The 72,089-nt window shown below is 40.1% G+C and overlaps 1 protein-coding gene and 1 long non-coding RNA gene across 3 annotated transcripts; one reads left to right on the top strand and one right to left on the bottom strand.

The window, feature by feature from the left end:
- Positions 1 to 52,647: 52,647 nt before the first annotated feature.
- Positions 52,648 to 64,137, bottom strand: LOC107801341 (QWRF motif-containing protein 2-like). Of its 2 annotated transcripts, XM_016624651.2 has the most exons (6): positions 62,231 to 64,137; positions 60,306 to 60,425; positions 59,866 to 59,982; positions 59,650 to 59,739; positions 53,152 to 53,259; positions 52,648 to 53,036 (listed from the first exon to the last, which is right to left on the bottom strand). In XM_016624651.2, the coding sequence occupies exons 1-6, from the start codon at positions 63,824 to 63,826 to the stop codon at positions 52,953 to 52,955; spliced, it is 2,115 nt and encodes a 704-aa protein (XP_016480137.2). In that variant the 5' UTR covers positions 63,827 to 64,137; the 3' UTR covers positions 52,648 to 52,952. The 2 variants fall into 2 exon arrangements, with proteins under 2 accessions (XP_016480137.2, XP_016480138.2); XM_016624652.2 differs by lacking the exon at positions 60,306 to 60,425 and having other exon boundaries at positions 62,231 to 64,133.
- Positions 55,346 to 57,398, top strand: LOC107801342 (uncharacterized). Its single transcript, XR_012702065.1, has 5 exons — positions 55,346 to 55,484; positions 55,728 to 55,762; positions 56,223 to 56,302; positions 56,943 to 57,020; positions 57,176 to 57,398. It is a non-coding gene; the product is annotated as an uncharacterized LOC107801342 (long non-coding RNA).
- Positions 64,138 to 72,089: the final 7,952 nt, after the last annotated feature.

Raw genomic sequence — 72,089 nt, 5'->3', positions numbered from 1 at the left:
ATTTCTCCATGTGATAACCACAATAAAATATTTCCCTTATATTGCAATCACACACATAAGCCACCCTTATCTCGCATAAAATATTCCCCTTATATTTCAACACGTGCATAAACCACCCTTATCTCGCCGCATGTGCATCAATAAATACATCCTTTATGTCTCCACATGCGCATCAATAAATACATCCCTTATGTCTCCGCATGCATCTTGCTATCCTTATACTTCACACAACAAAAATCAACCCGTACAATATGTATACATGTGCCACAATATCACCGAAGCAACAATACCAAATTCACATCAAGATATAGCCCACAACTCAACAACAACGTGCACAAGAATCAAAACAATAACTTAAGAGTACGGGGAATATTCAACAATAAAGCATGTTCATATGTTAAACAACCCCAATTCAAGGCATATTAATATCCTAAGTTCTAATCCAATCACAAACCACACATACACCCATATATACATTCTTCACCTCATGCACACACCATTTCACATAACACAACTAATACAATTTAGACCAAATCCTAAGGAAAAATTCACCTACATAATGTTAGGCAAGATAATTACCTCAATTAGGCCAAATTAATACTCTAAAAATGCTTTACTTTAAAATTTACCTCCGCTCAGCTCAAATCTAGCAAAAAATGACTTAATAATATTAAATAATGCAAGAGAAAATAATTTCGATTAATAAAGCTAAGAGCTTTATACAATTCTCAAAAAGTAAACAAAAGTCAACTTCCGACCCGTCTGGTCAAAACCCGAGTTGAGGGGTAGATCTCGACTACCTATTATCCCATTAGTCCAAATATATATATTTGGTTTTCAAATTTGAGTCCAAATCGACTCTCAAATCTCAAACTTTTACTTTTCAAAACATAGTTAAAAATCACCGAAAATTCCCTTCAAATCTTATTATTTTGATTTTAAAAGTCATACATAATCATGTTATATTATCAAAATTAGATGAAAAATACTTACTCAATAGCTTCATGTGAACATCCTCTCCTAAAATCGCCTTCCATCGAGTCTATGCCTAAAAAAATATGATAAAATGAGATTAAGTTCCGAAATTCCAACTTTTGTTCAGCAACAAAAGTCACATTTGCGACCTGGAGTTCGCAAATGCGACCCTTGGCAAATGCGACACAAACATTGAAAATGCGAATCCTGCCCAATCCTGTGAATGTCGCGAATGCGACTTGTTCATCGCAAAAATGGAGACTGGATGCATCACAAAAGCGACCAATTGATCACAAAAGCGATCAGACCCTACCCCAGCTCCCCCATATCAATTGCGATACAGCGGCCATTCCCATCGCAAATTCGAACTGGTGCTCACATTTGCGAGACCTGTAGCACCAGCTAAAAACTGGCAATTCTAAGACAACCTCAAATCATCCCAAAATATTTTAAGAACTCACTCGACCCCTCGGGGCTCCAGACCGAACATCCACATAAGTCTAGAAAAATCATAAGAACTCGCTCCCAAGTTTAAAACATCAAAATAGCATCCAAAACCAAGAATCTAACACCACAACGCATAGAAAACACAATGAAACTCAAGAACCACTAAAACCACAACTAAGTGTCTGATTCCTATCAAACTAACTCGGGATGACACGAAACTTGCACACAAGTTCCAAATGACAAACAAGCCTATTCAAAGTCCTAAAACTAAAATCCGAACCTGATATCTATAAAGTCAACCCATGGTCAAACTTAGTAAAATTTTAAACTTTCAAATTGCCAACTTTTGGCAAAATGAGCCATTTCATCTTAGGAACATCCTAATTCAATTTCGTGCATACATCTAAATCCAAAATTATATAATGAACCTATTGGAACCATCAAAATACCGCTCTGGGGTCATTTTCATAAAAGTCAAACCTCAGTCAATATTTTCAACCTAAGCTTTCAAACTAGGAACTGAGCGTTCCAAATAATCCAAAACCTCATCACAACCTAACCAATCATCCCCGTAAGTCACATAACAATAGACACACATACATGAAGTTTCAAAAGGGGAAACATGGCCCAAATACAGAAAACATCTGGTCGGGTCGTTATATTCTACCCCTTTTAAACAAATATTCGTCCTCGAATTTTGTAATTTTGGTCGGGTTTCGAGATGCGAGCCGGGGTTGAATTTTTGAGTTGAATTTTTGTTTTCTTTAAAAATCGTAACTTTATTGTTTGGAGTAGCTTCGTATAGTTTAAATTAATGATATGAAGGTATATTCGATAGATTCGAGACGTTTAGAGTTGGATAATCGAGGGAAAAACTTACTAGTGTATTGAGTTAGCGTGTTTTGAGGTAAGTGTCTTGCCTAACTTTGTGTGGGGGAATTACCCCTTAGGATTGGCGTTGTTTTATTTTAAATTGTGCTATGTGAAAATCGTGTACACAAGGTGATGAGTGTGTACACGGGCTAAATGTGGTAATTGACCGATTTTAGCTATATAGATTCCTTTCATGCCTTTAATTGAGTTACCATAATATGTTATATTCATCATCATTAGTCTATACTCACTTGATTTACTTGTCTTATCTCTTGCTTGTTAATTGTCTTTACATGTTTAATTGAAATTATTATTTTCTCTATTCTTTATTCATTATTTAACCGTTGTGTTCCTTACATGAAATTGTTATTCTTGGAAGATCTTATTGTTGAAATTGGTATTGAGTTATAAAGACCGTTGTTTACTGCGAAAATGGTAATAACAATTAAATTTGTTTATGAGACTCTAAAAATACGTGATCTATTTTTATGCTAGTTTGTTAAGCAGTTGATACTATGTATGTGAGATTTAGAAACAGAATAAGAGTCGAGGATAGGGCGATAATCAAACCGTTGGACCAATTATCGGGGCCTCGAGCTTGCTGATTCGGGGCCTCGGGGTCGATCCCAGAACTCGACAGGGAGCTGTCGAGGGGGGTCAGAATACGGCTAATAGTTATAACTAAATTAACACAGGCTCTTTATGGCCAATGTTAAGCAATAAATGATGAACAAATATGAAGATAATAAATGAAAGCAATAATATCAAGAGAATGTGTTAGAGAGCAAGTAGAATGTTCTTGTATATTTCGTATAAAGCAATTAAAGCAACATAGGCCTATAAAATGGTAAGGATCCCCTTTATATAGGAGGGGAATCCCAACATAGTACAAAATACATTAATGATAAAGAAACGGAGATGGGACAACTAGAAGACATCCTGACTAAGGGCTAGGGTAGTCCTGTCAGTCCTAACCATGTGCCTTGGGAACTCCCCATTTCTACCGTGGCCGAGGTCAACGTTGTCCCAAGATCGGGCCTCGACGAACCCCGAGGGAGGAGATTCGACCATAACCTTGTAGCTTCGAGACTTCGAGATGGTTTTCTGAGGTGCCTCGATGTCGAGAAATTGGGCTCCCCGATTTTACTGTATACAGCCGTGACTCACATTGAGTTAAAGTTGTGAAATACTATTCTTGTTGAGTTTTTTATTTTCGATTGTTATTGTTGAGCCATGGGCTATTTATAGCGGAAACATTGTTGATTTCTTTGGCAAGTTGCGATATTGGGCACTTGAGGTGCGATTTGTGATACGTTGTGATATTGATACACATACGATGGTAAAATGATTGGGGTTGAAACGCATGCGGTGAGATAAGGTGGGATTGATACGCGTGTTGCTAGTATGGGAACTACTTGAAGCCACACGGTGTGATTCAAAACTAAATGCAAAGCTCCCGTGGTGATATAAGGAAAAATTGTGAATTGTTTTGTAATATGAGACTACGAGGCGGTACCTCGATAGTGATTTTTGTTGATACTTTTCTATTATATCACTTGTGTTTTGGTTGCTTTGTTTCCTTAGCATATCATTCTTTGTTTTCTTCCGTGATTCCTTGTTTTCCTTGTTCAGTGTAGCTATTCCTGGTATATTTCTTCATTATTTTATTTCCATTGTTTATCATTATTACACTGTTATATACATGTTCAGTTTCTTATTTATTCCAGTAGGACCTTGACCTGAACTCGTCACTACTCTACCGAGGTTAGGCTTGACACTTACTGGGTACCGTTGTGGTGTACTCATGCTATGCTTCTGCACATCTTTTTGTGCAGATCCATGTACTTCTTGCCAGTCCAGGCACCAATGAGTATAGTTCAGATTCTAAGACTTCAAGGTATATCTGCCGGCGTCCGCAGACCTTGGAGTCATCCTCTATTTAATTCTACTCCATTTTCCTTTTTATAAGATACTGTTGTATAGGGATGTTCAGTATACCCTTGTAGAGCTTGTTACTTGATATCAACAGATTTTGGGGAGTTTGTTTCTATTGAGTTGCGGAGTTCTTTTACAATAGTTGTTGAGTTATTTGAAAGTTTTTATCATTTCTAAGTTAAATTTTGCACGTATGTTATGCTTACCTAATCTTAGAGACTAGGTGCCATCACGACATCCTACGGAGGAAAATTTGGGGTTGTGACAGTCTCGTCTTGTCTTTTCCGTCTACTTGAGCTGAGGGTCTATCGGAAACAGCCTCTCTGCCCCATCGGAATAGGGGTAAGGTCTGCGTACACACTACCCTCTCCAGACCTCATTTGTGAGATTTTATTAGGTCGTTGTTGTTGTTGTATCGAGTTTTCGTTTGATAATAAACTAGAGCAATAGCTAGTTTATTAGGAGATTTTTAAGTGTTTGATACCCCTTCTTTTTTTTTTTTTTAACAAAGGTATTTGTGCTAGCTTCCACGCATCTAATATTTGATACCGTTTCTATTGCTAATTGACTTGCATAACTATCCATCATTTGGTATGTAAAGTTATAGATGAACTTTAAGCGTTTCATATCGATGGCGGAAGGTTATCTAAATTTGACATGATATTCCATTCCAATTTCCAGTAAGAACAAAATTTTCAACTAGGGGAAGAGAAGAATGATATATATATATATATATATATATATATATATTTCAATACTTCAAATTTCAATAGTAGACTTTTCAACAATCATTACAACAGTTGTTTCATAGTCGAATATTGTTTCAAATGACACAAATATTACCCGTATGTTAGCTTAATTAACATAGTAGGTTCATGTCAGCTGAAGCATTGTTAAATACAATATCCAGTTGAGGGACGGGATACAGAGCGTGATCCAATTTGCACTGTCCTTGCTTTAACGTGATGATACATGGTCACAACTTGCTTTTGATATGATAATCGGGCAAAGTTATATATCTTAAATATGAATGGCTTGCTTTAGATATGATAATCATTTAAGGGGTCGTTTGGTTGGAATACGATTTATACCGGTATAAGTTATATTGGGATAAGTTATGCTGAGATTAGTTATGCTGGAATTGTTGTTTATTCATTGTTTGGTATGTTGTGTTAAGAATGACAATTGCATAATTTCTAAGAAGAAAGTATAAGTTATGCTGGTGCTAATTACCCCACCTTCTATAAGGTATAATTTATCTCAGTGTTAAATTAACACCGGAATAACTTATACCTGATTTGCTAACCAAACAGAGTATTAAAATGGTATTAAATTTTTATACCACCCTTATACCTTCGTATACCTCATGCCAAACGAACCCTAACAGGTTAATTAGTAAGCTTTCTATCAACTATGTCATGCTGAGTATTTGTGAATGGATTTAGTGATATCTTTTACTGTTGAATTGAATAAAGCATAGACTAGTGAACCAAATCTTTCTACTTGTAAACTACCCTGCAACATTATATATAATTATACATGCCGTAGTAATGCTTATTCGGTAGTTGTACATTTAATTTTGTTGTGTTACTAAGATATATAGTGAGTAATTTGTGGTATCCACCAAATCTTTTATGCATTTAATTTGGCACTGTTCTTTTGTAAAATAGGTTGGTCAATTGCCCTTAAAGCTAGCTCTTTTTACTCCTAAACTTGAGCAGCTTCTTCCCTATATAGACCGAAAAAGTATGAAATTAGTGAGGGATCGATGGAGAGTAAGTTTGCCTTTTCGATAGAGGCATGCAAGCCTATATTTAAAGAGTTGTCAATATTTGCAGGTGATTGGGAAAATGTGAATTAAAGTAATCACTATAGATCATACACTTAAAAATCGTAAATGCTCATTTGTTTTATTTAAAAAAAGGAGCTATGGTAGATGTTTTCTTACTAAACTAACATGTAGTATGATGCCATGATTGCAATAGTACCACTTGTTTTACATCCGAGTATAAAGCCATGATTGCAGGTCTCGAATTAGCTAAAAGCCTTGGGGCCGAGGTGATCGTAGCCAAGTGCGACTCCTTCCTCGTGGTAAATCAAGACAATGAAACGTTCGAAGTGAAAGAGGAACGGATGCGAAGGTACTTGGATAAATTACAGGTAACGCTGCATCAATTCAGGGACCATGCAGCACATGCCCCGAGATCAGGACATAGAGTCTGATACTCTGGCTAACTTGGGATCATTGGTCGATGTCGATGAGTTCAGCTCAGGGACAATAGTACAACTCATGAAATTGTGATAGACGAAGGTCATGCCAAAGTAAATTCCACTAGTTTAACTTGGGATCAGAGGAACAATTATATAGATTACTTGAAGACTGGAAAATTGCCCTCGGATCCCAAAAAATCGAGAGCTCTGCCTACCAAGGCTGCCAAATTTAGCTTGGTCAAAGGGACATTGTTGAGGAGAAAGTTCGATGGTCCACTAGCGAGGTGCTTGGGGTCGGAAGATACCGATACGCATTGAGGGAAGTTCACGAAGGCACTTGTGGGAACCATTCGGGGGCAGAATCTTTGGTTCGAAAATTAATCAGGGCTGGCTATTACTGGACCGAAATGGAGAAGGATGTGAAGGACTTCGTACGAAAATGCGACGACTGCCAAAGACATGTACCGATGATCCATCAACTGGGAGAGCTACTCCACTCGGTCCTGTCTCCGTGGCATTTATGAAATGGAAAATGGACATCGTCGGTCCCCTACCGTGGGCACCCAGTAAAGCCCAATTCATATTATTCATGATCGATTATTTCTCCAACTGGGTCGAGGCTCAAGCAGTCGAAAAGGTTTGGGAAAAAGAAGTCATCGAATTCATCTAGGACCACATAATATGTCGATTTGGGATACAAGCCGAAGTCGTGTGCGATAATGGAAAACAATTCACAGGCAACAAGGTAAATAAATTTTTCGAAGATCACAAGATTAAGAAGATACTATCAATATCTTACCACCCTAGTGGGAACGGGTAGGTGGAATCAACAAACAAGACCATACTTCAAAACCTAAAAAAGAGGTTGATCGATGCCAATGGAAAATGGAAGGAAATCCTGCCCAAAGTCCTATGGTCTATTACTGGGGCCACTCCGTTTTCGTTGGTCTACGGGGCCGAAGCCTTAATACCAGTCGAAGTGGGAGAACAGAGCCTCAGGTTCCACTATGCAATTGAAGAGTCAAATGGCGAGGCCATGACTAGTCTGGAACTATTAGATGAAAGCCATGAGGCCACCCTAGTCTGGTTGGCTGCCCAAAAACAGTGGATAGAAAGATACTACAATCGAACAGCCAACCTCCGACACTTCAAGATCGGGGACTTGGTGTTGAGGAAAGTAACATTACACGCCAAGAACCTGAACGACGGGAAGCTGGGACCGAATTGGGAAAGACCATATCGAGTCGTCGAAATTACCAGAAAAGGCTCATACAAACTAAGCAGGAAATGGTGTGCAGCTACCGAACAATTGGAACGTGACACACTTGAAGCAGTACTACTGCTAAGGTATGATTTCAACTGCTTTTTAATAATATTATGAATCGGACTAACACTTGCAGGCAATGACCAATGATGGATGTGGCTATTAGGTCTGAAAGCACACATTGCACTTTTTTTTCCTTGAACTGGTTTTGTCCCAAAATAGGTTTTTCGTCAAAGTTTTTAACGAGGCAATAGTAAAACATGCTAACTTAGATTCGAAGATCAGTCTCAAATCAGAGCCAGTGATCATTCACTTCATGTCAACAGTATCCGAGCCAACTCAAGCTCGACCTCGAATATTGGGGGCTATCACCCTCAGATTAAGATTTTTAACAAGGAAAAAGGAAAAATTTTGTACTTTAGAAGCTAAAGATCGATGGTTAGGATTCGTTGTAAGGGCCAAACGGCCGTGTGAACCGTGGCCACATAGACCACTTTAGCCATGATACAAGTTTTTACGTGATTTTGATCATGTACTTTACACATTGAAATGAAAGGAGGTTCCACCTTGCTATTGTGCATTTTCTTGCCTCTTGAAATATGGATCCTAAGAGCCCACGGGCTACCCCTACTTGGGGACTATCGAGCCCAAGGACTATCTCTACTTATGAACTGTCGTCCGAAAAATGTTCGCACAACCTGGGCTGCCAAATCGAGGAGGCACCAAACCTATTAGGCGGTGCCCAAATACAAAATGCTACGACTACCCTAAAAATGGCTCGGAGACGTCTGAAGCTCGTAATAAGAAAGTAAGGCCTTTATAAAAACTCGAAACCTGCAAAAAGTTTACGCTCGGTAAAATTATCGTCTAAAATCACTTAAGCATCTTGAAACCGGTTAGACCGAGGTCTCAAAACTTCAAAAAAAGTTGTATCGAAATCGGGTTCCGTTCGGACCCTTGAAAAACGAATGACCTATAACTACATTTAATTCTATGCTAAGGCATCAAAATCATTAAATGAATAGAAATTATGAAAAGATGCTGGAAAAGTAAAGACAAGATATTGCCAAAAAGGGAAAATTTCATATATATTCTAAAATATATTTACAAAGGCTCGACATAATGTCCTTGAAACAAAAAAAAATATACATCAGGCAAAAACTAAAAAATCACTAAGGCATCTACACCTAGTCTTCACGGGGGCCCGACTCGTCGCCAGAACCATTGGAGCATTCGGATCCCTAGGAACCCTCAGTACCTTTAGGCTCAAAAAGCTCCTTCGCTCCAGCTTTGAGTTTCTTTGATTCCTCGATCTCGGACAATAAGTCGAAGCCTCGGACGTGTATCTCCTCGAGGGTCTCCTTTCGGGATAGCCGCTTCATGTATTCAACCTTTGTCTTTAGGCGAACCTCGGCTGCCTCCACATCGACCTTGTATTGGGCCACCATTTCTTCGACATCAGCAGATTTTATGTCAACTTGGACTTTAATGCCTCATATTCCCTATCGAGGGCATCCTGCTCTACAACAACCGAACTTACCTATGCTCGAAGATCGTCATTCAGCTGAGACCATTTCTCAGCTTTGCCTTTAGCCACGTGGAGTTCGTTCTCCATCGATGCCAGCTCTGCCTTCGCAACCTCCTTCTCCGAGACCAGTCGGTCCATCCTTCCCTTCCACACTTCGTTCTGGGCCTTGACCTTGTCCATCTTGACCCACAATTGGTCGTTAGATCTATCTTCCGTTGGACATGCGAAGTTGTGTTGTTAGTCATCGTGACTAGCTACTCGTTCTTATCTTCAAAGACCTTTACCTTTTCAATTAGGTCGACATGTTCCCGTTTGAGGATCGAGGCATCCTTTCGAGTTTTTTCCAGTTCGTCTTAGATAATCGGGAAGTCCTTTAGGGCCTCGTCCTGTTGCTCACTCAGAAGCCTGTACATGTTCATTTTTTGAATCTACTCCTTGAGCTCGAACTTGAGATGGCTAGTTTCCAATAAGTACCGAAGGAAACTCTCGTGGTGAAGCACCGAAGCCTATAAAGCAATGGAATTAAGTAAGAGGAATCAAAGGAAAATTTAAATGATTTATAAGGGGAGTTTGAGGGTGTTAGAACCTTACCCAGTTTAGCGCCTGTTGTGCCTCATTGAAGAGACTCGACGTGCCTACCTCATTCATCTTCGTCTAGTCCTCTTCGGTCACCAGGCATCAGAGGTATCTAGGTATCTAGCTATGCCTACCGGAGTGGATAGGAACTGGGCATCTTCCGGGACTGTAAGGACAACCGACCTCTTGCGCTCGGTTTCCACACTCGACGCCAGGAATTGTTCACTGATCTTGGGCTTGTGCTCGGCCCGTCAGATCCCGAAGGCATGTCCTTCTTTGGTATCTCCAGGTGGCCTAGCCCAAAGAAATCTTCCAATGTAGACATGTCCATGACATCGAAGAAGGAGTAGAGAGGATCCTCCGTACCCTGAGCTCCTTCACTTGAGTTTTCCTTGCCCGCTTGGTCTCTTCGAGCATGGACTCAGTAGGTGCGCGTCTTGACAATGTCTATCACACTAATCGCCTCCTTTGGAATAGGATTGACTTCTTGGGAGGTCATAACCCCCGTCTCCATCTCAGCCTTTCGAGTCCGAAGGGGATCAGCCTCATGGTCCCTTCTATCGATCGCCGCCTGTTCCCCAGCAGGGGTTGATCCATGAGCGGGAAAAATGTCGTCTTCTTCAGACTCATCCCTGGGGTGATAAAGCAAATTAGATTCCGATACACGGGACTCAGTACTCTTCTTAGGCTTGCGAGCCCGGGTGGCCGCCCTATTTTTTATCTTCACCTCGGGCCCTTTTGAGCCCGGGGATTTTCTTTTCCTTTTATTCTGCCCCGCAACAATCCGGGGTTGTCTTAAGATGGAGGGTTCTTTGGGTAAGGACGGGTCCTCGTCACCATCCTGCGGCCTAAGCCCAATGATCTTAGGAAAACCTACAAGGGAAGAGAGAAGATCAACATCATGTAAGCTTGGAGCATAGTAATAACTATCCAGGAGAAAGCCTTACCATGAGAACGGGCCTCCCATCTGCCCTTCGAAAGTTTGCGCCACCTGCGCTCGTAGTATGACATCTACTGGAAGATCCCTTCGATCTACTCCTTGAGCTGAGAGACAGCATTAGGAACCTGAGCAACAACTGCACGACCACAAATATTGCTGATGAGAGAAGAAATGAAGCGAAATTGACACTTAGGGAAAGACTATACTTACAAGATACGTTCTATTTCTCGAGGAATAGCATGAACTGGGGAGGGGCCAAGTATTCACTTTTCACCCGAACAAAATGCCCCTGCCAACCTCAGTCTCGATTCACGTCGATCCTCGAAAATGGAGCCTTGATGGCTCGGTGAGCAAGCTTGGTTAGTCCCCCTCAAAAAAAATTGGGGATTGTACAAACGGAGTAGGTGGTCGAGGGTGAACCGAGAAGATTCGGTGTTTTTCACAAAGTGGTGTAAGAGGATCACGATCCTCATGAAAGACGGGTAGATTTGCCCGAGGCCCACTTTGTACCTCTTGCAAAAGGCCAGGATCACCAGGTCAACCGGGCCCAATGTAAAGGGATAAGTGTAAACACTTAAATACCCCTCCACGTGGGTGGTAATGTCGTGTTCAGGCCCTGGGACAACCACGTCTTTGCCTTCCCATATACAGTCCTCTCGGACTATGGGAATTGTATCTTCAGTAATGGAGCATATGTATTTCCATGCTCCTTCACCCCAGCCCTGTTTGGAGGAGGCCTTCTCGACTTTGAAGTCATTCCCGATTGAACAACCCCCGGGTATAAAGCTTTTCATGGGAGGCTTTGGGCCGCCTCGGGAGCAGCAACCTCAACATCAGTGGTCCAGTGGGAAGATGAAGGGGCAGTCAGCTGAGGAACTGATTTGGAAGTTTTAGCCATTGCAATCTGGGAAAATATGAAGATTTAAAGGAAAATGTATGAAGGTTGAAGAAAAGAGTATGAAGATCTGAAGGTAGGATGAAGATCTGGGTAGAAACTAAGTGTCGCACCTCCTTTCTCTCGAGGGATAAAGGAGTAGAAGGCGATAAAAATTCAAATATAATAAAAAAGTAGGTGCTCACACTAAGAACAATTATGAAGATTTGGAGGCCAAAGATAAAGCTGTGAGCACGTGATTTTTGCCCTATGAGAACTACTTCTAAAAATTCAAAATAAAATAATTTTTTCTTTGTGTGCAATTTTGAGAATTCGCGTGACATATTTTTTTGGATAATTATTTGTATTTTTGTCTGTGAATGTTTATTCTATTTTTAAATACAAAAAATATATGTGTTGCATTTGCATTTACGATTTAGTTTTGCAATTTAGGATTAATTAAACAGTAATTTGTTTTACGAAAATGAAAAATCGAAAAAATAACGTACTTCGCATTTTTAATGTCTAATGTCAAAATTGTGTGATTATCTTTGTATTTAATTTTGTGTGATAATTATTATTAAGGGTTAATTAGTATTTTTCTAAGTTAATTTTGGCTTTACAATTTATTTTAGAATTTTTGGTAATTAGGAATTAAAATAAAAATAAAAGAAAAAGAAGAAACAAGAGAAGAAAAGTTAAAATTCGGACTGGGCCAGTTTTAAAAGAAAGGTTCAGGCCCAATGTCACACCCCATATCCAGGCCCAACCGGCCGGTCCAAGAGACCATACCAAACGACTCCGTTTCGTCGCCAATCAATCTCAACCGTTCAATCACCCAATCCAACGGTCCAAGATCCCCCTCCCATAACCCGTCTCTAGCCCGACCCACTTACCCCGAACCATACCCGCCCCAGCTAAGCCTAAACGACCCCGTTTGGCTTAAGTGACTTAATCTGGACCGTTGGTTCCCATCATCCAACGGCCCAGATTAATCAACTAATTTTGATATACCAAACACCCCCCGCCACTCGTCTCTTCAGAGACCAAAACACACACCACCACACACCGCCGCCTTTCGCCCACCGGAAATCGCCCACGGCGGCGGACGATGTCCAAACAACCCCAAAATCACACCCCTGAACCATCAAACCATCCCCTCTCCGAATCCACACTCATTTTTCTTCGAATCACCCTCGAGCCCCTCGAATCCCCTTGACCTCCTCGTCGCTAATCCCTAACCAAATTGGCTCAAATCCGAGTAAAACTCGTTGAATGGAGGATCTAGGGTTCAACGGTTCGAGTCTGTTTCAAAGCTGTCAGGGTTGAATGGGTTCTAGTTAGTATTATAAGCCTATTTCTGGCGAAATAGACGTGTAATGCTAACTGGAACTCAAGTTTTAAAGGGCATGTTGGTGGGATTCGTGAAAAGAATAGTAAGTTCTTCTTAGCTTCTTCTTTTCCTTTTTCTATATGTTTATTTGTTTGTGTTAAGTTGTAATTAGTTGTTTCTTTAGGTTTTCAGTTTAAGTTAATTCTTAATCCAGTAAATATTCTGCCTCTTTTTCTGATTCTGGTCAGATTAAATACTCCAATGTTCGTTTGAGTAGTTCAATCGATTATTCGTTTGCCTAAATTAGGTTCGTTGTAATTCGTCTTTGTCCGTTATTTTCTCCTTTCTCCATCAGACCATTTACTTAGTCCAGTTTTCTTCTGTCAATTAATAACATATGTTATAAATAATTTCGTCGATTAATTCATTCTTGTTTGTAGACCAGTAGTTTTCGTCAAATGGTTTGATGTCGAGTGTTGTATGTACTGATCCTTAGACACTTAGCTTCAGGGCTCATCATTAGTATGCTTTCTGCTCCTACATGTTTGTTTTAATGCTATTCATTTACTTTGAGTTTCGAGCTCAAATTGTGGTCTGAGTTTGATGAATTGAATCCTAAGGTTGTCATGTTCAGGGTCTGAAATGAATCTGACATTTGAATTCAGTGTTGGTATGATAATGTTAATTAGATAGTAGTGAGTTATAAGGTTGCATTCAGAACTTAGGAGAATTGGTTATAACTGCAGTCACAGGGTCTTCAGGGGTATTTTGGGGGTTTAAAAGTTTGGCAAATGATCTTGCTAAGTGGGTTGTTAGTAAAGTACTTAATTAACCATTAATATAATGTGTTAGTGGGGAACAAAACATAATGGTATGGGGAGGCTTAAAAGGAATTGATTAAAATATGTTGCCCATACCTGCTTGAACTTTAAATAAAGAAAAGACAAGGGTTAGTGGGGAACAAGTGAATTAAATAAAGAAAAGACAAGGGTTAATGGGGAACAAAACATACTCTAGTGGAGTTCTAAAGAATATTATGGGCAGAATTAGTTTCTCTTTAAGAACAGAAAACCAAAAGAAAGATACTGTTTCATTGCATCCTTAGGTGTAATTCGAATTCTGGATAGTGATTCTCATTCCTTTTGATTCTTAAGTGGTTCAGTGGTCTACTGGTTCAGTTTTGGGTTTAATACAATCTTGGTTGAGTCTGTTTGTCTTGGTATTTGCTGTTGCTGTTGGTTTACAACCTTTCTGGTTTTTTCTGGAGTATTGATTTAGTCGCTGCTACTGGTGTATTGCTGTTGTATTGACTGCTACTAGCCTGTTGTTGACCTCCTTCTCTTCTCATTGTATTGCCATTTCCAGGTATCCCTTGAATCCATAGAAGATGAGATACAGAAATATGTAAAGTTGTAATTACATGAAGCTTGATGAATGAATGATATTTGGCCTTCAGTCTTCAATAACAACTTGTTTGGAATCCAGTAGCATAATGTGAAAGGAGTTAGTTTAGTCTATTTCATCCTAGTCCTAGTAGTGTATTCTGGGAACCATGTTGCTCTTTCTTTCTTATCTGAATATTTGTGGTATGTAAAGTTAATTGAATACTTGAGATACTGTGTATATGGACTATTAACCTATGCTTATTCTCTTCAATAGAATCGACTTTAGTGTGGTTCATTTTTAATATAGTCCAAGTATGGCACCCTGTTCTATAAAGTATTAAAACTGGAATATGATGGAGCCTAAAAGGTTAGGAAGAATGTCTATGTCCGTAGCAGTAATTCCATGTATAATAGATAGTATAAATGGTTTATACTTCATTGTTTAGTGTCAATAACCCTAGCCTGGATATCATGTAGTCATAGTTCAGAAGTTGCATCTCTTTTAGCTTCAATATTGAGTTATTATGATTCGCCCACTAATTGCATATTGAAGGAAAGGATTGAGGCATTAGTGTAAGTTCGTTTGGGTAAAGTCTGAAATTTTTGGACCATGGAGATTGGGCTTGAATGCGTGGCAAAGAAGCCCAAAGATTTCCCTACCCACAGAAAGGTCTCCTAGGGGAGATTAAAAGAACGTTTGGCTCAAGAACTGATCCACGACTTTGAGCCCAAACGCTGGTGGCTAAAATGTCGGGTTGCTGCAATCGTGCACAAGCAAATTCATTATTTGGACTTGGCTGGAAGAATTCAATTCATAGTTCAACGTATTATAATTCAATACATAAGTAACTAGGACTCTTTCTTTTATTTTAGAGACAAATAAATTAGAGAATCATAGTTGCTCTTAGGTTTGCCCTTTAAATAATGAACGAGATGAGCCTTGCCAAATAAAACATCTAGATTGCGGGGCCCTCAATAATTATATATATATATATTAAAATACTTAGATTTCGGGACGGGCCGTTTAGCAAATTTCACGGTCTTCCCCAAAATAATAACGCGTATTGAAATTTGAAGCCGTTATTATTTCCAAAATACTTTGAAAGAGTTGAAAGCCGCTAGGGAATTTGAAGGTAAAAGCTAGGATCAAAAAATAAAAGTACAAAAAGTCGAAGCTTTTATAGGAGGAAATAAAATCAATACGCGATGATTCTTATTCGGAGACGACCAGTCGATGATCGACATGTGTGTGAAGTCAGAACGATGTGACTGATGGGGTGTTTTGGATTATTCGTTATCTTAGTTTTAACGTACGAAGTAAGGAACCAGGATTCATTATCGTTTCCCATCATTTCGACGAACCTACTCTCTAAGAAACAAGGGGACTATCTGTATACGGGTGAACTCGGGGTTAGCGCACACACCGACTTCCCGGTTGGTCCAACTAAGAAAGAGTACGAATGTATGAGATCGAGTTCGAAGTTGAGAACTCTTTGGATCGAGGCTGGAGCGGGGTACTCGCTACCGGGCCTGACGAGATAACGCTCCCCAAACCTAGAACGAGCTCCAAGACCTCGAAAGCACTATAAACTCTTGCACACGACTAACAGAGAGCCGTGATATCCACACCCAACCAGATATTACGGGGGATCTCGCCCAGTGTCGGTAGTATATCGGTAATTGATGAGAAAGGAGGATTTGTACCTTTTTTAGAATTGTACTAGAGATTTCTTCTCCCTCCTGAGGAGTGCACGCTGGTCGTGACTTCTTTCTGTTAGTGTCAAATCCCAAATAGAACGAGGTTCAGACAAGTTGCAAAGCCGGATGATCTTTTGGTTACCGGTACGCAGCCCCCCCTCGGCTCGAGTTGTCCGCTCGGGTAAGCCAGGTCTAGAACAAACAAACCTAGGTTTTTAAACCTAGCATAACAATACCTCATGCCGGATCCCTAATAGGAACGTTTGTTTGCATCATGTGTATTTTGACTTTGGAGACTCAACACAGGGGTTGGGTCTGTCTAGGACAGGTGTGAAAAAAAACGAAAAGACCATCCTGATGCATCCTACTTGCTATTTGTGCATTTATTTGCTTCGGATTTTTATATTGACCAACTTTGGAATGAAAGGAGAGAATTTGGGAAAGAAATAGTAGTGTAAAGGGTTAAGAGAGTGAATCACATGTTTAAAGAAAAACCAGTGTCCAAATAGCGCTGAAACTCTGCCGAATTTTTGGAAAAAAAAAAGAGAGAAACGAATTAAAAATGAGAAAGGAATTTTGTTTTCGAAAATAGTTCATTTTATTTGCCCGAACTATGCCAGTTTGATTCTCACAGGGTGTGAGATACGTAGGCAACCCCCATCGGGTCCAACTTCCTTTTTGCAAAAATAATCCGAAAGAATAAAAATTTTACTTTTTATTTTTTGAAAATAGTTAGGGTGATTCCATTCTTGTCAGAAATAGCCGAATGGCCCTAAAAGGGCGCCGGAAGGCTGTTTTTGCCAAAACAGCTGCCTGTGGTCATTTTTCAAGGTTTTCACCGATTGGCCAACACAGCCTTAAAATCTTCGTCTTCGAGGTGCTGAAAGGCCGTATTTGCAAAACCGGATTTTATTTTTTTTTGAAAAAAGGGGAAAAGAAAAAGTGTGTCAATTTTGTCTTCAAGTCAAAAGAGTCTTCATTTTTGCTTAATCACCCTAATAAATGTGCAGAATGAGCACGAGTCCAAGTTTGCCGATAGCAGTTATGAACAAGATCCCTTTGGAGTTGCGTTTGTGGTGGGAAGATCTGGGCAAGTCAGAGCAAGATAAGGTCAATCTACATTTGGGAGGTCTCACCGGGTTATTAAAGATCAGACCTAGAGGAGACATCATAAAGGCTTTGGTTACGTTCTGGGACCCGGCACATAACGTATTTCACTTCTCGGATTTTGAACTCACCCCGACCTTGGAAGAGATAGAAGGTTATATGAAAAGTACTACAGGTTTGAGGCATAAGTATCTGATCGCTCCAAGGGCCGTTAACTCTCACAAATTCATGGATTTGCTAAAGATAAACAAGGGAATCCCATATTCCGAGTTGGAATGGGGGTTTTCCACTCTACGTTTTATATACCAGAAGTACGGGCATGTAGGAGGGTCCAATGATCCGCAAAACGGGTTTTTTAGTAAAGGGAACCGAACAAAATGGAACGAGCATAGGCGTTTCGCTTTCATGGTAGCGTTCTTAGGCCTTGTGGTGTTTCCCCAAAAAGACGGGAATATCGATTTGCGGGTGGCTGGAGTCATCAAGGTCCTAGTTACCAACGCCAAGAGCACTCTCGCCCCTATGATAGTGTCTGAGATATACCGAGCTCTCACAGCTTGTAAAGCTGGGGCAGACTTCTTCGAGGGATGCAATTTGCTAATGCAAATATGGATGATCGAGCACTTGTGCCACCACCCTCAGTATATGAGTTATGGATCCGCAGAGAAAAGTTGCATTGAAGAATTCAACACAAGGGTTTCAGGGTTCAAGTTACCGGAGGGGTTTGGAGAATGGATAGCCCGCCTTCGCTCCATCACTACGAGACAAATAGAATGGAAGCTAGGTTGGCTTCCTGCTGAAGAAATTGTATATATACCCGCCACGGGTCCTTACTTCCTCCTAATGGGTCTTCGAGGTATTCAGCCTTACGCTCCCTACCGAGTGATGAGACAATTAGGAAGGTGTCAGGTGATGCATCCAGATGAAGATCTCAGTATCCACGCGGTTGAGATTAGCTCCGACGGCCAATTTCACGAAGAAACAGTTTGTTCTATTTGGAATGAGTGCCAATATTGGACGGCAAGCACCCGAGTGCGGAACCTATCTAAAGGAGAGGTCTCACCCGCCTACCTTGCCTGGTATAGAAAGAAGAACACTGCAAGGGCCGAATCAGAAAGACCGGCCAAAAAACCGCACATTCAGGAATTCGTCGAGGCATCGCAAGAACCATGGGCTTGGTTGGCCAAAGAAAGGAGTACAGGGCCACGATAGGAAAGCTGGAGAAGCAAGTCAAAGACCTTCAATTCGAGAACAACTTACAAGCAGCGGCGGATGAGGGTGAAAAGAAAAGTCTAGCCAAAGAAAATGAAGTCCTTCGAGCTCAAATTCAGAAACTGAAAGTAGCAGCAGAAAATCCAGTCCGAAGTAACAGGGATGAAAAGCTCGTAGCTAACCTAAGGCAGAAAGTGAGTAACTATAGTTTCTATTTGAACAAAGCAGAAAGTGAACTAGCCGGGACTCAAAAACAATTGGATAAAAATGTAGATGAGGGGCATGCCTGGTTAAGCAGTTGAGAGAAATGTACGACGATGAGGTCGCGGGGTTGAAGAAAAGGGTCATCGCCACGAGAAACAAAATGATCAAGCAGGCAAAAGACTTCAAGGATGAAAGGGAACACTGTTACACGACATTGGCACAATTAGAAATAGACTTACAACAACTTCAGGAACAAAACTGTGCAGCCAAGCAAACTTTAGAGGCCAGGTCCCAGCAGATTGGGCATTTGTTACAAGAAAAGGGCGTCATAAGAGAGAGAAATAGAAACGTTGCTGACTACATCGTTATGAAGTGCCACATTTGTGAGGATATGACCCGCACTACATTCTTTGCAGCGGTGATGACCTTTGTTAAACAAATAATGTACAGCTTGGACCGACTTCAAAGGGATCTTGCACATAGGCCCGTGGCGAGACCGAATGATGTCCCACAGACACCAGGAGCATTGATGTACTCATGATTTTCAGTTTGAGTCTGTATTTCCTTTTCTGTCAGAGCCTATAAGGCATGTTGGGTTTTCTCTCTGTTTGAGTCTGTATTTCTTTAAAGTATGATAGCTTAATTTCAGAGTCTGTATCTTGTCTTTGCATCAGAGTCTGTTAGTCTTTTGAAATCTGTTAGTATTAAGTCTTTGTGATCGAAGCATCTGTTTTTATAAAAGCTGAAAATCCCAAAAATATTTTATTCACTTTCACACTTATTTGATAGAACTACGCACAGTCTGATTCATGCAGGGACATGATACATAGGCAATCTCTATAGGATTCGACCACCACTAAAAAGAAAGAAGGATAGAATAAAAGAAACTTAAAAGAAGAGGCACAATTATGGGAGGCCGGGATGACGCACGCAACCGAAGCAAATACATGATAGAAAATGGTTAATTGCCTAGGCGCATTGCATCCCAACGTGTAATTGCATAAGTGTTAAACTCTAAGAACTAACAAGTTTGTTTCTTTCCAAAGAGTTCAAGCAGTTTGTTTATTTAGAGGATACTGGCACATTATCATTACCAAACCAGATCAAAGGGACCAATACCAGAAATCATGTCTATCCCGGAGGTCGACACTAGTGTTGAGGTAGAGGAGTTGGACGTCAATAAAATGAAAGAGGAGATGTTCAAGATTAAGCAACAGATGGCCGAAATGTACCGGGCCTGGTCCCAAGGGCAATCACCACCGTCTTACCCAGCCAACCCGACTTTTACCCCACCATTAGCTTAGTCTCAGGTTCATCCCGCCACCAATCTAGGTTTTCCCATTTATCAACACTACCATGGCACTACTTCTCATATGCCGCAATCTCCACCACCAAAATCGATTCCACGCCCTCCTCCGCCAGTCACCCCTGTCTTTGTGGCATCTCTACCAGCTGCACTCCATAGATCCCTGAGTGAACTCGTGTTCCAAGCTCAGGACAACCAGTATTATCCCCCGGAACCCACTTTCAAAGCTCCCCGAAACCTACCCCAACGATCCACGTTCTGATCTCCCGAGAGAAGCTGAGAGACCAGCCAAAAATCCCGAACATGAGGAGATATTCAGTAAAATGAAAAGCATAGAACAATCCTTTAGGGATATAAGAGGGCTAGGAGGTTAGGTAAGCGTGGCATAGAAAAACCTGTGTTTATTCCCAAATGTACAACTACCGGCAGGGTTCAAAATGCCCAAATTCGACTTGTACAACGGACACGGTGATTCGGTGGCTCATTTGAGATGTTTTTGCAGTAAGATGAGGGGAGCCGGAGGAAAGGATGAATTGCTAATGGCTTACTTCAGTCAGAGTTTGAGCGGAGCAGCATTGGAGTGGTACACCCGCCAAGATCACGGAAGATGGTACACATGGGATGATCTGGCACAGGCATTCTCTTGTCACTTTCAGTATAATCTTGAGATCATTCCAGACCAACTATATTTGACTAAAAGAGAAGAAGCACAATGAAAGCTTTAGAGAATATGGTTTCCGGTGGAGGGAGCAAGCAGCAAGGGTAGATCCCCCAATGAAAGAGAGCGAGATGGTCGATTACTTTTTGCAGGCTTTGGAGCCAACTTACTTTGGTCATTTGGTGTCCGCAATTGGAAAGTCTTTTAATGAGGTTGTAAAAATGGGAGGCATGGTCGAGGAGGGGCTTAAGTCCAACAAAATCATGAGTTATTCAGCGATCAAGGCAATCACTCAGGCCATTCAAAGCGGCACTGGGGGTGTACTTGGGAAGAAGAAGAAAGAAGATGTCACGACTGTTGAGTCCGGAGCCTGGTTCGGATCTAGAGGCCCGTCATCCTACTATAGCCAACCGCGACCCTACCACCAAAATTACCCCATACTCCATATAGCCCTCTACAACATTACTACCCACCGCTAGATCCCCATTTTTCCGTCCATCATGCACAAACTATACCCAAACTCCAACACACGCACAATGGCGTGCGCCGGCTCCACAAAATCCATACCCAGCTCCACAAAACACATATCCACCCCAAGAGCCTATAGAAATGCCCCCGGAACAGGTTTTAGACCAAACCAAGCCTTCAAGAATGAGAGGTTACAGAAGCAAAAGACTTTCACTCCACTGGGGGAATCATATACCAGTCTTTTTCATAGGTTGAGGCAGTTGGACATGCTGAATTCAATTGAGCCTAAAGTGCCTAATCCTCCTCCTAGAAATCTTGACCACTCGGTGAGTTGTGAGTACTGTTCAGGAGCCCCGAGGCATGATACAGAGAAGCCCTCACAGACGGTAATGATGGTCCGTTCCAGTGAAACCAGCTCAAAGGAAAAGATAACTAATGGGAAATCAATGGTCCAGTTGAAAGGGGTAGACAATAAGCCAGCTGTGGTAGCCGAGAAAGGGTCGTCAAGCATTGTTGCAGTGAAACCCGAGAAAGCTAAAGTGGTAGTACCAGGGGTTGCAAGTGAACCTATTGTGGTCGTGAAGGGGGCTCGCACAGAGCCTGTTATCATAAAACCAGTAACTCAGCTTTCAGTGATCAACAATGAAGCTGTTCCTTGGAATTATGAACGGGTGACGGTGATTTACAAAGGGAAAGAAATCAAGGAAGAAGTTTGTGAAGCACAAGGTTTGACTCGCTCAGGTAGGTGTTTTACTCCCGAGGAGTTAAGAAGAACTAAAGATGATCCAACACTGGTGAAGAAAGCTGTAACTAAAGAAGAGGCAGAGGAATTTTTGAGGAAAATGAAAGTGCAGGACTATTTTGTTGTAGAACAGTTGAGGAAAATGCCCGCTCAGATTTCATTACTCTCATTGCTAATCCATTCAGATGAGCACCGCCAATCACTGATGAAAATCTTGAATGAGGCCCATGTTCCCGACAAGATCTCGGTAAACCATCTGGAAAAGATATCCAACAAGATTTTTGAAGTAAATAGAGTCACTTTTTCCGATGATGAATTGCCGGTAGAGGGTACTGAGTATAACAAAGCCCTTTACCTTACAGTGAAATGAGAGGATTCCGTGGTTACCCGGGTATTGGTTGACAATGGTTCAAGTGCAAACATTTGTCCTCTCTCCACTCTAAGCAAGCTGAAAGTAGAAGATGAGAGGATCCATAAGAACAATATCTGTGTGCGGGGATTTGACGGCGGAGGCAAAGACTCAGTCGGGGACATAATGTTGGAGCTGACCATAGGTCCAGTAGAATTCACAATGGAATTCCAAGTGCTGGATATAGCTGTTTCCTACAATTTGCTATTAGGGCGACCATGGATTCACGCCGCTAAAGCAGTACCATCAACACTCCATCAGATGGTCAAGTTTGAATGGGACAGACAGGAAATAGTTGTGCACGGCGAAGATAATTTGTGCGCTCACAACAACACCATTGTGCCATTCATTGAAGTGGAAGATGACAAGGGACCATGGGTCTACCAAGTTTCTGACGCAATATCAGTCGAGAAAGTTCCAGTAGGTAAGTGTATCCCGAATCCGAAGATAAACGCCGCATCAGTCATGGTAGCCTATGAAATGTTGAAGAATGGTTTTGTACCAGGAAAGGGTTTGGGATCAGCGTTTCAAGGCATCATACGGCCCGTGTCTCTTCCCGAGAACTTGGGAACATTTGGTCTGGGATTCAAGCCCACAGCCGCAGATATAAAAAGAGCCAGGAAATTGAAACAGAGGGCATGGGTCCTTCCAAAGCCGGTCCCACGTCTTCCCAAATCATTTGTCAAGTCCGGTACGAGGAGTCGCCCAGTGACAGCAATTCCCAGTTCTATGATTAATCCTGACAAGGAGTTGATTGAAAGATTTGAGAAGTTGTTCGATAGTGTGAACATGGTGGAAATTGGAGAAGGTTCTAGCAACGCGGAAGTGCAATTTGTCGGGCCAAAAACAAAGCTTAATAATTGGAAGGCTACTCCTCTCCCTACTCGGAAGGATTCTTGGTAGTTTGCCTTGATTTTCCTTTAAGTTTGTACGGATTATTCCAGGGTTGTAATCCAGATTTCATTTTTTCAGTCTGTTCGAGTGTGCAAACCTTGTTATCTTTTATCATTCAATGAAATACAATTTCCCTTTCTTCATCATTCCTGATAGTTTTTCTTTTGTTTTTGTTTTCCTTTCTATACAGTTCTTTTTATGCTGGTTCTAATGACATGACATGCATAAGGAATCCTCAGCCCAGTCTTAAAAATCAATCTGACTCTGAAATATTAATTCAAGAAGTAGATTGTGATTACAAATCAGAATACGAGGATGAGGATGAAGCCTTCGAAGAGATTAGTAAGGAGTTAATTCACTTCGAAGAAAAACCCAAACCCAACCTGAATGACACAGAAGCCGTCAATTTAGGGGACACAGACAATGTCGGAGAGACTAAAATAAGTGTCCACCTTGAGCCAAAAATCCGGGAGGAGTTAATCAAAGCACTCATCGAGTACAAAGATGTTTTTGCATGGTCATATGATGACATGCCGGGTTTAAGCACTGATTTAGTAGTCCACAAATTGCCCACTGATCTGGCATTCCCTCCCGTCAAGCAAAAGTTGAGGAAATTCAAAACTGATATGAGTGTGAAGATTAAAGAAGAAGTTACCAAACAGTTGGATGCAAAGGTTATACGGGTCACCCGATATCCTGTTTGGTTGGCTAATGTCGTGCTTGTACCGAAGAAGGATGGCAAGATCAGAGTATGCGTCGATTACCGCAATCTCAACAAAGCAAGTCCAAAGGATAACTTCCCATTACCCAATATCCACATTTTGATCGATAATTGTGCCAAGCGTGAGATTGGATCTTTTGTGGATTGCTATGCCGGGTGTCATCAGATTCTAATGGATGAAGAAGATGCAGAAAAGATGGCGTTCATCATGCCATGGGGAACTTATTGCTACCGGGTAATGCCATTTGGTTTGAAGAATGCTGGGGCAACTTATATGAGGGCGATGACTACTGTATTTCATGATATGATACACAATGAGATTGAGGTGTACGTAGATGATGTGATCATAAAATCAAAACATCAGGCCGACCACGTCGAGGATTTGAGGAAATTCTTCCAGAGGCTTCATAGGTACAACCTCAAGCTTAACCCCGCCAAGTGTGCATTTGGTGTTCCATCCGGAAAACTGTTAGGATTCATAGTCAGCCGGCGAGGCATCGAGTTGGACCCATCAAAGATCAAAGCCATACAAGAATTGCCCCCTCCGAGGAACAAGACTGAAGTGATGAGTCTGTTAGGAAGGTTGAACTACATCAGCAGGTTTATTGTTCAGCTCACGACAACTTGTGAGCCTATTTTCAAGCTGTTGAAGAAGGACACTGCGATCAAGTGGACTGATGAGTGTCAAGAAGCATTTGATAAGATAAAAGGTTACTTGTCAAACCACCTGTGCTAGTTCCGCCAGAACCAGGGAGACCTCTGATTCTTTACTTGACAGTTTTGGAAAATTCATTTGGTTGTGTACTGGGGCAGCATGACGCCACCGGCAGGAAATAACAAGCCATCTACTATCTTAGCAAAAAGTTCACAGCTTATGAGGTTAAGTATACTCACCTGGAAAGGACATGTTGCGCCCTAACTTGGGTGGCACAGAAGTTGAAACATTATTTGTCATCCTACACTACTTACCTCATTTCACGCTTGGATCCATTGAAGTATATCTTTCAAAAGCCTATGCCGACAGGAAGACTTGCGAAGTGGCAGATTTTGCTCACAGAGTTTGACATAATCTATGTGACTCGAACTGCGATGAAAGCCCAAGCATTGGCCGATCATTTGGCCGAGAACCCAGTCGATGAAGAGTATGAGCCACTGAGGACTTATTTTCCTGATGAAGAGGTGATGCATATTGATGAACTAGAACAGGTCGAAAATCCAGGTTGGAAACTTTTCTTTGATGGGGCTGCTAACATGAAATGAGTGGGAATAAGAGCCGTGCTTATTTTTGAAATAGGACATCACTATCCTATTACAGCTCAACTTCGTTTTTATTGTACCAACAATATGGCTGAGTACGAAGCATGCATTTTGGGTTTAAGGCTAGCTGCAGACATGGATGTCCAGGAAGTCTTGGTCTTGGGAGACTCGGATCTTCTGGTACATCAAATTCAAGGAGAATGGGAAACACGAGATCTGAAGCTCATACCATACCGACAATGCTTGCATGATCTTTGCCAACGGCTTAGATCAGTGGAGTTCAGGCATATTCCAAGGGTCCATAATGAGGTTGCCGATGCTTTGGCTACCCTAGAGTCAATGCTGCACCATCCGGACAAAGTCTATGTTGATCCTTTGCACATTCAAATACGAGATCAGCATGCTTACTGCAATATGATTGAAGAAGAATTTGATGGCAAACCATGGTTCCATGATATTAAGGAATACATCAGATTGGGGATATACCCAGTGCAAGCCACGGGGGATCAAAAGAGAACAATTTGACGGTTGGCAAGTGGATTCTTCTTGAGTGGAGGAGTTTTGTATAAAAGAACACCAGACCTTGGATTGTTAAGATGCATAGATGCTAGACAAGCTACGGCTGTCATGTCCGAAATACATTCAGGAGTCTGCGGACCACATATGGGATATGTGCTGGCAAAGAAAATTCTCCGAGCAGGTTATTATTGGCTCACCATGGAGCGAGATTGTATTAGTTTTGTGCGCAAATGTCATCAGTGCCAGATACACGGAGATTTGATTCATTCTCCACCATCGGAATTGCACACAATGTCAGCGCCATGGCCCTTCGTCGCTTGGGGCATGGATATCATTGGACCAATTGAGCCAGCAGCATCCAACGTGCATAGGTTCATTCTGGTAGCCATTGATTATTTCACTAAATGGGTTGAGGTCAAAACTTTCAAGTCTGCGACCAAGAAAGCAGTGGTCAATTTTGTTCACTCAAATATCATCTGTCGATTTGGAATCCCAAAGGTGATCATCACGGATAATGGTGCTAATCTTAACAGCAATTTGATGAAAGAGGTATGTCAATGGTTTAAGATTACACACCGCAATTCTACCCCATATCGTCCCAAGGCGAATGGAGCAGTTGAGGCAGCCAACAAAAACATAAAGAAGATACTTCGGAAAATGGTAGAAGGTTCTAGGCAATGGCTTGATGGGTTATCGCACTACTGTCCGTACTTCAGTAGGGGCAACTCCTTATTTGTTGGTATATGGAACTAAAGCCGTAATACCTGCGGAAGTTGAAATCCCGTCCCTTCAGATTGTCACTGAGGCTGAGATTGATGATGATGAGTGGGTCAAAACCCGTCTGGAGCAGTTGAACTTGATTGATGAAAAAAGATTGGCAGCTGTGTGTCATGGCCAATTATATCAAAAGAGAATGGCAAGAGCATACAACAAAAAGGTACATCCCCGGAAATTTGAAATGGGCCAGCAGGTGCTGAAACGTATCCTTCCACACCAGGCTGAAGAGAAAGGCAAGTTCGCCCCAAATTGGCAAGGGTCATTCATTGTAACCAGAGTATTGTCCAATGGTGCCTTATGTTTAACAGTTATCGAAGGAAAATGCATAGACATGGCTATCAATTCTGATGCAGTAAAAAGATATTATGTATGATTTCTTTGGTATAATTGTTGATTGTTTGTATTTGGCATTATTTTGAAGATTGAAATGACGAAGGCAATTTGTTCTACTATCTAAACACTTTACCCTTTGTTCCCCTTTTTGAGACTTATTTATTTCTTTCATACCCCTCTTTTGGAATCAATAACGAAAACAGAGAAAAAGAAAGAAAATAAAAAGAGAAAAGAAAAGAAGTGAAAAAAAAAATATGTATAACAACAAGGAAATTCAGGTGTGAACTACGTTTGACCTGATCCCTGTTAAGGGTACGTGGGAAGCTTCATGGCTCGGTCATAGTAAAATAAAATATCCCAAGATCCCCAAGCAAGAAATTGGGGCAGAAGTTGTATTTGTAATGAGGAATGTGATTCCAAAAGTTGTAATTTCAAACCCATATCAAATTATTTGGAACCTTTGATACCCTTTCTTTCTAATCCCATCCAAAAGCCCACGTTACGGTCCAAAGAAAGACCTTCTGATCAGTTTTTCGAGAGATGACGATTCGAGCAAACAGAAGTGATTCATATCAGGGTAATACTCCAGTCCAAGCAGGGAAATTAATGAAAATGAGAGAGTCTTATTGGTGAAAACCTTCACAGGCACCATAAGGCGACAGAAGTTGAGAGAAATAAAATAAGAGAGTCTTATCGGTGAAAACCTTCACAGGCACCATAAGGCGATGGGAGTTGAGATAAACGAGAGAGTCTTATTAGTGAAAACCCCTCGAAGGGCACTATAAGGAGACAAGGAATTAAAAGGGGGCAAACGAGATAAGCTTGATGGAAAGGATTCGTCGAGACATCAAGCAGAATAAAGATGTTGTTTCGGCAAAAGAAGATGGGTTGCGGGACCTTTGAAATGAAAAGTAGGGGCATCAGAAAGATTGATTGATATAAATAGACTGGGTTGATTAATCCAAAAATGCACGACATGACCATTGGGATCGGTTATACCATTCAGATAAGTTATTTTCTCTTCAAACAATTGTTCAGAAAGATTTTTCTTGTCCTATCTTTCGAAGTCATCATTTTCCATTTATTTTTGATCAATAGTAGTTTGTTTTTAAGAAGGATTTTCAGAGCTAACTACCAGTTGCCAACATGGTGCAAGGTAAATGGGAATAAGACAGGCAAGGATAATGTGATGGGACGAGAAAGACGTCGTTGTAAGACCAAATGATGGATTGGTCTAAGATTTCGGGACAGTGTGGAGCAAAGGTGGAAAACAACGGTTGAGAAGTTGTTGAATACAGAATCATCAAGAAGGTCGGAAGTTATCAGCTAAGTTTCAAGATGGTCGAACAACGCGGAGCATGGAAAAGAGCGAAAGGGAAAACCGTCCCCAGCAGGAGCATCCCCACATTTTAAACTAACAAATTCTCTTTGATTTTAAGCAGGGACAGGAAATGTTATTGATGATAGAAAGACATGCCACAAGAAAGATTGTCAAACTGGGGCAGAAAATTTTCTTTCATTTTGAAATTTTCTGGAAGTCAGGTACCCACTTGGGGAAGAAGGAAGATAACACAAGTTTGGAGAAAAGTGGTATCCCCAGCAGTTTTTGGAAGAAGGCAAAACAAGTTTAAAGAAAGCAATTTCGGGAGGAAGATAACACAAGTCTTAAGGGAAGTAGTTCCAGAGGAAGGAAAACACCAGCTTTAAGGGAAGTAGTCTCTGAAGGAGGAAAATAACATATTTTTGAATGAAATACCGGTGTTATCCCCAGCAGTTTTTAGAGAAAGGAAACACCAGTTTTGAGGGAAGCAGTTCTGAAAGCGGTCGGAGGATAATTCGCGTGTCGGAGGAGAAACAATTCGAATTTCACAAGAAAGAAAGAAACATCAAAAGAAACACAAGCCAACAAGAAAGCAAGGCAACAAGAGCAAGTTTGAAGATCTAGATAAGATTTTGTAATTCCTAGTTTAGTCCAGCTTCTTGTTTTTTTTACCATGATGTAATAAGGAGGTAAGTAAGCGGTAGCAGCAGCAACAATAGCAGTAACAGCAAAATTAAAGCTCCATGGTAGTCCCAGCTACCAAAACTTCCCGAACTACATTGACCTGATTCCCTTTTAGCCAGGGATATGTAGGAAACCTTCGAAGCAGAGGTTCGGTCAACTCTCTTTCAAAAATATGCTTCAGATGGAGTATTCCAACGGGCAAAAATCACTCGTATCCGCTCACTTTATCTTTGCACGAAAACCCCTAGTGTTTTCGGACAAAGAGGGGCAGCTGTGAGCACGTGATTTTTGCCCTATGAGAACTACTTTCAAAAATTCAAAATAAAATAATTTTTTCTTTGTGTGCAATTTTGAGAATTCGCGTGACATATTTTTTTGTGGATAATTATTTGTATTTTTGTCTGTGAATGTTTATTCTATTTTTAAATACAAAAAATATATGTGTTGCATTTGCATTTACGATTTACTTTTGCAATTTAGGATTAATTAAACAGTAATTTGTTTTACGAAAATGAAAAATCAAAAAAATAACATACTTCGCATTTTTAGTGTCTAATGTCAAAATTGTGTGATTATCTTTGTATTTAATTTTGTGTGATAATTATTATTAAGAGCTAATTAGTATTTTTCTAAGTTAATTTTGGCTTTACAATTTATTTTAGAATTTTTGGTAATTAGGAATTAAAATGAAAATAAAAGAAAAAGAAGAAACAAGAGAAAAAAAGTTAAAAATCGGACTGGGCCAGTTTTAAAAGAAAGGTTCAGGCCCAATGTCACACCCCATATCCAGGCCCGACCGGCCGGTCCAAGAGACCATACCAAACGACGTCGTTTTGTCGCCAATCAATCTCAACCGTTCAATCACTCAATCCAACGGTCCAAGATCCCCCTCCCATAACCCGTCTCTAGCCCGACCTACTTACCCCGAACCATACCCGCCCCCGCTAATCCTAAACGACCTCGTTTGGCTTAAGTGACTTAATCTGGACCGTTGGTTCCCATCATCCAACAGCCCAGATTAATCAACTAATTTTGATATACCAAACACCCCCCACCACTCGTCTCTTCAGAGACCAAAACACACACCACCACACACCGCCGCCTTCTGCCCGCTGGAAATCACCCACGGCGGCGGACGGTGGCCAAACAACCCCAAAATCACACCCCTGAACCATCAAACCATCCCCTCTCCAAATCCACGCTCATTTTTCTTTGAATCAGCCCCGAGCCCCTCGAATCTTTGATCAAAGATCCCCGTCCCAAACCCTAGCATGTCCGCTTAACCCCAAAAGCACACCCAATAATCCCCTTGACCTCCTCGTCGCTAATCCCTAACAAAATTGGCTCGAATCCGAGTAAAACTCGTCGAATGGCGGATCTAGGGTTCAACGGTTTGAGTCTGTTTCAAAGCTGTCAGGGTTGAATGGGTTCTAGTTAGTATTATAAGCCTATTTTTGACGAAATAAACGTGTAATGCTAACTGGAACTCAAGTTCGAAAGGGCATGTTGGTGGGATCAGAGAAAAGAACAGTAAGTTCTTCTTAGCTCCTTCTTTTCCTTTTTCTATATGTTTATTTGTTTGTGTTAAGTTGTAATTAGTCGTTTCTTTAGGTTTTCAGTTTAAGTTAATTCTTAATCCAGTAAATATTCCGCCTCTTTTTCTAATTCTGGTCAGATTAAATACTCCAATGTTCGTTTGAGTAGTTCAATCGATTATTCGTTTGCCTAAATTAGGTTCGTTGTAATTCATCTTTGTCCGTTATTTTCTCCTTTCTCCATCAGACCATTTACTTAGTCTAGTTTTCTTCTGTCAATTAATAACATATGTTATAAATAGTTTCGTCGATTAATTCATTCTTGTTTGTAGACTAGTAGTTTTCGTCAAATGGTTTGATGTCGAGTGTTGTATGTACTGATCCTTAGACACTTAGCTTCAGGTCTCATCGTTAGTATGCTTTCTGCTCCTACATCTTTGTTTTAATGCTATTCATTTAATTTGAGTTTCGAGCTTAAACTGTGGTCTGAGTTTGATGAATTGAATCCTAAGGTTGTCATGTTCAGGGTCTGAAATGAATCTGACATTGGTTTGAATTCAGTGTTGGTATGATAATGTTAATTAGATAGTAGTGAGTTATAAGGTTGCATTCAGAACTTAGGAGAATTGGTTATAGCTGCAGTCACAGGGTCTACAGGGGTATTTTGGGGGTTTAAAAGTTTGGCAAATGATCTTGCTAAGTGGGCTGTCAGTAAAGTACTTAATTAACCATTAATCTAATGTGTTAGTGGGGAACAAAACATAATGGTATGGGGAGGCTTAAAAGGAATTGATTAAAATATGTTGCCCATACCTGCTTGAACTTTAAATAAAGAAAAGACAAGGGTTAGTGGGGAACAAGTGAATTAAATAAAGAAAAGATAAGGGTTAATGGGGAACAAAACATACTCTAGTGGAGTTCTAAAGAATATCATGGGCAGAATTAGTTTCTCAATTCTGCCTAAGTGCTCTTACGAGCTGGCAGGGTCAGTGTTTGGGTATAAATGGAGGGACTTATGACAGAGTTAGGGGCGGATTTGGAGAGAAGGGAGATCAGTCTTTGATCAGTTTTTTTAGAGTTAAAAGAGTTCAAAAGGTTCTGAATTTTGGGTCCTTAGGAGTTTGAGAGAGGTTCTGCTTTTGGTTCCTCTCTAATCAGTCTTAGAGAGCAGTTTTGAGGGTCCAAAAGATCAGTTTTATTTGAGGGATTTTAGGATCAATTTTCAGAGGTTAAATTTAAAAGAATCTTTGAGGAGAGTTGAGGCCAGTTTTTGAGAGTTTTAAACAATCAGTTTCTTTTAGAGAGTGCTGGAGAGTTTAAGAACAGAAAACCAAAAGAAAGATACTGTTTCATTGCATCCGTAGGTGTAATTCGAATTCTGGATAGTGATTCTCATTCCTTTTGATTGCTTAAGTGGTTCGGTGGTCTACTGGTTCAGTTTTGGGTTTAATACAAGCTTGGTTGAGTCTGTTTGTCTTGGTATTTGCTGTTGCTGTTGGTTTACAACCTTTCTGGGTTTTTCTGGAGTATTGATTGAGTCGCTGCTACTGGTGTATTGTTGTTGTATTGACTGCTACTAGCCTGTTGCTGACCTCCTTCTCTTCTCATTGTATTGCCATTTCCAGGTATCCCTTGAATCCATAGAAGATGAGATACAAAAATATGTAAAGTTGTAATTACATGAAGCTTGATGAATGAATGATCTTTGGCCTTCAGTCTTCAATAACAACTTGTTTGGAATCCAGTAGCATAATGTGAAAGTAGTTAGTTTAGTTTGTTTCATCCTAGTCCAAGTAGTGTATTCTGGGAACCATGTTGCTCTTTCTTTCTTATATGAATATTTGTGGTATGTAAAGTTAATTGAATACTTGAGATACTATGTATATGGACTATTAACCTATGCCTATTCTCTTCAATAGAATCGACTTTAGTGTGGTTCATTTTTAATATAGTCCAAGTATGGCACCCTGTTCTATAAAGTATTAAAACTAGAATATGATGGAGCCTAAAAGGTTAGGAAGAATGTCTATGTCTGTACCAGTAATTCCATGTATAATAGATAGTAGAAATGGTTTATACTTCATTGTTTAGTGTCAATAACCCTAGCCCGGATATCATGTAGTCATAGTTCAGAAGTTGCATCTCTTCTAGCTTCGATATTGAGTTATTATGATTTGCCCACTAATTGCATATTGAAGGAAAGGATTGAGGCATTAGTGTAAGTTCGTTTGGGTAAAGTCTGGAATTTTTGGACCATGGAGATTGGGCTTGAATGCGTGGCAAACAAGCCCAAAGATTTCCCAACCCACAGAAAGGTCTCCTAGGGGAGATTAAAAGAACGTTGGGCTCAAGAACTGATCCACGACTTTGAGCCCAAACGCTAGTGGCTGAAATGCCGGGTTTCTACAATCGTGCATAAGCAAATTCATTATTTGGACTTTACTGGAAGAATTCAATTCATATTTCAACGTATTATAATTCAATACATAATTAACTAGGACTCTTTTTTTATTTTAGAGACAAATAAAGTAGAGAATCATAGTTGCTCTTAGGTTTGCCCTTTAAATAATGAACGAGATGAGCCTCACCAAATAAAGCACCTAGATTGCGGGGCCCTCAATAATTGTATATATTAAAATACTTAGATTTCGGGACGGGCCGTTTAGCGAATTTCACGGCCTTCCCCAAAATAATAATGCGTATTGAAATTTGAAGCCGTTACTCTTTCCAAAATACTTTGAAAGAGTTGAAAGCTGCTAGAGAATTTGAAGGTAAAAGCTAGGATCAAAAAATAAAAGTACAAAAGGTCGAAGCTTTTATAGGAGGAAATAGAATAAATACGTGATGATTCTTATTCGGAGATGACCAGTCGATGATCGACACGTGTCTGATGTCAGAATGATGTGACTGATGGGGCGTTTCGGATTATTCATTATCTTGGTTTTAACGTACGAATGAAGGAACCAGGATTCATTATCGTTTCCCATCATTTCGACGAACCTACTCTCTAAGAAACGAGGGGACTATCTGTATACGGGTGAACTCGGGGTTAGCGCACACACCGACTTCCCGGTTGGTCCAACTAAGAAAGAGTACGAATGTATGAGATCGAGACCGAAGTTGAGAACTCTTTGGATCGAGGCTGGAACGGGGTACTCGCTACCGGGCCTGACGAGATAACGCTCCCCAAACCTAGAACGAGCTCCAAGACCTCGAAAGCACTATAAACTCTTGCACATGACTAACAGAGAGCCGTGATATCCACACCCAACCGGATATTACGGGGGATCTCGCCCAGTGTCGGTTGTATATCGGTAATTAACGAGAAAGGAGGATTTGTACCTTTTTTTAGAATTGTACTAGAGATCTCTTCTCCCTCCTGAGGAGTGCACGCTGGTCGTGACTTCTTTCTGTTAGTGTCAAATCCCAAATAGAACGAGGTTCGTACAAGTTGCAAAGCCGGATGATCTTTTGGTTACCGGTACGCAGCCTCCCCCGGCTCGAGTTGTCCGCTCGGGTAAGCCAGGTCTAGAACAAACAAACCTAGGTTTTTAAACCTAGCATAACAATACCTCATGCCGGATCCCTAATAGGAACGTTTGTTTGCATCATGTGCATTTTGACTTAGGAGACTCAACACAGGGGTTGGGTCTGTCTTGGACAGGTGTACAAAAAACGAAAAGACCATCCTGATGCATCCTACTTGCTACTTGTGCATTTATTTGCTTCGGATTTGCATATTGACCGGCTTTGGAATGAAAGGAGAGAATTTAGGAAAGAAATAACAGTGTAGAGGGTTAAGAGAGTGAATCACATGTTTAAAGAAAAACCAGTGTCCAAATAGCGCTGAAACTCTATCGATTTTTTGGAAAAAAAGAAAGAGAAACAAATTAAAAATGAGAAAGGAATTTTGTTTTCGAAAATAGTTCGTTTTATTTGCCCAAACTACGCCAGTTTGATTCTCACAGGGTGTGAGATACGTAGGCAACCCCCATCGGGTCCAACTTCCTTTTTGCAAAAATAATCCGAAAGAACAAAAATTTTACTTTTTATTTTTTGAAAATAGTTAGGGTGATTCCATTCTTGTCAGAAATAGCCGAATGGCTCTAAAAGGGCGCCGGAAGGCTGTTTTTGCCAAAATAGCTGCCTGTGGTCATTTTTCAAGGTTTTCACCGATTAGCCAACACAGCCTTAAAATCTTCGTCTTCGAGGTGCTGAAAGGCCGTATTTGCAAAACCGGATTTTATTTTATTTTGAAAAAAGGGGAAAAGAAAAAGTGTGTCAATTTTGTCTTCAAGTCAAATGAGTCTTCATTTTTGCTTAATCACCCTAATAAATGTGCAGAATGAGCACGAGTCCAAGTTTGCCGATAGGAGTTATGAACAAGATCCCTTTGGAGTTGCGTTTGTGGTGGGAAGATCTGGGCAAGTCAGAGCAAGATAAGGTCAATCTACATTTGGGAGGTCTCACCGGGTTATTAAAGATCAGACCTAGAGGAGACATCATAAAGGCTTTGGTTACGTTCTGGGACCCAGCCCATAACATATTTCACTTCTCAGATTTTGAACTCACCCCGACCTTGGAAGAGATAGAAGGTTATATGAAAAGTACTACAGGTTTGAGGCATAAGTATCTGATCGCTCCAAGGGCCATTAACTCTCACAAATTCATGGATTTGCTGAAGATAAACAAGGGAATCCCATATTCCGAGTTGGAATGGGGGTTTTCCACTCTACGTTTTATATACCAGAAGTACGGGCATGTAAGAGGGTTCAATGATCCGCAAAGCGGGTTTTTTAGTAAAGGGAACCGAACAAAATGGAATGAGCATAGGCGTTTCGCTTTCATGGTAGCGTTCTTAGGCCTTGTGGTGTTTCCCCAAAAAGACGGGAATATCGATTTGCGGGTGGCTGGAGTCGTCAAGGTCCTGGTTACCAACGCCAAGAGCACTCTCGCCCCTATGATAGTGTCTGAGATATACCGAGCTCTCACAGCTTGTAAAGCTGGGGCAGACTTCTTCGAGGGATGCAATTTGTTACTACAAATGTGGATGATCGAGCACTTGTGCCACCACCCTCAGTATATGAGTTATGGATCCGCAGAGAAAAGCTGCATTGAAGAATTCAACACAAGGGTTTCAGGGTTCAAGTTACCGGAGGGGTTTGGAGAATGGATAGCCCGCCTTCGCGCCATCACTACGGGACAAATAGAATGGACACTAGGTTGGCTTCCTGTTGAAGAAATTGTGTATATACCCGCCACGGGTCCTTACTTCCTCCTAATGGGTCTTCGAGGTATTCAGCCTTACGCTCCCTACCGAGTGATGAGACAATTAGGAAGGTGTCAGGTGATGCATCCAGATGAAGATCTCAGTATCCACGCGGTTGAGATTAGCTCCGACGGCCAATTTCACGAAGAAACAGTTCGTTCTATTTGAAATGAGTGCCAATATTTGACGGCAAGCACCTGAGTATGGAACCTATCTAAAGAAGAGGTCTCACCCGCCTACCTTGCTTGGTATAGAAAGAAGAACACTGCAAGGGCCGAATCAGAAAGACCGACCAAAAAACCGCACATTCAGGAATTCGTCGAGGCATCGCAAGAACCATGGGCTTGGTTGGCCAAAGAAAACGAGTACAGGGCCACGATAGGAAAGCTGGAGAAGCAAGTCAAAGGCCTTCAATTCGAGAACGGCTTACAAGTAGCGGCGGATGAGGGTGAAAAGAAAAGTCTAGCCAAAGAAAATGAAGTCCTTCGAGCTCAAATTCAGAAACTGAAAGTAGCAGCAGAAAATCCAGTCCGAAGTAACAGGGATGAAAAGCTCCTAGCTAACCTAAGGCAGAAAGTGAGTAACTATAGTTTCTATTTAAACAAAGCAGAAAGTGAACTAGCCGGGGTTCAAAAACAATTGGCTAAAAATGCAGATGAGCAGGCATGCCTGGTTAAGCCGTTGAGAGAAAGGTACGACGATAAGGTCGCGGGGTTGAAGAAAAGGGTCATCGCCACGAGAAACAAAATGATCAAGCAGGCAAAAGACTTCAAGGATGAAAGGGAACACTGTTACATGACATTGGCACAGTTAGAAATAGACTTGCAACAACTTCAGGAACAAAACTGTGCAGCCAAGCAAACTTTGGAAGCCAAGTCCCAGCAGATTGGGCATTTGTTACAAGAAAAGGGCGTCATAAGAGAGAGAATTAGAAACGTTGCTGACTACATCGTTATGAAGTGCCACATTTGTGAGGATATGACCCGCACTACATTCTTTGCAGCGGTGATGACCTTTGTTAAACAAATGATGTACAGCTTGGACCGACTTCAAAGGGATCTTGCACATAGGCCCGTGGCGAGACCGAATGATGTCCCACGGACACCAGGAGCATTGATGTACTCATGATTTTCAGTTTGTTTTTGTATTTCCTTTTCTGTCAGAGCCTGTAAGGCATGTTGGGTTTTCTCTCTGTTTGAGTCTGTATTTCTTTAAAGTATGATAGCTTAATTTCAGAGTCTGTATCTTGTCTTTGCATCAGAGTCTGTTAGTGTTTTGAAATCTGTTAGTATTAAGTCTTTGTGATCGAAGCATCTATTTTTATAAAAGCTGAAAATCCCAAAAATATTTTATTCACTTTCACACTTATTTGATAGAACTACGCACGGTCTGATTCATGCAGGGATATGATACATAGGCAATCTCTATAGGATTCGACCACCACTAAAAATAAAAAAGGGAAATAAAGAAGGATAGAATAAAAGAAGCTTAAAAGAAGAGGCACAATTATGAGAGGCCGGGATGGTGCACGCAACCGAAGCAAATGCATGATAGAAAATGGTTAATCGCCTAGGCACATTGCATCCCAACGTGTAATTGCATAAGTGTTAAACTCTAAGAACTAACAAGTTTGTTGCTTTCCAAAGAGTTCAAGCAGTTTGTTTATTTAGAGGATACTGGCACATTATCATTACCATACCAGATCAAAGGGACCAATACCAGAAATCATGTCTATCCCGGAGGTTGACACTAGTGTTGAGGTAGAGGAGTTGGACGTCAATAAAATGAAAGAGGAGATGTTCAAGCTTAAGCAACAGATGACCGAAATGTACCAGGCCTGGTCCCAAGGGCAATCACCACCGTCTTACCCAGCCAACCTGGCTTTTACCCCATGATTAGCTCAGTCTCAGGATCATCCCACCAACAATCCAGGTTTTCCCATTTATCAACACTACCATGGCACTACTTCTCATATGCCGCAATCTCCACCACCAAAATCGATTCCATGCCCTCCTCCGCCAGTCACCCCTGTCTTTGTGGCATCTCTACCAGCTGCACTCCATAGATCCCTGAGTGAACCCGTGTTCCAAGCTCAGGACAACCAGTATTATCCCCCGGAACCCACTTTCAAAGCTCCCCGAAACCTACCCCTACGATCCACGTTCTGATCTCCCGAGAGAAGCTGAGAGACCAGCCAAAAATTCCGAACATGAGGAGATGTTCAGAAAAATGAAAAGCATAGAACAATCCTTTAGGGATATGAGAGGGCTAGGAGGTCAGGTAAGCATGGCTTACGAAGGCTTATTTTGTCTCCTTGTTTGACTAGGACTTGGGCTATGTTGTTTAGGTCTTTTCCTACATATATAAATAGACATTAAACACCACTTTCGAAGGAGTTTTGTGACCGGAGGAAAGAATAGCTCGTGGAACACCCGGGAAGATGGTACACATGGGATGATCTGGCACAGGCATTCGCTTGTCACTTTCAGTATAATCTTGAGATCATTCCAGACCAACTATATTTGACTAAAAGAGAAGAAGCACAATGAAAGCTTTAGAGAATATGGTTTCCGGTGGAGGGAGCAAGCAGCAAGGGTAGAATCCCCAATGAAAGAGAGCGAGATGGTCGATTACTTTTTGCAGGCTTGGGAGCCAACTTACTTTGGTCATTTGGTGCCCGCAATTGGAAAGTCTTTTAATGAGGTTGTAAAAATGGGAGGCATGGTCGAGGAGGGGCTTAAGTCCAACAAAATCATGAGTTATTCAGCGATCAAGGCAATCACTCAGGCCATTCAAAGCGGCACTAGGGGTGTACTTGGGAAGAAGAAGAAAGAAGATGTCACGACTGTTGAGTCCGGAGCCTGGTTCGGATCTAGAGGCCCGTCATCCTACTATAGCCAACTGCGACCCTACCACCAAAATTACCCCATACTCCATATAGCCCTCTACAACATTACTACCCACCGCCAGATCCCCATTTTTCTGTCCATCATGCACAAACCTATACCCAAACTCCAACACACGCACAATGGCGTGCGCCGGCTCCACAAAATCCATACCCAGCTCCACAAAACACATATCCACCCCAAGAGCCTACAGAAATGCCCCCGGAACGGGTTTCCGACCAAACCAAGCCTTCAAGAATGAGAGGTTACAGAAGCAAAAGACTTTCACTCCACTGGGGGAATCATATACCAGTCTTTTCCACAGGTTGAGGCAGCTGGGCATGCTGAATCCAATTGAGCCTAAAGTGCCTAATCCTCCTCCTAGAAATCTTGACCACTCGGTGAGTTGTGAGTACTGTTCAGGAGCCCCGAGGCATGATACAGAGAAGTGTTGGAAACTGGAAACAGCTGTGCAGGAGCTTATTGATACTCATCGGATCAAGGTTCAGGCCCCAGAAGCACCAAATATCAATCAGAATCCACTCCCAGCTCACCATGAGACCCATATGATTGAGTTGATACACAAAGAAGGGGATCCCAAGAAGCCCTCACAGATGGTAATGATGGTCCGTTCCAGTGAAACCAGCTCAAAGGAAAAGGTAACTAATGGGAAATCAATGGTCCAGTTGAAAGGGGTAGACAATAAGCCAGCTGTGGTAGCCGAGAAAGGGTCGTCAAGCATTGTTGCAGTGAAACCCGAGAAAGCTAAAGTGGTAGTACTAGGGGTTGCAAGTGAACCTGTTATGGTCGTGAAGGGGGCTCGCACAGAGCCTGTTATCATAAAACCAGTAACTCAGCTTCCAGTGATCAACAACAAAGCTGTTCCTTGGAATTACGAACTGGTGACGGTGATTTACAAAGGGAAAGAAATCAAGGAAGAAGTTTGTGAAGCACAAGGTTTGACTCGCTCAGGAAGGTGTTTTACTCCCGAGGAGTTAAGAAGAACTAAAGATGATCCAACGCCGGTGAAGAAAGCTGTAACTAAAGAAGAGGCAGAGGAATTTTTGAGGAAAATGAAAGTGCAAGACTATTCTGTTGTAGAACAGTTGAGGAAAACGCCCGCTCAGATTTCATTACTCTCATTGCTAATCCATTCAGATGAGCACCGCCAATCACTGATGAAAATCTTGAATGAGGCCCATGTTCCCGACAAGATCTCGGTAAACCATCTGGAAAAGATAGCCAACAAGATTTTTGAAGTAAACAGAGTCACTTTTTCCGATGATGAATTGTCGGTAGAGGGTACTGAGCATAACAAAGCCCTTTACCTTACAGTGAAATTCGAGGATTCCGTGGTTACCCGGGTATTGGCTGACAATGGTTCAAGTGCGAACATTTATCCTCTCTCCAGTCTAAGCAAGCTGAAAGTAGAAGATGAGAGGATCCATAAGAACATTATCTGTGTGCGGGGATTTGACGGCGGAGGCAAAGACTCAGTCGGGGACATAATGTTGGAGCTGACCATAGGTCCAGTAGAATTCACAATGGAATTCCAAGTGCTGGATATAGCTGTTTCCTACAATTTGCTATTAGGGTGACCGTGGATTCATGCCGCTAAAGCAGTGCCATCAACACTCCATCAGATGGTCAAGTTTGAATGGGACAGACAGGAAATAGTGGTGCACGACGAAGATAATTTGTGCGCTCACAACAACACCATTGTGCTATTCATTGAAGTGGAAGATGACAAGGGACTATGGGTCTACCAAGTTTCTGACGCAATGTCAGTCGAGAAAGTTCCAAAAGGGAAGTGTATCCCGAATTCGAAAATAAACGCCGCATCAGTCATGGTAGCGTATGAAATATTGAAGAATGGTTTTGTACCAGGAAAGGGTTTGGGATCAGCGTTGCAAGGCATCATACGGCCCGTGTCTCTTCCCGAGAACTTGGGAACATTTGGTCTGGGATTCAAGCCCACAGCCGCAGATATAAAAAGAGCCAGGAAATTGAAAAAGAGGGCATGGGTCCTTCCAAAGCCGGTCCCACGTCTTCCCAAATCATTTGTCAAGTCCGGTACGAGGAGTCGCCCAGTGACAGCAATTCCCAGTTCTATGATTAATCCTGACAAGGAGTTGATTGAAAGATTTGAGAAGTTGTTCGATAGTATGAACATGGTGGAAATTGGAGAAGGTTCTAGCAACGCGGAAGTGCAATTTGTCGGGCCAAAAACAAAGCTTAATAATTGGAAGGCTACTCCTCTCCCTACTCGGAAGGAGTCTTGGTAGTTCGCTTTGATTTTCCTTTAAGTTTGTACGGATTATTCCAGGGTTGTAATCCAGATTTCATTTTTCAGTCTGTTCGAGTGTGCAAACCTTGTTATCTTTTATCATTCAATGAAATACAATTTCCCTTTCTTCATCATTCCTGATGGTTTTTCTTTTGTTTTTGTTTTCCTTTCTATACAGTTCTTTTTACGCTGGTTCTAATGACATGACATGCATAAGGAATCCTCAGCCCAGTCTTAAAAATCAATCTGACTCCGAAATATTAGTTCAAGAAGTAGTTTGTGATTACAAATCAGAATACGAGGATGAGGATGAAGCCTTCGAAGAGATTAATAAGGAGTTAATTCACTTCGAAGAAAAACCCAAACCCAACCTGAATGACACATAAGCCGTCAATTTAGGGGACACAGACAATGTCCGAGAGACTAAAATAAGTGTCCACCTCGAGCCAAAAATCCGGGAGGAGTTAATCAAAGCACTCATCGAGGACAAAGATGTTTTTGCATGGTCATATGACGACATGCCAGGTTTAAGCACTGATTTAGTAGTCCACAAATTGCCCACTGATCTGGCATTCCCTCCCGTCAAGCAAAAGTTGAGGAAATTCAAAACTGATATGAGTGTGAAGATTAAAGAAGAAATTACCAAACAATTGGATGCAAAGGTTATCCGGGTCACCCGATATCCTGTTTGGTTGGCTAATATCGTGCCTGTACCGAAGAAGGATGGCAAGATCAGAGTATGCGTCGATTAAGACAATCTCAACAAAGCAAGTCCAAAGGATAACTTCCCATTACCCAATATCCACATTTTGATCGATAATTGTGCCAAGCGTGAGATTGGATCTTTTGTGGATTGATATGCCGGGTATCATCAGATTCTAATGGATGAAGAAGATGCAGAAAAGACGGTGTTCATCACGCCATGGGGAACTTATTGCTACCAGGTAATGCCATTTGGTTTGAAGAATGTTGGGGCAACTTATATGAGGGCGATGACTACTATGTTTCATGATATGATACACAAGAAGATTGAGGTGTACGTAGATGATGTGATCATAAAATCAAAACATCAGGCCGACCACGTCGAGGATTTGAGGAAATTCTTCCAGAAGCTTCGCATGTACAACCTCAAGCTTAACCCCGCCAAGTGTGCATTTGGTGTTCCATCCGGAAAACTGTTGGGATTCATTGTCAGCCGGCGAGACATCGAGTTGGACCCATCAAAGATCAAAGCCATACAAGAATTTCCCCCTCCGAGGAACAAGACTGAAGTGATGAGTCTGTTAGGAAGGTTGAACTACATCAGCAGGTTTATTGCTCAGCTCACGACAACTTGTGAGCCTATTTTCAAGCTGTTGAAGAAGGACGCTGCGATCAAGTGGACTGATGAGTGTCAAGAAGCATTTGATAAGATAAAAGGTTACTTGTCAAACCCACCTGTGTTGGTTCCGCCAGAACCAGGGAGACCTCTGATTCTTTACTTGACAGTTTTGGAAAATTCATTTGGTTGTGTACTGGGGCAGCATGATGCCACCGACAGGAAAGAACAGGCCATCTACTATCTTAGTAAAAAGTTCACGGCTTATGAGGTTAAGTATACTCACCTGGAAAGAACATGTTGTGCCCTAACTTGGGTGGCACAGAAGTTGAAACATTATTTGTCATCCTACACAACTTACCTCATTTCACGCTTGGATCCATTGAAGTATATCTTTCAAAAGCCTATGCCGACAGGAAGACTTGCGAAGTGGCAAATTCTGCTCACAGAGTTTGACATAATCTATGTGACTCGAACTACGATGAAAGCCCAAGCATTGGCCGATCATTTGGCCGAGAACCCGGTCGATGAAGAGTATGAGCCACTGAGGACTTATTTTCCTGATGAAGAGGTGATGCATATTGATGAACTAGAACAGGTCGAAAAACCAGGTTGGAAACTTTTCTTTGATGGGGCTGCTAACATGAAATGAGTGGGAATAGGAGCCGTGCTTATTTCCGAAACAGGACATCACTATCCTGTTACAGCTCAACTTCGTTTTTATTGTACCAACAATATGGCTGAGTACGAAGCATGAATTTTGGGTTTAAGGCTAGCTGCAGACATAGATGTCCAGGAAGTCTTGGTCTTGGGAGACTCAGATCTTCTGGTACATCAAATTCAAGGAGAATGGGAAACACGAGATCTGAAGCTCATACCATACCGACAATGCTTGCATGATCTTTGCCAATGGTTTAGATCAGTGGAGTTCAGGCATATTCCAAGGGTCCATAATGAGGTCGCCGATGCTTTGGCTACCCTAGCGTCAATGCTGCACCATCCGGACAAAGTCTATGTCGATCTTTTGCACATTCAAATACGAGATCAGCATGCTTACTGCAACATGATTGAAGAAGAATTTGATGGCGAACCATGGTTCCATGATATCAAGGAATACATCAGAATGGGGATATACCCAGTGCAAGCCACGGGGGATCAAAAGAGAATAATTCGACGGTTGGCAAGTGGATTCTTCTTGAGTGGAGGAGTTTTGTATAAAAGAACACCAGACCTTGGATTGTTAAGATGCATAGATGCTAGACAAGCTACGACTGTCATGTCCGAAGTACATTCAGGAGTCTGCGGACCACATATGAGCGGATATGTGCTGGCAAAGAAAATTCTCCGAGCAGGTTATTATTGGCTCACCATGGAGCGAGATTGTATTAGTTTTGTGCGCAAATGTCATCAGTGCCAGATACACGGAGATTTGATTCATTCTTCACCATCGAAATTGCACACAATGTCATCGCCATGGCCCTTTGTCGCTTGGGGCATGGATATCATTGGACCAATTGAGCCAGCAGCATCCAACGGGCATAGGTTCATTCTGGTAGCCATTGATTATTTCACCAAATGGGTTGAGGCCAAAACTTTCAAGTCTGTGACTAAGAAAGCAGTGGTCGATTTTGTTCACTCAAATATCATCTGTCGATTTGGAATCCCAAAGGTGATCATCACGGATAATGGTGCTAATCTTAACAACAATTTGATGAAATAGGTATGTCAACAGTTTAAGATTACACACCGCAATTCTACCCCATATCATCCCAAGGCGAATGGAGCAGTTGAGGCAACCAACAAAAACATAAAGAAAATACTTCGGAAAATGGTAGAAGGTTCTAGGCAATGGCTTGATGGGTTATCGCACTACTGTCCGTACTTCAGTAGGGGCAACTCCTTATTTGTTGGTATATGGAACTAAAGCTGTAATACCTGCGGAAGTTGAAATCCCGTCCCTTCAGATTGTCGCTGAGGCTGAGATTGATGATGATGAGTGGGTCAAAACCCGTCTGGAGCAGTTGAACTTGATTGATGAAAAAAGATTGGCAGCTGTGTGTCATGGCCAGTTATATCAAAAGAGAATGGCAAGAGCATACAACAAAAAGGTACGTCCCCGGAAATTTGAAATGGGCCAGCAGGTGCTGAAACGTATCCTTCCACACCATGCTGAAGCAAAAGGTAAGTTCGCCCCAAATTGGCAAGGGCCATTCATTGTAACCAAAGTATTGTCCAATGGTGCCTTATGTTTAACAGATATCGAAGGAAAATGCATAGACATGGCTATCAATTCTGATGCAGTAAAAAGATATTATGTATGATTTCTTTGGTATAATTGTTGATTGTTTGTATTTGGCATTATTTCGAAGATTGAAATGACGAAGGCAATTTGTTCTACTATCTAAACATTTTACCATTTGTTCCCCTTTTTGAGCCTTATTTCTTTCTTTCATACCCCTCTTTTGGAATCAATAACGAAAAGAGAGAAAAAGAAAGAAAAGAAAAAGAGAAAAGAAAAGAAGTGAAAAATATAACAAGAAGTGAAAAATAAAAAATATATATATATAACAACAAGGAAATTCAGGTGTGAACTACGTTTGACCTGATCCCTGTTAAGGGTACGTAGGCAGGTTCATGGCTCGGTCATAGTAAAATAAAATATCCCAAGATCCCCAAGCAAGAAACTGGGACAGAGGTTGTATTTGTAATGAGGAATGTGATTCCAAAAGTTGTAATTTCAAACCCATATCAAATTATTTTGAGCCTTTGATACCCTTTCTTTCTAATCTCATCCAAAAGCCCACGTTACGGTCCAAAGAAAGAACTTTGATCAGTTTTTCGAGAGATAACGAGTCGAGCAAACAGAAGTGATTCATATCAGGGTAATACTCCATTCCAAGCAGGGAAATTAATGAAAATGAGAGAGTCTTATTGGTGAAAACCTTCACAGGCACCATAAGGCGACAGAAGTTGAGAGAAATAAAATGAGAGAGTCTTATCGGTGAAAACCTTCACAGGCACCATAAGGCGACGGGAGTTGAGAGAAACGAGAGAGTCTTATTAGTGAAAATCCCTCGAAGGACACTATAAGGCGACAAGGAATTAAAAGGGGGCAAACGAGATAAGCTTGATGGAAAGGATCCGTCGAGACATCAAGTAGAATAAAGATGTTGTTTCGGCAAAAGAAGATGGGTTGCGGGACCTTTGAAATGCAAAGTAGGGGCATCAGAAAGATTGATTGATGTAAATAGACTGGGTTGATTAATCCAAAAATGCACGACATGACCATTGGGATCGGTTATACCATTCAGATAAGTTATTTTCTCTTCAAACAATTGTTCAGAAAGATTTTTCTTGTCCTATCTTTCGAAGTCATCATTTTCCATTTATTTTTGATCAATAGTAGTTTGTTTTTAAGAAGGATTTTCAGAGCTAACTACCAGTTGCCAACATGGTGCAAGGTAAATGGGAATAAGACAGGCAAGGATAATGTGATGGGACGAGAAAGACGTCGTTGTAAGACCAAATGATGGATTGGTCTAAGATTTCGGGACAGTGTGGAGCAAAGGTGGAAAACAACGGTTGAGAAGTTGTTGAATACAGAATCATCAAGAAGGTCGGAAGTTATCAGCCAAGTTTCAAGATGGTCGAACAACGCGGAGCATGGAAAAGAGCGAAAGGGAAAACCGTCCCCAGCAGGAGCATCCCCATGTTTTAAACTAACAAATTCTCTTTGATTTTAAGCAGGGACAGGAAATGTTATTGATGATAGAAAGACATGCCACAAGAAAGATTGTCAAACTGGGGCAGAAAATTTTCTTTCATTTTGAAATTTTCTGGAAGTCAGGTACCCACTTGGGGAAGAAGGAAGATAACACAAGTTTGGAGAAAAGTGGTATCCCCAGCAGTTTTTGGAAGAAGGCAAAACAAGTTTAAAGAAAGCAATTTCGGGAGGAAGATAACACAAGTCTTAAGGGAAGTAGTTCCAGAGGAAGGAAAACACCAGCTTTAAGGGAAGTAGTCTCTGAAGGAGGAAAATAACATATTTTTGAATGAAATACCGGTGTTATCCCCATCAGTTTTCAGAGAAATGAAACACTAGTTTTGAGGGAAGAAGTTCTGAAAGCGGTCGGAGGATAATTCGCGTGTCGGAGGAGAAACAATTCGAATTTCACAAGAAAGAAAGAAACATCAAAAGAAACACAAGCCAACAAGAAAGCAACGCAACAAGAGCAAGTTTGAAGATCTAGATAAGATTTTGTAATTCCTAGTTTAGTCCAGCTTCTTGTTTTTTTTACCATGATGTAATAAGGAGGTAAGTAAGCGGTAGCAGCATCAGCAATAGCAGTAACAGCAAAATTACAGCTCCATGGTAGTCCCAGCTACCAAAACTTCCCGAACTACATTGACCTGATTCCCTTTTAGCCAGGGATATGTAGGAAACCTTCGAAGCAGAGGTTCGGCCAACTCTCTTTCAAAAATATGCTTCACATGGAGTATTCCAACGGGCAAAAATCACTCGTATCCGCTCACTTTATCTTTGCACGAAAACCCCTAGTGTTTTCGGACAAAGAGAGGCAGCTGTGAGCACGTGATTTTTGCCCTATGAGAACTACTTCCAAAAATTCAAAATAAAATAATTTTTTCTTTGTGTGCAATTTTGAGAATTCGCGTGGCATTTTTTTTTGTGGATAATTATTTGTATTTTTGTCTGTGAATGTTTATTCTATTTTTAAATACAAAAAATATATGTGTTGCATTTGCATTTACGATTTACTTTTGCAATTTAGGATTAATTAAACAGTAATTTGTTTTACGAAAATGAAAAATCAAAAAAATAACATACTTCGCATTTTTAGTGTCTAATGTCAAAATTGTGTGATTATCTTTGTATTTAATTTTGTGTGATAATTATTATTAAGGGCTAATTAGTATTTTTCTAAGTTAATTTTGGCTTTACAATTTATTTTAGAATTTTTGGTAATTAGGAATTAAAAAGAAAATAAAAGAAAAAGAAGAAACAAGAGAAAAAAAGTTAAAAATCGGACTGGGCCAGTTTTAAAAGAAAGGTTCAGGCCCAATGTCACACCCCATATCCAGGCCCAACCGACCGGTCCAAGAGACCATACCAAACGACGTCGTTTCGTCGCCAATCAATCTCAACCGTTCAATCACCCAATCCAACGGTCCAAGATCCCCCTCCCATAACCCGTCTCTAGCCCGACCTGCTTACCCCGAACCATACCCGCCCCAGCTAATCCTAAACGACCTTGTTTGGCTTAAGTGACTTAATCTGGACCGTTGGTTCCCATCATCCAACGGCCCAGATTAATCAACTAATTTTGAATATACCAAACACCCCCCACCACTCGTCTCTTCAGAGACCAAAACACACACCACCACACACCGCCGCCTTCTGCCCGCTGGAAATCACCCACGGCGGCGGACGGTGGCCAAACAACCCCAAAATCACACCCCTGAACCATCAAACCATCCCCTCTCCAAATCCACGCTCATTTTTCTTTGAATCAACCTCGAGCCCCTCGAATCTTCGATCAAAGATCCCCGTCCCAAACCCTAGCATGTCCACTTAACCCCAAAAGCACACCCAATAATCCCCTTGACCTCCTCGTCGCTAATCCCTAACCAAATTGGCTCGAATCCGAGTAAAACTCGTCGAATGGCGGATCTAGGGTTCAACGGTTCGAGTCTGTTTCAAAGCTGTCAGGGTTGAATGGGTTCTAGTTAGTATTATAAGCCTATTTTTGACGAAATAAACGTGTAATGCTAACTGGAACTCAAGTTCGAAAGGGCATGTTGGTGGGATCAGAGAAAAGAACAGTAAGTTCTTCTTAGCTTCTTCTTTTCCTTTTTCTATATGTTTATTTGTTTGTGTTAAGTTGTAATTAGTCATTTCTTTAGGTTTTCAGTTTAAGTTAATTTTTAATCCAGTAGATATTCCGCCTCTTTTTCTAATTCTGGTCAGATTAAATACTCCAATGTTCGTTTGAGTAGTTCAATCGATTATTCGTTTGCCTAAATTAGGTTCGTTGTAATTCGTCTTTGTCCGTTATTTTCTCCTTTCTCCATCAGACCATTTACTTAGTCCAGTTTTCTTCTGTCAATTAATAACATATGTTATAAATAGTTTCGTCGATTAATTCATTCTTGTTTGTAGACCAGTAGTTTTCGTCAAATGGTTTGATGTCGAGTGTTGTATGTACAGATCCTTAGACACTTAGCTTCAGGGCTCATCGTTAGTATGCTTTCTGCTCCTAAATCTTTGTTTTAATGCTATTCATTTAATTTGAGTTTCGAGCTTAAACTGTGGTCTGAGTTTGATAAATTGAATCCTAAGGTTGTCATGTTCAGGGTCTGAAATGAATCTGACATTGGTTTGAATTCAGTGTTGGTATGATAATGTTAATTAGATAGTAGTGAGTTATAAGGTTGCATTCAGAACTTAGGAGAATTGGTTATAGCTGCAGTCACAGGGTCCTCAGGGGTATTTGGGGGGTTTAAAAGTTTGGCAAATGATCTTGCTAAGTGGGCTGTCAGTAAAGTACTTAATTAACCATTAATCTAATGTGTTAGTGGGGAACAAAACATAATGGTATGGGGAGGCTTAAAAGGAATTGATTAAAATATGTTGCCCATACCTGCTTGAACTTTAAATAAAGAAAAGACAAGGGTTAGTGGGGAACAAGTGAATTAAATAAAGAAAAGATAAGGGTTAATGGGGAACAAAACATACTCTAGTGGAGTTCTAAAGAATATCATGGGCAGAATTAGTTTCTTAATTCTGCCTAAGTGCTCTTACGAGCTGGCAGGGTCAGTGTTTGGGTATAAATGGAGGGACTTATGACAGAGTTAGGGGCGGATTTGGAGAGAAGGGAGATCAGTCTTTGATCAGTTTTTTTAGAGTTAAAAGAGTTCAAAAGGTTCTGAATTTTGGGTCCTTAGGAGTTTGAGAGAGGTTCTGCTTTTGGTTCCTCTCTAATCAGTCTTAGAGAGCAGTTTTGAGGGTCCAAAAGATCAGTTTTATTTGAGGGATTTTAGGATCAGTTTTCAGAGGTTAAATTTAAAAGAATCTTTGAGGAGATTTGAGGCCAGTTTTTTAGAGTTTTAAACAATTAGTTTCTTTTAGAGAGTGCTGGAGAATTTAAGAACAGAAAACCAAAAGAAAGATACGGTTTCATTGCATCTGTATGTGTAATTCGAATTCTGGATAGTGATTCTCATTCCTTTTGATTGCTTAAGTGGTTCAGTGGTCTACTGGTTCAGTTTTGGGTTTAATACAAGCTTGGTTGAGTCTGTTTGTCTTGGTATTTGCTGTTGCTGTTGGTTTACAACATTTCTGGGTTTTTCTGGAGTATTGATTGAGTCGCTGCTACTGGTGTATTGTTATTGTATTGACTGCTACTAGCCTGTTGCTGGCCTCCTTCTCTTCTCATTGTATTGCCATTTCTAGGTATCCCTTGAATCCATAAAAGATGAGATACAGAAATATGTAAAGTTGTAATTACATGAAGCTTGATGAATGAATGATCTTTGGCCTTCAGTTTTCAATAACAACTTGTTTGGAATCCAGTAGCATAATGTGAAAGTAGTTAGTTTAGTCTGTTTCATCCTAGTCCAAGTAGTGTATTCTGGGAACCATGTTGCTCTTTCTTTCTTATCTGAATATTTGTGGTATGTAAAGTTAATTGAATACTTGAGATACTGTGTATATGGACTATTAACCTATGCCTATTCTCTTCAATAGAATCGACTTTAGTGTGGTTCATTTTTAGTATAGTCCAAGTATGGCACCCTGTTCTATAAAGTATTAAAACTGGAATATGATGGAGCCTAAAAGGTTAGGAAGAATGTCTATGTCCGTACCAGTAATTCCATGTATAATAGATAGTAGAAATGGTTTATACTTCATTGTTTAGTGTCAATAACCCTAGCCTGGATATCATGTAGTCATAGTTCAGAAGTTGCATCTCTTCTAGCTTCGATATTGAGTTATTATGATTCGCCCACTAATTGCATATTGAAGGAAAGGATTGAGGCATTAGTGTAAGTTCGTTTGGTTAAAGTCTGAAATTTTTGGACCATGGAGATTGGGCTTGAATGCGTGGCAAACAAACCCAAAGATTTCCAACCCACAGAAAGGTCTCCTAGGGGAGATTAAAAGAACGTTGGGCTCTAGAACTGATCCACGACTTTGAGCCCAAACGCTGGTGGCTGAAATGCCGGGTTGCTGCAATCGTGCACAAGCAAATTCATTATTTGGACTTGGCTGGAAGAATTCAATTCATAGTTCAACGTATTATAATTCAATACATAATTAACTAGGACTCTTTCTTTTATTTTAGAGACAAATAAAGTAGAGAATCATAGTTGCTCTTAGGTTTGCCCTTTAAATAATGAACGAGATGAGCCTCGCCAAATAAAGTACCTAGATTGCGGGGCCCTCGATAATTGTATATATTAAAATACTTAGATTTCGGGACGGGCCGTTTAGCGAATTTCACGGCCTTCCCCAAAATAATAACGCGTATTAAAATTTGAAGCCGTTACTCTTTCCAAAATACTTTGAAAGAGTTGAAAGCCGCTAGAGAATTTGAAGGTAAAAGCTAGGATCAAAAAATAAAAGTACAAAAGGTCGAAGCTTTTATAGGAGGAAATAGAATCAATACGCGATGATTCTTATTCGGAGACGACCAGTCGATGATTGACACGTGTCTGAAGTCAGAATGATGTGACTGATGGGGCGTTTCGGATTATTCGTTATCTCGGTTTTAACGTACGAAGGAAGGAACCAGGATTCATTATCGTTTCCCATCATTTCGACGAACCTACTCTCTAAGAAACGAGGGGACTATCTGTATACGGGTGAACTCGGGGTTAGCGCACACACCGACTTCCTGGTTGGTCCAACTAAGAAAGAGTACGAATGTATGAGATCAAGACTGAAGTTGAGAACTCTTTGGATCGAGGCTGGAATGGGGTACTCGCTACCGGGCCTGACGAGATAACGCTCCCCAAACTTAGAACGAGCTCCAAGACCTCAAAAGCACTATAAACTCTTGCACACGACTAACAGAGAGCCATGATATCCACACCCAACCGGATATTACGAGGGATCTCGCCCAGTGTCGGTAGTATATTGGTAATTGACGAGAAAGGAGGATTTGTACCTTTTTTTAGAATTGTACTAGAGATGTAACTCTCCTACTATATAAAGGGGAAGCGTTTATTCAATGGACACATTGTAACATGCATATCAAGGCAATACAAACTTATTTCTCTGCTTTCTAGCTACTGCAAAGTCTTGACTTTAGTTTTGTTCTTTTTCTTGTCTGGCTTCGAGCCCAGGACCCAATCGAGGGCAAAAATTATTTCTCAGTCCAAGTTCAAGCTAGGCCATATCGTTACGATAGGTTTGATTATTCATTATGTCCTTAACTTATTTATCTAACATTCTTGATTATTTGTGTTGAATCAATCCACATATCTTTAAAACCACATATAAATTTAATTGTTATTCATTTTAAGAGTAAACAATTATCATTGTCAAACTAAAAGTTTTCAGTTTTTCCATAATTCAATCACAACTATAAGTTTAGCAATAGTGCCTTCGCAGAAAAATTAAGAAAACGTAAAAAGAGAACAACCAAAAATACATTTGTCTTGGGAATCTTATTAGCCCAGTTTGGTGGTTACCTGAATTTTCATTTTGGTGGTGACTGGTGAGGGTTTGATTCCAACTTTGTAATCCCCTTCCCTTATCCCCTCTCTCTCTATATATATAGAGGCCTTGCTAGTATATTAATAATGCACCCATTTTTGGATTCTCTAAAGCGCCCTTATTATTTTTTATCCTTTCACCAAAATTTCACTATGAACCTAAAAACCTACACCCAAGCCTTCTCTACCCTCAGCTCCTTCCTTGTTTTCCATCGTCAATGGCAAAACCAAGCATAAAGGAAGGAACTGGTAAAACATTGACTCCTATGCAAATCACAATAACTACTAGTTGGGCAGAGGATTTGGTTTTTCATTAAAATCTTTTTAGGCCCTTTAAAGCTCTATTCTCCCGCTTCTTCGAATTCTCAAAATGTTATTCAAAAACCCCCCATTTCAGTTTCTAAATCTGATTCGAATACCTCAAAACATAGTATCAATTCACCCAACAACAAATCCAGTGAAATTACACAAGTGGGGTCTGCGGAGAGCAGTGTATACACAAATCTTACCCCTACCTCTCAATCAGCTTCACATCTTCTAATTTTATATTTGCTTAAAATAAATGTAGAGGAAACAAACAGAAAGAAACAACGAAAGAAAAATTTCCGTCACCCAAAATGGTTTTAAGAGAAGTTGTTTATGTTTAATCTATTTCCCAGTTTTATGTCTGTTGCTGTTGGCGGAGTCACCATTGATGAGGGAGAGACAGAAAAGAAAAGATAAAAAAAGAGAATTGACTTTCAATTTTGGTGAAAAGACAGTAAAGCCCCTCCTATAGGTGTGTTGGTCGTATGCTGCTAAGGACCTTCTAGAGAATCCAAAAATGAGTACATTGCATAATGTTTTGATGATTGCACTCGCAATTGTTTTGCACCTCAATTTCTCGCCACCCTGTAGGAAATAAAGTAGTAATATACTATCTCGAGATTTTGTTATTTATCAAATTTTATGATGAACTTCATAGGGGTTTCGAAATGCGTTTCTGCAAATTTTCACTTCATATGGAACTCGTTCATAGGACTTTTAACCATAGACGACATATATACACATTTACACATGTTTGAGATACTATAAACCCGAGTACAAGCTCCTACGAAACACGAAAAGGGCAATTTCCTACCAAAGATGCACACAGAACGCATCTACAGAAAAGCATTCCCCCAACCTGAAGCAGGTAACTCTAGCTACAACAGAAACCAAATTTCTACACATGTTAATCACCTTTACTTGCCTTGTGCTTGGATAAAGAAGAGTTGCATTTCCATCAGGAAGTTAATCATCTTTTACTTCTGTTGAAGAGCAAGAAACCATGCGTTTCATTTGTAATAAATGTGTTCTCAGGCTAAAATCTTTCACCTGTTTTACAAACTTCTGTCAGTTCTGAACAGATAATTGACAAGAAGAATGAGATTAAAAGGCAACATAAAAATGATCGTTTCGCAAATAAGGTAAGAAATGAGCTCCATGTTACCTGTACAGCTGTCAGTGATGACAAGAGATCTCTACATTGGTCAAGCAAAGCACGTTCGCTCCCAGCTACATTTTGAAGCTCATGTACCAACAAATCCACCTGCTCAACCTGTTCACATGTATAATAATGATGTTTAACGGAGTTTTGAATATGATGTGAGAGCAGTAGGCAGACTACAATTCAAATCCGTAAGAAATAAAGAGGTGCAAGAACTGCTAATGATTTCAGAGGGTATCAGGAAATAACTTCATTTTGGTCTCCATCTCATTTTGGTCCGTCTCATACATGAGATGAGCTAAAGCCAGAAGGGTCTTGCTCTTAAGTTTGCTGAACTGACTGAAAGGGAGAGCCAGTATAGATACCTCGTCCAGCAAATTTCATTTGAAAATGATAATTCTCAAAACCCTGTTACAGCCTTACACAGGTAACCTTACAGCCATCTGAGAATTTTTGAAGAATCAAATGTTTTTCCTACCACTCCATGTGCAAGCTGTGTTTGATCCCATAAAGTCTGACACATCTTATCATTTCTTAAAGCAACATAATTTAACTGATAGAAAGCACATTGAGATGACTCCTATACTTGAGGACAAAAAGTAGTTCTGTGCAAAAGTATAGTTTTAACGAAGACCACAGAGCAGTTACAGTTGTGTAGGAAAGATTGATGAAAGAAGAGCTTTCCACATTTCAAACTAAATGATCAGACCCCAAGTGAAACACTTTATGATGCTCACATTGTCCAAGCATGTAAAATAGGAAATAAGGACCATCATAATCTAAGATTTGAAGTTTCCTAAAAAGATGGGACAAACGTACCATACAAATTAAATTGCCGAAACTGAGATATTACGAGAGATTGGATTATTTTACTTCTATTTTGTTCTGTTATTGACTAAATCTAAGTTGAACCAGAGATAATTAAGATACTTTTGGGAGAATTTTCTCCAAGTTAGTAATGTTTACCTCGTATATTTATAACCTTCAGTTATCATATTATCACACCTACGAACTACTCATTCAGATGCCTACATAAGAATACATGATCAAACCATCTCAGACGACTATTTCCCATTTTATCTTCTATCTGTGCTATTTGCAGCATTTGTTGCATGTTTTAATTCCGAACCTTACTAATCTTGTATGACTGCTCATCCATCTTTAACATCTGCATTTTGAAAACATTCATCTTCTAAGTTTGTTGGTTCTTAGAGGATCAATATTCGCTCACATTTAACATTCAATTGTTCCATTGAACTTGTCTTTCGTCTTAATAAATATCTTTATATTGCATGAACTCTCGTACCACTCCTATGTTTCATCGATTCTATTTTAATTTTGTGGGACATCTTCATTTATATGGCATTCTCTTGCACTACAAAAAAACGGAACAATTATGGCGTTATTAAAGTGGCGGTTATCAAAAACTGCCATTATAGCACTATAATACGGCAAATTTTAAGCCGTCAATGATGCATCCATAAAGCGGCGGTTTTAGCATATTAAATGGCGGTTTAAAACGACGCTATTTTTATTTTAAAATTTTCATACTTTTCTGGTTTATTTGGAGAAAGTGTATCTCTCACACAAATTAGGACACTCACTTTCCTAATAAACCCTTTTTTCTCTCCCCTGCGGCGATTTATCAGATCGCCATAGCCGGCGACTCTCTCTTCTCTCCTCTCCTACTCTATCCTTTACTACTCCTCTTCTCGCTGAGGCCTTCTATTTCAAACACTGTGACATTCAAGGCCAGTAGAACCTTTGATTGGGAAGAAATGGCGAATCTGTGGTCTACGATGAAGCTCCCATAGAGTTTGCTAAACTCCGTCACCGTCACGCTTTCAGCAATTCAAACTCCTAACTCCAAATAAAGCTCAGCCAGGTCGTCTCTATTTTTATCTCCTTTCTGCTCTGTATTGATTATGTATTGATGTGGATCTAGGATTTTATTGTTGGTTTGCTTTGCTCTGTCAACATAGTTATTGGATGACAAACCTATTATAATCTACTGTTTTGCATTTTGAGAGCCTATTGTTTATCAAAACAAAGGGGTTTAATGTGGTACTATATATTCAACAGGAGGTGGTATTCCTATATCTAAAAGAGCAAAGGATTTGGTGACATTGTTGGATATCAATATCATGCCTTTGCACCCAAGGGTGTGGCTTAGTGGTCAATGAAGTGGGTGAGAACTATGAGGTCTCAGGTTCAAATCCCAGCGGAGACAAAAAACACTAGGCGATTTCTTCCCATCTATCCAAGCCTTGGTGGATAGAGTTACCTCGTACTTGTTGCTGGTGGGAGGTGGCAGGTATCCCGTGGAATTAGTCGAGGTGCGTGCAAGCTGGCCCGGACACCACGGTTATCAAAAAAAAAAATAATAAAAAAAATCAATATCCTGCCTTTACAGGTCAAAACTTCTGAAATACATAGTGGTGGAGTTTTGTTTTTCCAAATATCCAAAATTAGTGTTTCTTCCATTGATTTGGATCGTTTCCGTGAGTTGGTATTCCTAGGATGTGTTACTTTCTCCTTGTCTTAAGGCCACTTCATTCATTTTGTTTACTTATCTACAGGTTATACAGAGGCATACACAATTCGGATAGTTGAGGTAATCCTATTTTTTTCTTGTTAGATCTCCTTGCTTACTCTCCCCATTTCCCCATTTAGATATAAAATTAAAATTAGTAGAAGGAAGTAGAGATCTCTATTTTTTTGTACAGTAGGATCTTTTAGTTGATAGAAGGCAAAAGATGTCTTTGGTGGAATAATATCTTATAAATAATCACATCAATAGTTTTCTAATGCTGATTTTGAAAGTTCATGTAAAAGATAAACTCTGCCAAAATGTGCATTGACACAAGCACACCTATTTTGGATGTGCAAGAAGTGGTATATATATTGGCTAGCAATAAATCAAGTGAGGTACACCTGGCTTTAGAGTGTGACTGGTCTGGTTGTAATTTCCAATGATCTTTGGTGACCTTGGAGAAACTGTAAAAGGAATTTATGTTTTTCCTATTGAGAGTGTATATTAATCACTAACTTAAACTATATGAATGATGGTTCAGGGACTGAAGAACTTCAACAAATCAGCAAGAGAATTTATTCAATTCCTCAAAACTATTTAGTGTGTGACAATTATCATAAGGTACCTACCTTTCTCTCAACTAGCTCAAGTCATTGCTATCTCTATTCTTGCTTGCCGTTCTTATTATTCGTTGAGTTTCTTTGCTTTATTGAAGATTGCAGTAACTCAAAACCTATGTGGTAATCAAACTTTTCACTTGTTCTTTTTCGATAGAACTTTTTCTTTTTCTTTCAAGCGCAGGCAATGGATCTTCTGCTTTTGGCAAAACTTCAACATGTTAGTATAGTTAGTAGTAGTATTGACTAGAATAAATATCACATTGACGGAATGTGAGAATGACGAAACGCGGGATGGTAAATTGGAAATGGACGAGAAGAGAAGTCAGTGGATTGCGGTGTTTGTGAGTTTGTGAAGTAAGGAGGTAATGTATTTAAGGAAAAGGTGAAAGGACGGAGAACAACAAATTGGGTGGCGGTGTTTGAAACAATTATTCATTGTTGTTTCGCGCTATCCTAGTATTTGCTAGGCAACTGCACAAAGATTCATCACTTGCTGATCTAATAATCTTCTTTACGTGCATATTATTTGTGCACCAACACTTGTATAATATCTTCATGTCTTTCAATTTTTGATTTTTCTCTTATTCTGCTGTTTCCTTTTCTTTTTCTTTCGTTTGAGAAATGTTCTTTTTGAACTGAAGGCATTCAAAACATATAGCAAAGCTGAAGTTGCGCTGCATAACAAGAGGATTGACTGCTGGATCATTATTAAAGCAAAGGTTTTATAAGATTTCTCTACTTGACCACCTTAAAGTTCATGTTAATTGCGATAGTGATGACATTTTCATTCTAGTCTTACTGCAGAAAAGAGCAAAAGATAAAAGTGTAAATTTCCCCAGCAAATGATACTTATTTAGAGACGTATTTCTTGCAGGTACTTGATTCAAGAAGTGGACGGCACTTGAAGATGTTCAAACGGGAGTAACAATGCGTATCATGAATGCAACCATTAGTCATTATTGTTAGGATTGACTTAAGTTTTCCTTTAACCTTATTAAGTAGTAGTTCTTTGAGATTTTAACACATTTGGTATTGTAATTTTACACTACTTAATATTCTTTTTAATATAATGAATATTTTACTTGATTTTTCCTTTATATCTGTGTCAATATATCATAAAGAAGTAATAAACTTGCATGTGTGACATTGAAAGGCAAAAGTTACAGTAATAAATAAGTGAAGATATAAATAATATTGACGCTTTATACATGCGAAACAGGCCATTTCAATTGACTAGACAATTTGTACATTGTGGCGGTTTCAACAGCCATCCAAAACCGCCGTTATATAAACTTGTGAATTATGGCGGTTACCAAAAAAGCGCCGTATAATCTTTGTGGCGAACGTGATTTCGGCGGTTTCACGAACTGCCATTAATACATAGAAATGCACATTGCGGCGGTTAGAAACTGCCATTATATGAAGAAGTAACCGCCGCAAATACCTCCTGTTTTTGTAGTGTAATTGGAAGACTAAGTTTAGCTATCTGAATTGTCAGTATTTAGACACCAGAATTCCAGCTAATCTTCAGAACCTGAGCTTGAAGTACATATATTCTGTTTTGCTTCTACCTATCCTAAAACTTCTAGTCTCCTAAGTGCTACTGCAAGTTCAAATTTTTTGTTGACTCCCTTGCTAGTTCATCATTTATAAGACAACCCTTGCTAAGTCTTTATAAATAAATAAAAAATCATCTGCTAAATAGGGAAGCTTCATCAACCAAACTTGTATTAGTTAGCCCATCCATAATTATGTCAACAAGTAAAAACTCAAGACACATCCATGGTGTAAATATGTGATTACGGCAACTCCTCCAAATATTCTCCAAACTGTTCTCACACTAATGATTGATCATTCATGGTGTAAACCTACAAAAGGAGAAGTCAATAAAGGGAACTCATATTCCATAATACTATGAACTTGATAAGACCTTTCCAGTCTTAAAGAAATACTATTTCGCTACATTTGTGTCCTTTTTCATTCCAATCCTCAATAAGTTGTATTTGAGAAAAAATTAATTATCTAAAAACTAAAAATTCTCCATAAAAACATTATCAACTATAGAAGAAGACCAAATATTATGGGACAACTGAACAAGGAAAGCTGGTTTTATGGAATAGGTCGGGGGAGTAAGAGAGGTGCCCATACCATGAGGAAGGAAAATGGAACCATATATTCGCAAACGTTGTGAAGGAGATTATAAATTGGGGAGGTAGGTTTGGACCAGACCAACCAGCAAAAGATAATAAAAATATATGAGATTAACTTGCCAAAGGCATGGCGTATTCCAATCACAGGTTTACAAGCGAAAGGAATACTAAAGAACTCTAACACGGAGTGGTAAATACATTTTACAAGCCTAAGTGAAGGTTGGTTGTTTAGATTTGCGCAACTTTTAATTTAATCAATATTCTCCAGACCCCACTTGTGGAATTATACTGGGTATGTTGTTGTTGTTAATTTAATCAATCAATCAAGTAGGCCGTGTTGCACTGAGTGAGTCAATCAACTAGGCCTCAATCCCATACTAGTAGTTGAGGTTGGGTCCTCTATTATGAAACCTCTATAGTTTATTCAAGCTTTGAGGCTCATTTTAGTGTAATATTGATAAATAATTTGTCTTTTAAGGTAAATCAATTATTTAAATTAGAGGTTCCACTTATTCTTATACTGTCATTTAAGTTTCTAACTAGGCTAAAAAGATTTCGGGCAAACATCTGAAGTAATGTAAGTATTTCATCTTTAATCTGAACTAGTTGGTATCTCCTATAAAGATCCTTTGCTTCCATTCTACTATGCTCTTAGCTAAGTGAAAAGATTTTGAGAGATATAGGTCTTATGAGACAACTTCCTTCTGTATAACAGAACTGTTATAAGTCAGATATCTTCCATTTTGGTCGCCATATTCTCTTTGTGCTGGATTTCCTGACACGTGAATCACAGGTCATAGTGAATCAATCACAACATAAGGATAAAAATAGTTCTGTATTATGCATTGCTTGCACGTGTATATATGCTAACAAGAAGAAGAATAAATGTGGTCAAAGGGTCTTGACTTTGGCACTTTGCTATAAGGATAGCTCTCTTATCCGCCCTCCCCTCACCCACCGACCCACCCACTCTAAAAAAAAGGATCGCTCATTCAGCAACTTATATGGGCTCAATTTGATTGGTGCTTCTTCACCAAACCTCAAACACAAAAGATGCTTAATAATTTAGCAATTTGGACATCTTTTAATACAATAGTCAAATTAGCTACTTACACATTTCCCTTTCCTGGCATTTGAAAAAATAAGTGTCCACTAGCCATAAGTTTCATTTATTTATTAGACAAGAGAATGAGATCACCTTTGACAGTGAAGAACAAATGGAGGATGCCATTGCCTGCATCACATCAACGGCCGAAGAGATAGCATATTTCACATTTTGAACATCTGCCTGTTGATATTACAACCAAAGAACATTATTATCCCCTCAGCCTAAAACTGCAAAATTAACATGAAGAGCACTCAAAACATCAATAAGAAAATATAATTTCAGTTAGAATGAAAAGGAAAGATATACCACAGCCCCTGCAACAACAGGAAGACGGATAGTGCTTGATTCCAGAGCACATATAGCTCCTGACATGGAATTGGAGTGATCTCCATCTGTCAGATCCCAATTCTCCAAACTTGGCACCTGCGGTCATGAAAAAAAAAATGTTTCCATAGTGAATGGTTTAGTTCACCTACTGGCGTTAGCAACAGATAGACAACCAAATATAGTAAAAATGCTTTTGGACAAAATGGAATAGGAAATATTACGATATCATCAATTTTAATCTTGTTTCTTCTTTGTTTCTATTTCTTCAAATGCCTTTCACATTCATATGCATATTCCCACATCTAATATCTACATTGCGAGCAGTTGCAATTCATGGGTACGTGGTTATATGAGCAAATTTTATGTACGTCAACGGATTCCTAAAGCTTGGTTTGGAAAAAAAAGGAAGCAAGTCTTACTTGTCCTTTGAGGATGGAATACAACTTCACATTTTGTTGCAACAACTGCAGCTGGATTCTTTTGGACTTAACTGAATGCCGTAATTTTGAAGTGGCCAACCATGCATTGTACAGGGTCCTCTAGTACAAAATAATTAAATGAGAAGCACCAAAATTTCATGCAATTTCTACTAAAATAATAAAAGCACTTGAATTTTCAACTAGACTGAAAGAATAGAGCTTATCAAAAGAATAGAGCTTGCCAAAAGATCAGACAAACTGAAGAACAGAGACCCTAATATAATGCACCCAGATCGAGAAAACAGATAAGTGGGGAAGAAGTAGAGATATCTCGTCCAATCTCATAAAACATCTATACGTGTTAAAGTCTTTCAGAACATATTCAGCAGCTGTCAAGCTCTGACAAGAAACAAAATGTTTTTTCTAATGCAGACAACAATAACATCATACCCAGTATAAATCCCACAAGTGGGGTCTGGGGAGGATAGTATGTAATGTACGCATACCTTACCCTACTTGGAGAGGTAGAGAGGCCGTTTCCGATAGACCTTCGGCTCAAGAAAAGGTGGAAAGGAAGAGAAGGGACGAAGAAGAAGAAGAGGAAGAAGAAAGAAAGAAGAGGGAGATAAAAGACGATAAGGAAAAAGTGGAGAAAAAGAGAAGCCGAAAAAGAAAAAGTAGCATCAAATAGTAACAATCAGGGAAATAGGATACACAAAGTGAACAAAACAACAAGCAAATACTAGAGATCAAAGAATACGGAAATACAAGAATGCTACTAATACTACTAGTAAAGAACGGGGAACTCTCTACTACATACTAGCCTTCTACCCTAATCCTCGGCCTCCACATCCTTCTATCCCGGGTCATATCCTAAAATTCAACAGAGCTCCCATCTTTCTACTATCAGTGCACCTTAAGTTCACAGGCTTGATTCTATGGAGCTTGTGCACATCCTTCCTCTAAACAAAATTTTAGTTGAAGTCACTCTCCAAATTTGGACTAGTACAATCCAAATCTCTACCCTTAGAAAAAAGAATAAAACATAAGAACAAAACAAATGCATGAAACTGAGAAGAAAAGGTCTTGCTCAAGACACTTCTCATGCTTCTCCTGCATAAAGCGGCCACAATTCACCACTCCAGATTGAAGGATCTCTCAATCAACATGATGACTTACACAGTGCAGTGAACCCTCCAAAGTTTTACTATATTTCTTTTTCTTCACGCAATTAAGCATGCACTATGGTTCAAATGCGCTATATGCCTGTGCATTAAACTTCCTGTTTGTTTCTGTCAAAATCATAAAATGAGTTCCTAACATACAATCCTGGCCCATATTCGCATGAACTTCCAGATGTCTGAAGAAACTAATCCTTTTATCTATCACAAACTTTTACACCTCTATAAGTAGCAGTCTCTGACAGCTTGGTTTAACATTAATGTCGTTCAGCAAATATGGATGCCTTCGAGACCTTCAAGCTACACATTCTATGTTTGGTACGATGAAAATGAGGGTCATGGTAAAGGAGAGAAAGTCATTGGTAAACCTCAAATTGTTAGGTATAAAGAGAAACAGAGTGAAACACAACAAGAGTTGCATACCTCTCAACATTACTTCCAAACATACCAAGAAAAACAACCATTACTCTTTTTTACTTCATTCCTCCAATCCTCACTCTTCCAACCAGTCAAGCACAGTACACCATTCAGAGAACCATAGTCAGAGAGTTTATTTGTTTGGGGTTTTAAGAATTTATAGCTTTTCCACATTTATACTCGATACAAAGATTGGCAACCAATAGTAAAATCCAAGATGATGCTGCATATTCAGTATCTTTGTGAACTATTGAATAAAAAAATTGTACAATAGACCCGTTTTTAACCAACATCTAGAGAACCAGTGGCATACTAGAAAACCATTACCTCTGATGTCTCTGTCTGTGACGTTAGAGCAGCTTCGGCTCTAGCATTGGCAAATCGCCATTGAATTTGCCGATTATTCAGTAGCCTCAGTTCATGTGCATCACTGATACGATTCTCCCCAGCTTTTCCTCTTCTCGCATCGGCAGCAAAACTCAAACTTGAAGGCATAATGCAAGCATTATTAGGTATTGTACGCGTAACACCATTTCTTATTCTCGTAGGACTGGGCATACCCCTTGATAGAGAATTTTTTGATGGTGTAGCCATTACACCATTTCTTATTCCTGTAGGACTTTGCGTACCGCTTGATAGAGAATTTGTGGATGGAGTATCCGTAACACCATTTCTTGTTCTTGTCGGACTTCGCATACCCCTTGATAGAGAATTTGAGGATAGTGCCACTGCCTTACCTAGTGAAGCTGGCTTTGCCCCTCCTCGAAGAGGAGATACGAAACCTCTAGAAGCTGGAGTACCCGTAACACCATTTCTTGTTCTTGTTGGACTTTGCATACCCCTTGATAGAGAATTTGAGGATAGCACCACCACAGTACTTGGTGAAGCTGGTCTTTCCCCTCCTCGAAGAGGAGATACAAAACCTCTAGAAGCTGGCATACCCCAAGGTGATGGTGTGGGACTATCAATCAAATTTCTCCTATTAGACATTTGCTTCAAAGGAGCCGCTGTTTTCAATCCACTATTTTTGGACACTGGTGAACCAGGTTCCGCCCTGCATCGGATCCTGCTACTAGTCTCTTGCCAAAACTTCACTGGCACAACTATACCAGGGGAACTGCCTCGCCCTTGAGCGACATTACCACCTTCATAGACCCCTGAAGTACTCCCTGATGAAACACTTTCACTATCTGAATTCACATTGAGCTTAACCACATTACCACATTGTGGTTTCAATTTAGCTGCAATTTTAACTCCATGATTGTCATCAATCACTGATTTTGATAATGACCTAAGTACACTTCTGGATCCAAATTTCGGTATTTCGTTGCCACAATTCAAGCTTCGAGTCAGAAAACTTGAATTCACCGGTTTTAATCTCCCCGGCCACCGTTGTTGATCACTCAATACCCGATCATTCGCCGGCGTAACTAACTCCGGTCCAGCTTTTCTCCGCTCCGGCGTACCTCTCCTCGCACTACTCAAATTGTTCCAGGTAGGAGCAGGTTTTTTCTTACTAACAGGAAATGAAACCGACTCACCTTGAAACGAAATCGATAAACTCCTTGTGGAGGTCAATAACATCTTTGCCGCAGTAGGCATTTCCCTTGTCACAGGCGTCGTCGGCCGTCTCCGGTCCACGGACTGCGACCGCTTAATCAAACCGGAATTCTGAACCGGCGTTGCAACGGGACGAGTAACCATCGGTGATTGACTCCGCCGTGATGCGATTGACTCCGACGATGATGAATAACTACTTGTGTTCGAAGATGACGTTGTTGAGATAAAAGATGAAGATGATGTCGATAGGTACCGAGATGTAACCTCTCTCGATTTCGGTCTTCTTTGAGGCACATTTTCAGCTTCAGAACGAAGCAATGGCGGCCTTTTCGGATTCTGACAACTCATTGACACTGCAATCATAAGTTGTGGCCCGCAAAGCGCCACATTACCATCTCGACCGTGATCTTTACTACTCGACCTGCCCACCTGAATTTATTGACTACAACTAATGAAGTCCGCTCACCGAGGTCAACCAAAGAACAACCTCGATATGTATATGAGTAGATAGAGAAAGACTCCAACAGGGAGTTTTAGAGAGAGAAAGTGATCGGAAATATGACCGTTACGAACGGCCGGCCACAAATTAGGCGGGGAAAGGAGAGAGAAGGAGTGGGGGCCGACGGCGAGATTTTGGAGTATAACTGTCTTTCCACTGTGTGCTGTGCGTGTGAGAAGAAAAAAAGAGAATATGCCTTAAGAAGTTGTACAATTACGCATCCTGGTTGTACCTTTGATACGGAATTTGAAGGAATGTCTTGGAGCAAGAGTCTGACATGGACCTCAGTGATTACGCGCGAGATTAAGGGAAAGGATATCACGCGCTAGGCTTTGGCAAGTGGAACGGGTAAATTGAGGAACCGAGCACGTTAGTGGGTTTTGTGGGCACGTTGATAGAAGTGAGTGGGCAATCCCGCAATGTGTAGGTCCCACCATGGCTCGATCTTAAAGGAAGTGGTGTGGGGCCAGAAAGTCCTCTTTTTGTTGTTGAATCGTCGGAGAAACGGTATGCTAGTACAATTGATTTTGATAGTTTAATCACATATTAAGAGAATTAAGTAAATGATTTTTTATGTCCCTTCGGGAACATCCGATATTTAAAAAAAAAAAAGCAAATGTTTTTTTATTAATATAAGAAAATATATTGCGTGCCTGCAAAAGCTGTATCATAAAAGAACATTTCTTACCGAACACAAGGAATTTTAAGATCATAAAGAGAGCATGTTGTAAGACTACGAGGCTGAAATTACTTTCATAATTCCTCTCTCAAACGAAACTCCAGAATCATGAATCCCCAGGCCAAAAATCACCCAAACCACCTGATATTGATCATGACATTTCCATACAATCCAACCTAGATACTAAGTTATCCTTCAAGGACATGCTAACAACATCTAATCCGATGATGTTTGATGCTAACCTAAACCATAAAGATATAGAGTTAACAGATAGCTCTCAAGCGGAAGAAAGGACTGACAATCCGGAGTCCCTCGTTACAAGAGGTATCAAAGTTATTGCTTTGTCAGAAGAAGATAGACAAAGAATTTACGAATCTTGTGTTTAACCAAAAAGTGGAATTCGGTCAAAGCTTTAATTTAGAAGAACTCGGGTTACTGATAATCAAAAAATGTATAAGAGAAAGTAATTTGGCTAGCAATAAGATAATTAGAAGGAGATAAAGTAAACCGATGTATTCAAATAGTTCTTCTCCTACAATTGACCCAACCTTTCCCTTTTATAGTTATCTTGGAAATATACATTTTGCCTTTGTCATAATAAGGCCATTATAGACAATTAAAGACATTAAATGCTACGTTACATAATCATTGTATTTTAATACAGATTCTCTAACTTTTTTTAGTATTTAATGCTCATTAAATATTATATTTGTACTCTCTTGTGCTGTCAGATTCATTCTCCTTGATTCTTGGACTTAAATAGGTACGGGCGTTGAATCTTTTGAGTATCCGCTCGTGCCTCCACTTATGCCTCTGCTCGTATCTGTTGCAACTCGTGCCTCTTTGCCAATCATAATTCTTTGACCAGTCTACGTGTCATGACACGTCATCTTCCAATCACTTTAATATGTAAACTCAATTTTTTCCAATACAGATAGTCCCCCCACTTGCCATTTATTCATCAATTGAATATTTGGGAAGTGAAATTCATTAAAACGGGAATTTTTGTCACCATTAATGCTATAGCAGAATCAACGCTTCATTTGTCACTTCCATTTAATGCTCTTCACACGTGGCACCCTTTTACTGGTTCTGCAACTTTGCAGCGCTTTTTAGGGCTTTTTCACGGCTTCACTGATCACAAAGCGTCAGTTCTCATTATGACTTTTCCATCATTGCACCTTTTCCTTTGACGGTTGTTTCACAGTATAAACATAGTTTTCTTCTTTGTCTTTATCACACAAAGTTCTCAAAATATTCAGTTCTTGAATCTTTGTTTGTTTCTTCCTCATACTATCATGTCTTCATCAAACCCTAACCCTAGAAGGGTCCCCATAGTTGATAACATCCCTAATGCCCGCAGTAGGAGTAGAAGGGGAGGTAGGCTTCGTAATTTAGGATCTTCATCCTTGCGTGGTTCTTCTCTTCCTTCGCCTAGTTGTGGCCCTTATTCTAGAACTAGAGGTTCTCTTTCACACAGATTTTCTTCTAGAGGTAAGGAATCTTCTGAACCTCTTCGTGAACTTCTAGTAGAGGAGATAGTTCCTGCAGAACTATCTTTCTATAATGACAGAGAAACTCTTAGAAATCAAGTATCTTCTTTAGATCGCGTTGATATCTATCCCACTCAAATCACTGAAGGTTTGATTTCTTTAGTCCGTAGAGACTGCCATTGGAGTCATGATTTTCCTATCATTATTCTCAATCCGAATCAAAGAATTACCTCTTACTTAACTGGATTTTCCTTTGTCTATACGTACCCTTTCACATTAGGATTCAAACCTGCTATCGATCCTGTTATTCTCGAGTTATGTCGTTTTTTTGATGTTTGCTTAGGTCAAATTGGCCCAATAATATGAAGGGTTGTTGCCTGTTTGAGGCATATGACCAACATAGCCAGTGTGCCTTTTACTTTCCCACATCTAATTCATCTTTACTCCCCTAGACTCTTTCGCAATGGTGTTTTTACACTAGTAGCTAGGAGCAAAAGAGTTCTAATTAGCCTTGAAGATGACAAAGACCGTGGCTGGTATGCCAGGTTTGTTGCTGCCCCCACTATTGATTTAGTGGGTGATGAGAACGTTCCCTTCCCCCGAGAAGTGGAATTTTGCATGTGAGTCTTCTAACTTTCTCGTACCTTTTTCTTCAATTTTGTTGATTTTTCTAATTTTACTTTTCTTTTCTAGCAACCATGGGAGTTGTGGAAGATGTTCCCAATTTCCGTGATTGGGTAGGAAAGCTGTTGAGTATTGCACCAATAGATGGTAGATCTTGGAAGACCCTTTCCCAACGTTTTGGTTGGAAAGTAAACACTCATGGTAAGATCTTTTATTTTATTTTACATATTGTTCTTTCCTGAACTTACCTCAATCCTTCTTTCTATCAGGATTTGCTATTCGAGGAGTTACTGCTGAGGCGGTTGCGGCTTCTCGCATCTCTTTGGAAAGGGCTCAAGAAATAATTTTGGGCTCTTCATCGAAAAGAAAAGCCGTTGATGACCAAGATTCCGAAGAAGAGGAAGACGGGGGTTCCTTGGTAACAAGGCCACGGGCTCGTAGACGCATTATTTTCGATGATGAAGCAGAAGCATCCCCCCGCTGTTCTATTCCTCTTACCGAATCTGTTGAAGCCTTGGTAGTGATCCCTGATGATATTGATGATGCTCCCGTTGCTGCTCATGATTATGTTGAGCAGCTTTTTGACCGCGGGTTTGGTAGTGAAAGTTTAGGTCCCGTTTCTGATGAAGCTCCCTTGGCTTCTTTTTCTCCTCCCGTGCCTGTGACTCCTACTTCGCCGATTATGGCTGCTTCCGTTGCTCCCCAGGCTGTTTTTACTACTTCTACTGCTCCTCCTTCGATAATTCCTCATCCGCCTACTCATCATGCTGAGGTTGCCTCCTCAAGTAGGAGTGGTGCTATGAGTCAAGTGATTATTGAAGTCCCCGCTGAGGGCAACCTTTTAAGGAAATTGGGTCAAGTAGATGTGTGGCTAAAGACTTTAATTGGTCCTGTTGAGAGAGCCAAGCTAGAGAGCCATAGTTCTTTGACCTTGATGAATGACATTGTGCATGCTTCTTTAAAGTTATTCCTTTTACTTTGTCATTTTTCTATCTTTGGGATTCTCATTTCCTTCCCTTTTCCCTTTTTAGGCTAATATCATCGGCACGGAGATGATGAAAAGGGTTACCCTCTCAGAGCAGTTAATGCGTGATTACTAATTGGAGGCATATAATTGGAAGGAACAGTATGAAAGTCTTCGGATCGACATGGAGTACTTAGAAGAAAATAAAAGTACCTTGGAGCAGCAGGTGCGGGCTTTGACTTCGGAATTGGCAGTTGAAAAGGCTTCCTCCAATCAAGTAGACAAGGAAAAAGCTCGTCTTGAAACTTCTTTTTTCGAGCAGCTTTCCAAGGCAAGTGAAGATATTAGAGAGTTGAAGGCTCTCTTGGATGCAAAAGAAGTCTATGCTGGTGAACTCGTACAGAATTTGACTCAAGCCCAAGAAGACCTCCGGGTTTCTTCTGATAAGGTTTGTTCCTTAGAAAATTCCCACGTCTCTCTTCAAACTTCTTATGAATCTACATTGGCTGAAAATGAAAGCTAAAGAACGAAATCGCTGACTGGGAAAGAGATTATGAGATCCTTGAAGATAAGTCTGTCATTGAAGTGAGTTGGGCATTTTTGAATTGTCGCCGTGATACTCTTGTTGAAGCTAGCCAAGAGAATTTTAACTTGGAATCTGAGCTAGCTAAGATCAATGAAACTATTGAGAAGACTTAGCAGAACCAAGATTTTCCTTCTCCCGTGGCCGAATCTTCCGCAAATGTTTAAGATGATACGGGTATCACCACTCCTTCAAGCCAAGTTGAACCCGTTGCTGTTGATGTACCTGCTTTAGTTCCTTCATCTTCTCAGTGACAAGTTTAAGTTGTTTGAATTCCTTTGTGTCTCTTTTTTTTTCTTTTTGGAAAATTGTGGTTAAAACCCTTGGTCTCATTTGAGGGTTTGTTTTGGAAACTTAAGTCCCCAGACCTTTTATGGTGCAATATGTATAAACAATTTTCAGTTTATGACTAAGTTCATACTTAGTCTAAGCTTTTTAATATTAAGAAGTTTTTCGTTACTATTTGAACTTTTGTTTTGTTTATTCTTGCCTTTATTTCTAAGGACTTACTGAATAACTTGCATTTTTACTCTTCAAAAAATGCTTCTGTTAACTTCATGAATACTTAAATTAATCATGAATTTTATAAAAGAGGGCCCTTTTATATTCGACACTTAATGAAGAAGACGTCTCAACATCATAACGGTGTTAATATATGATAAAAGAAACAGGAATACACATGTTTCTTGAAATAACTTTGACAAGTTTTTATTTGAACTTTGTCTAATTTTGAATAACACTTTACATGTATTTGAATTACATCTATAACTTTCTCGTAACTGTTTTTCTTATAACATATTTAAAAAAGAAAAATAAACACGAGGTTTTTATTTATAACCCATTTCAGTACATTTCCTTTACCCTAGCTATGGTAAGGTCTTTCGTTAGGCTTAGCTCATGACTTTGCTCTGTACTTGACTCATTCATTGAGTGAACTTTTCAGGCTTGATCTTTGATTATTTCTCAATCTTCTTTGCCTTCATTATACACATGTCTGTGTATATTATATAGTCCTCCAAGTGTTTGAGTGTTGAAGTATAAAGCCTCGAGCACTTGATTGTTCCTCTCATTTGGTCCTTTACCTGAAAAGGAAAAACATACAGGACTCGGAGGTGCGATTATAGATGAAGACTGCTTAGCCCATTTGAATTTCTATCAGAATAATTGTAACCCTATACCAGGAAGTTTAATTTATTCCACGTGCCTTGCAGGTCGTGACTCATCATTTAGTATGGGCTAGCTTTTTGTCTATCATCTAAAATCGTTAGTAAAATTGAACAATTCAAAAATTAAATTTTAAAATACGGATACCTAACCGCGGGTATTCCTTAGAAATAGTATCTCTTCAGGTGAACAACATTCCAATGTGAAGGTAGTATCTTGCCATCCATTGTTTCCAGCTCGTATGCTCCTTTACCTGCAATATCATGAATCTTATAGGGTCCTTCCCATGTTGAACTTAATTTCCCCGCATTAGCTACCTTCATAGATTGAAAAACCTTTTTGAGCACGAAGTCCCCAATTTTGAAGAATCTTAGGCGTGCTTTTCAGTTGTAGTATCGTTCTATGATCTGCTTTTGTGCTGCCATTCTTATCAGTGCAGCTTCCCTTTTTCCTTCAAGTAGATCAAGATTTATGCGCATTTCTTTGTCATTAGACTTTTCTGACGCTTGTGTAAATCTTGTACTTGGCTCTCCTATCTCAACTTGAATTAAAGCTTCAACTCAATAAACCAATAAAAATGGTGTTTCTCCCGTACTTGTTTTTGTTGTTGTGCGGTATGCCATAAAACACCAGGTAACAATTCTGGCCAATTACCCTTGGATTCCTCCAAACGCTTCTTTAAATTGTTGATAACGACTTTGTTTGTTGACTCAGCTTGTCCATTACCCACCGGATGATAGGGTGTGGATGTAACCCTCTTGATTTGCCAACTTTGAAAAAACTCTGTAATTTGTGCGCCTATAAATTGAGGGCCATTATCACACACGATTTCCTTTGGCACACCGAACCGGCATATAATAATCCATCAAATAAAATCTCTAACTTCTTTTTCTCGTACCTGTTTGAATTCTCCTGCCTCCACCCATTTAGTAAAATAGTTAGTGAGTACGAGCAAGAACTTTACCTGTCCTTTTGCTTGTGGTAGCAGACCCACGATATCTATCCCCTATTTCATAAATGGCCACGGTGCAATGACCGGATGTAACAACTCCGTAGGTCTATGCATGTTATTACTGTACTTTTGGCATTTATCACATTTAGCCACAAAATTTTCCGCTTATTCTTCCATTTTAGGCCAGTAATAACCTGCCCTAATCATGGTTCTTACCAATGATCTTCCTCCGGCGTAATTTCCACAATGCCCCTCGTGTATCTCTCTCATTACATATTCCGTCTGTGAAGGCCCGAGGCACCTTGCTAAGGGTCCACCGAACATTTTTTGATAACGATTGCCTTGCTTTAAACAATATCGAGCAGCCTTTTTCTGAAGCGCGTGAGCTTTTTTCTTATCTTCAGGGATGGTTCCATACTACAAAAAAGCAACAATCTCGTTCCTCCAATCCCAGGTTAAGTCATTAAAATTTACCTCATTTTTGTCTGGATCGAGCACTGAATGAAACAAATGAATTACGGAAGCATTTTCATTGCTTGTCACATCTGCTGCAGATGTGAGATTGGCTAGGGCGTCCGCCTCAACATTTTTATCTCTTGATATTTGCATAACTTTCCAGGTTTGGAATTGCCTGATCAGATCACGTACCTTCTCTAAATATTGTTGCATTCGTGCTTCCCTGGCTGTATAAGTCCCCAGCATTTGGTTAACTACTAGCTGCGAATCGATTTTGAACAATTTGATTAATACCGAGTTCCCGTGCCAGTTCTAAACTAGCAATTACAGCTTCATGCTCTGCTTCATTGTTAGTTATAGAATGACATTTAATGGCTTGTCGAATGGTTTCACCCGCAGGTGGTACCAAAACAATTCCCAAGCCTGCACCTTTCACATTAGAAGAACCATTAGTGAATAAGGTCCAAATTCCCGGATTAGAGCCGTTGAACACTTGCAATTCTTTTTCTGCTTCCAATTGCATTCCTTGGCTAAAATCAGCCACAAAATCTGCTAACACTTGAGACTTAATCGTGGTTCTAGGTTGGTATGTGATATCATATTCACTTAATTCTACAGCATACTTGGCTAACCTACCTGGCAACTCGTGCTTGTGTAATATGTTGCGTAATGGATAAGCAGTTACTACAACAATATGATGACATTGAAAATAAGGCCTTAATATTCTAGATGCCATGATTAATGCAAGTGCAAGTTTTTCTAATTGAGGATACCACGTCTCTGCATCTAATAAAGATTTGCAGACATAATAGATCGGAGATTGTTTACCTTGGTCCTCACAGACTAAAACAGCACTTACCGCTACTTCTGAGACAACAAGGTAGATGAGCAGTCTTTCCTCAACCTTTGGTTTTGCGAGCAATGGCGGATTTGATAAGTATGTCTTCAAATTTTTGAGTTCCTGTTGACATTCCTCATTCCATTCAAAATGATCTTGCTTTTTACGAGCTAAAAAGAATTTAAAGCACTTTTCTGATGATTTAGAAATGAATCTTCCCAAGGCTGCAATTCTTCCCGTCAACCTCTGCACTTCTTTTTTACTTGCAAGTATGTCAGGGATTTACTCAATGGCCTTAATCTGTGTGGGATTCACTTCAATACCACGGTTAGAGACAAGAAAACCTAAAAACTTACCTGATGCAACACCGAATG

This window comes from Nicotiana tabacum, chromosome 18 (assembly GCF_000715075.1).
Source record: "Nicotiana tabacum cultivar K326 chromosome 18, ASM71507v2, whole genome shotgun sequence".
In the NCBI taxonomy this organism is placed as follows: domain Eukaryota; kingdom Viridiplantae; phylum Streptophyta; class Magnoliopsida; order Solanales; family Solanaceae; genus Nicotiana; species Nicotiana tabacum.
This window is presented reverse-complemented; position numbering and strand designations above follow the sequence as displayed.

Excerpts from the sequence above, each read along its gene's own strand:
- LOC107801341 (XM_016624651.2), bottom strand. The coding sequence starts at position 63,826 with ATGATTGCAGTGTCAATGAGTTGTCAGAATCCGAAAAGGCCGCCATTG. Across the intron at positions 59,983-60,305 it reads ATTCCATCCTCAAAGGACAA|GTGCCAAGTTTGGAGAATTG; the intron begins GTAAGACTTGCT and ends TCATGACCGCAG. Across the intron at positions 59,740-59,865 it reads CTGTTGTTGCAGGGGCTGTG|GCAGATGTTCAAAATGTGAA; the intron begins GTATATCTTTCC and ends TAATATCAACAG.